Source organism: Coenobita brevimanus, chromosome 24 (genome assembly GCF_032717465.1).
Source record: "Coenobita brevimanus isolate Jiangsu-jjx chromosome 24, ASM3271746v2, whole genome shotgun sequence".
In the NCBI taxonomy this organism is placed as follows: Eukaryota; Metazoa; Arthropoda; class Malacostraca; order Decapoda; family Coenobitidae; genus Coenobita; species Coenobita brevimanus.
This window is the reverse complement of record NC_136977.1, coordinates 8197517-8269605: the sequence shown is the minus strand read 5'-3', so window position 1 is coordinate 8269605 and position 72089 is coordinate 8197517. Positions and strand designations below refer to the sequence as shown.

At 42.4% G+C, this 72089-nt stretch overlaps 1 pseudogene; it reads right to left on the bottom strand.

The window, feature by feature from the left end:
* Positions 1 to 24765: 24765 nt before the first annotated feature.
* Positions 24766 to 59585, bottom strand: LOC145393547 (uncharacterized; annotated as a pseudogene).
* Positions 59586 to 72089: the final 12504 nt, after the last annotated feature.

Genomic DNA, 72089 nt, shown 5'->3' with positions numbered 1-72089 from the left:
ATGCCAAGATGGACAGTAAGTGTAATAAGCAAAACAAATTGCTATGGAGAAGGTGTTAGGGAGCTTTCCGTAACTGACAAGAATATACAGGATGGTCCGTAAATAGCGCCCAATAGACACTCGCCTGGCTGGATCTTGTGTTTTGCAGGGACGGCTCAGTCTGCTGGTGTGGACATGGGAGTGGCAGTGGGCGTAGGAAATGAATACATGAATCAGATTAGACAATGATAAAGCTGACCGAGCCGTCCCCGCAACACACAAGAAATCGCCTAGCGGAGTGGAAGAGGGAAGTTATATATGGACCACCCTATGTTTGAAGGAAATTTTATGCACAGAAAAGAAAGCACTAAGAAAAACTAACATGTATCTTTTACAAATTAATAACTAAGGCTTAAACAGATTCTTTAGCGAGGATTTAATTTTTTTTCCATCCGTGCTGTTCCCAGATGATGTCAGGATGTTTAGCTATGGAGAGTTTCTGTCGCCTGAAGGGGAGGGGTCAGATGTACCCGGCACTAACTCTATCACAATTATGGACGATGGTTTCTTGTGACGCTGCCCAGTACAAGAAAGGGTCTTCCTTTTCGAAGTCTAAGGGTTAATTACTGTCAGAGAAGTAATGCTCTTTTCAGTTCTCATTATTAATTTATTCATCTAGTCCTTTATTGTCTCATTAGAAGCGTAGAGGTTTGGGGCAAGGCTATTTCGTCTACACACGTGAGGTGCGTAATCGGTCGCTTGTCCTAAAAGGAACAACAAAACTGTAGGTCCATTTCTCAGCTGGACACTTAAAATCTACAGGCTCACAGCAAGAGCAAATAATATTATAGGTAGCCCTGAATTTTTTCCCGTACAATAGCACAGCTAACACTGAACTAGTTTTCTGCTGGTTGCCACTCACCGCTGGTCGAATAGAATCATTCTCCTAAACTTGTTTCTGGAAAGTAACCGTGCCTGGCCACTCACAGTTTGCTATGGAGTGGGAGAAACACCTCTTGGACATACACCCATATATACAATGCATTATATAGAGATCTACTTAATGGATGGATGGGTGGATGAGATGGTACGTGGATATATGTAGGCAGGTAGAATAAAGACCGGTAGGTAGATGTTGATGGGCAAACACTGATAAAGAAACAGATGGACATACAAAGGGATACGCATCGGTATGTTCAGGCAGGCATACTAACAAGGCATGCACCGCCACCGCCACAGTTCAAAATTTGCTTATAAATCACTCACTCACGCGTGTATGCAACATTCTCTCTCTCTCTCTCTCTCTCTCTCTCTTTCTCTTCTCCCTCTCTCTCTCTCTCTCTCTCTCTCTCTCTCTCTCTCTCTCATTTTTACCTCCCTCCTCGTTACCCCTCACGCCCGAGAGAAGAAGAACAAGAGAACAAAAGAAGAGAAAGATCGGGAGGCAACGGAGAGACAGACGGTTCTTTCTGCCACCTGAGACAATGCCGGGTCCACCTGTGTTAATTGGACAGGTGAGAGAGAGAGAGAGAGAGAGAGGGGGGGGAAGGGGAGGGGGAACTCAAAGGAAAGAGGGGTAAGAGAAAGAAGAGTAAAGGAATGTAAGAAAATACAAAACTAGTACGAAAAAAGGAGGAGGTGGAGGAGGAGGAGGAGGAGGAGGAGGATAAAGAGAGGAGGGATGATGAAACTGGTGACGATGATAATGCTGATAATATCGATAATGATGATAATGAGGAATAGGAAAGTCGGAGGGGGATAACGAGAGGGAAAATGAAAACAGCGATGCTATTATTGATAATAATAAGAGTAATGATTATAATAATCACGAAGGTAACGATGATGATAATGTATAACGATGATGATGATGATGATGATGATGATGATCATGATGATGATAAGGAAGAGGAAGAGGAAGAGGAAGAGGAGAAGGAGGCTAACTGCAAGAGGAGGAAACTGAAATAAAGGGAGGTGGAAAAGAATGAATGACTTATGAGAAAGGACTGAAAGCAAAAATAAATAAAGAGAAGTGAGAATAAAGTCCTCCCCCTCCCCCGCTCTCTCTCTCTCTCTCTCTCTCTCTCTCTCTCTCTCACACACACACACACACACACACACACACTCACTCACTCACTCACTTTAAAAATGTCCTTGTAGTTATGCTGTAATCAGTCGAACAAAGATGGATTATAAAGATGATGAGGCGAAATACCAGGAAGAGCCGGTATTAACTCCCCTCTCATGGTTAGGGCACTCCGGTATTCTATTCCACCTAAATCCACACTGTAATATTCAGCACAGTGAGTATAGGAGCCTGTGATGGTATTATTAGTATTACTGTTACTTCTTTCTAGTATTTTCTTTCAACTATCAGACGACTTTCCTTAGCTAAGATTGAGTCATTTGAGATTGAAATGGCATACACAAATACGATCAATTCCCTGTTTTTGTATACTCACACTTGACTCTCATTCTTTTCCACTTCAGTAATTTGGTTCTTGCATTTTTCATTGTTTCGATGACATTATTATTATTATTAATATTATTGTTATTATTATTATTATTATTATTATTATTATTATTATTATTATTACAAAATGGCCGCGTTATTTGTCCTTCAGTCACGCCCACACCAAGGGCCAGAGACCCCAGACCCATATATATTGTGAATCAGGGTGACCCAAGGATGGTTGTAGAGGGGTCAAAATTCAGATCTGGGTCATTTGGGGTCACCGGTAGAGTGTTCGCCTTTTTGGCTCGGGTAACGCCGGGTGCCCCTGCAGCCCATTTTTTGGCACGGAGACTCACATGACCTCCAGTTCGGACACAGGCTATGTGAGGTTGACCTCCGAGGCCATTTGAGGTCAGAGGTCATTTGATGTCACCGGCAATACACTCTCGACCGACTGGACCCAGAAGCCCAATTATTGGCATGGAGACTCACATGACTTCCAGTTCTGACACAGGCTATGTGAGGTTGACCTCCCAGGTTATTTGAGGTCACCGATAATAATAAACATGTGCACACAAATACTGTGAGTCAGTCTGCGAAAGCTGAAATAGAAAGTTCCTGGACCTCCTATAATCCCTCTTCAAAAGCATAAGAGGCATGTACATGGTCTTTCTGGAGTGGAAAGATTAAACTAGAAAAAATAAGATTAGAGTGATCGCCTTTTTGGCCTAGCAACGCCGGGTACCCCTGCTAGTTATTATTATAAATAATAATAATAATAACAATAATAATAATGATAAATAAATTACTACTACTACTACTACTAATAATAATAATAATAATAATGTCATCAAAACAGGGGAAAATATTAGAACCAAACTGCTGAAATGGAAAAAATGATATGAGTCCTGAGTGACTTAACAAGAATAGACACTACCAGAACCAATTTACTACACAGAATATAAACAGCTGGTAACTAGTCCAAACTGTCTGAACGAAAGCATGAAAATTTTAAACGATTCATGACGGCAAAAGTGTAGTAGAAATGAGAGAGAGAGAGAGAGAGAGAGAGAGAGAGAGAGAGAGAGAGAGAGATCGTGGGAAACAGGAGTGAAAAAGGCAGAGAAAAAAGGACTACAAAGACTATCAAACTGGGTATCAATGTCAGTGATAATTCTTTACTTATAATGTTTTTTTTTTTTTAATAACTAAGCTCCTATGACTCATTCTCAATCCCTCCAAAATGGTACCAGTGTTGTCCCTGTATAAGTTAATAGTACCAGTATTAACACGCCCGTGCTCTGATAATTCATTCTTAAGTTAAAGCCATCTGGCGTAATTTGGAATGGAATACTATAGAGTTTCCCCGACCCTGAAAGGGCTGAAGTATAAAGCTGTAAAAGAACATAGTCATTGTTAGGGGAAATATATCACACACATTTGCTCCCTCAAAACACACACACACACACACACACACACACACACACACACACACACACACACACAAAGAACGTGATAAATGACCTCCCATATATCCTGTCAAATGACCACTTCAAAACGCAACATTCTCTCTCTCTCTTTCTCTCTCTCTCTCTCTCTCTCTCTCTCTCTCTCTCTCTCTCTCTCTCTCTCTCTCTCTCTCTCTCTCTCTCTCTCTCTCTCTCTCTCTCCAAACCACTAAAAAAGTGTAAATAAATGTAACGTCATATACTGTATCAAATAACCACTTCAAAACACCACATTCCTTCCCCCCCCTCTGTGTGTGTGTGTGTGTGTGTGTGTGTGTGTGTACCTCGTCATGCTGTGAATCGCTTTGTAATTCCAGTATCTATTTCACTGCGTCCATTTTTCTTTTTTCCTCATCTATTTTTCCTCCCAGTACTAGTTCCGTGTTGCGTAGTGGCGTGTTAATATACGGGTCTCGCTCGGAATGCACGAATCGGTGACATGTTCCGGACGCGTATCGGGTTTCTTAACAACGTGTGTGTGTGTGTGTGTGTGTGTGTGTGTGTGTGTGTGTGTGTGTAAATTCCCATAAAGCGCCACAAACCCCTGAATATCGAGTTTATACTGAAATTTCCCTAGTGTTTTAAAATATTCAATGAAACGCACTAAGTATGGTTTAAACGCGATCTTTTCTGTGAGCTAGCTTGAGAGAGAGAGAGAGAGAGAGAGAGAGAGAGAGAGAGAGAGAGAGTTAATTCTACGGTGTCCGCTTGCCTTATTTCACACACAGATTGTCTTGGTTACCTCTGCCACCGAAGAAGAGCGGACGTTATCTACCTCGTTAGTGCGTCTGTCTGTCTGTCTGTCTTTGTCTGTCTGTCTGTTTTTATCTGCTTAGCTGCTTCTCTGTATCACTGTCTACTCTTATCTGTTTATTTTTGAACTGTCTACTGTATTTGCCTATCATTATGTCTTGGCAATTTGTTTATCAGTCTGTCCGTATGTACGTGGCTTTTATGTCCGCCTCTCTGTACTTGTTTATTTGCCTGTGTCTCTTGCCTCCGTCTGCCTCAGCAAATATGTTTCTTTATCTATGCATCTGTACTGCTGTTTCTCTCTCTCTCTCTCTCTCTCTCTCTCTCTCTATCTATCTATCTATCTATCTATCTAATCGGACTGTATGGTTATCTTCTCCCTATCAAATCACAGAAAAACTAGTGTTAAGATTCTGACGCAGAGATTTATGAATATTGAAGTAATACAATGGATCATAATCTCGTAGGTTGAGAGAGCTCCCTAACACCTTTGCCATTGTGACTCATTTTCTTTATTACTCCTTAATTGCCCTGCTACTGTATTACATAAATCCTTTCAATATCGCTACACTGTGCACAGATAACGTACAAAAATATATTAACCACCCATATCCAAAATAAATCGCTAAGAAAGAGGTGACGAGGGAAATTCTAGTAAACGTATGTCAAAGGACTAATTCGCACTTTTAACACTGTCACGGTGAAGTTAACAGTCATGAGAGAGAGAGAGAGAGAGAGAGAGAGAGAGAGAGAGAGAGAGAGAGAGAGAGAGAGAGAGAGAGAGAGAGAGAGAGAGAGAGAGAGAGAATTCTGAAATCCTTTGTTGATGGTTGTTGACTATCATGCTCGCTGTAATGGGGTTAACCGAATGTTGTAAAATGGTAGTAGTTGTGGTAGTTCTTAGGGAGGAGCTGGTAGGTTAATAGTGGTTGTTGTAGTAGTAGCAGTAGTAGTAGTAGTGGTAGTAGTAGTAGTAGTAGTAGCTGCAGCCCCAGGATCATCTAAAAGTGAACCCAGTGGACTACACGCTTTACTTCCCTCCTCATGCAGTCCGCCATCCCCCTTTCCGAGAATACAGAAGTTACTGAGGGACGTGTATAACCAGGCAGAGGAGCCACCTGGTTATATTGGTGCCACCACATGAAGGCCTCTTCCTCCGGCACAAAGGGGAGGGGGGTAGGAGGAGGGTAGGGCAGACAAGGCGCAGACGGTGAAGCAGAAAATACCGTAGTGGTAGCCGTAGTGGTGGTAGATGGTGGCATGGTGTATAGTTCTGCCTCTCCTTCCCTTCCGCCCTCCCTCCCTGCCTCCCTCCCTGTCTCCCTGCCTCCCCGTGTCTCTTACGCAACGCCTTATCTCCTACATAGGGTGCCCAGGGGTCGAAATCCATATTGCTACTCACATAAAATAAGATGTAAGCCCAGCACCCGATTTTGTCCTTTAGTGGAGATCCTGTATAAGTCTTTGTACTGCCTCACCATTCTATCAAACTCGCGTAAGACCTCTCGGGGTGAAGGGGTTGGAATCTGTCTCCATTAACTCCTTCACTACTGGTACCATGGCGCCATTCATTAAAGTCTTGATACCGAATGAGGGTTTGTTAGAAAAAAATATGTCCACGATTGTTTCTTTTCCTGTTAAATCACTGCTACGAACACATTTACTCCTGCCACAGATAAATGTAAATAAATGAATATATAAATTAATAAATAACAGATAGATAGGCAGACATATAGATATAGATAGATAATGGCGAGAGAGATTGGGAACTGGAGGTGTTAGATGTGGCCTTAATTATTTCACTATAAGAGCCTCCCCTGAGGTGGGAAAAATTCGACTGGATGTAGTAAAAATAGCCTACATAATTAAAATGAAGGCGGTAATATTAGCATTATAATTCTTTTTGTTTTCACATCCCCTCACCACTCCGGCAGTCCTAACATATTTTCCACCACTCTGCTTACTGCTGTACCTGACTACCAACCACAGCTACCACCTACCATAGCTACCAACCACAACTTAATATTACCATCATCATCATACACCACTACCTCTGTTCTTTCCAATACCACTATCAACATTATCATTCCTATCACAACTACCACCATTCCAACCAGTTCCTATCCCCACCATACTGCTCTCACCACTACAACTACCACTGATCCAATCCTACTCTCCATACCTACAACTACTTCCACCCCTACCACAATTACCACCACCCTACCACAGTCCGTTACCACAACTTCTGCCACTACTATTACCACTTATCCTGCCTCCACAACTACCGTCCCTCTCACCATTATCTTTGGCTCCACGACCATCACCACATCCACCACTAATTTCATCATCTTTGTCACCCCTACCACCATTCCTACCACAACTACCACCATTCCTACCACAGCTACCACCACCTCACTGCTACAAAATCCCATACTTTCTGCTCCTTGTCATTAGATCATTCGAACATATTCCACGTTTTTGTTAAGTTTAGGATGGTCTAAGTGATCTCATGTTTGCCCTCCCCCTTCCCATCACACCCACACCTTCGCACCGCCATACCCACACACCACCACACCCACACCCACACAGACACCACCATCACCAAACCCCACACCACCACCAAAACCACGCATACACTCATCACATCCTTACCACATCCACACCCTTCCCCACCCTTGTACCACCCTACATCTCACCACCACCACAACACACCCACACCCTCTCCACCACTTCCACCTCTACCTCAGACCCTCCCCACAACCACCCCAGCACACCCACTAACTCCCCCACCCTAACACCCCCGCACCTCCACCCCATCCTCATCCATCGTGGCGGACACCTCTATTTTCCCCAGTACAGTTATGGACCTAGTGTCTCGTCCTATCTTTGGTAACAGTCCCTTTGCTTGTAGTCCTTTATTCCCCAGCCATGTGTCTTCGAATTACCATCAAAGGCCACTGTGCAAGAAAAGACAGGCTTGTGAGTTGGATGGTTTATCATCTTCACGAAAAGCAACATTTGTGAAAGCAGCTCCATGATCCTTCTGCCTTATTTTGGCCTAGGTTTATGTCCTTTTTCAGCTTATTTCACGTAGCTCAGTGGCAGAACAAGGCAACATGACGCCCCCACATCCTTTGTACAGCATTTTTTCATGACAAACATCGTATTCGAGTGGTAATCTACTGTTAAACCTCTGCATTCAAGATGGAGAAGTGGCAGTGTCAGGCCAAGAGGTCTTACGTAACAGGAGTCCATAATCTCAACGCTAAGACACTGGGATCACCGTGGCGGGTTCATCAACGGTATATGGCTGGTCGGGAAGTAAAGAGCACTCTGATGCTTCTCTACCGCCCAGACGTTGTATTATTAACTTGAAGACTACACGGCTATACCATTCTTACTCTCACTTGGCCTAAAACCGTCACCTATCCAGCTTGAATGATGAGTCGTGAAAACAGATTAACATTCATAAATTACTCTAGTTATGAGGAAATGCTATTGAGAGGTTGTCGCGCCGCAGCATTGTCTTTGTCCGCCACTGAGCCACGTGAAATAAGCTACAAAGGGACGAAAACTGGGCCAGGTTAAGGTGAAACGAGTATCGTTAATCTAAAATGATTACTAGGATCCGCGTTACCATTACGTTTTTTTTTTTTTTTTAACTTTCGCTAACCACCTTCAGTTTAAAAAAAAAAAAAAAAAAATATATATATATATATATATATATATATATATATATATATATATATATATATATATATATATATATATATATATATATATATATATATATCCAATACTCGGAAATTAAAAGTACTGATATGATCCTATAAGTCACACTACAGTATTAACAAAAAGTCCTTACAGTTGTTTAACGGGCGACAACACAGCATAGCGCCTGAAGTTACCCAATCTGTGTTTCCTATGGGGTGTTCACTGAGCGCGTTCCTCAAATACGCGGTGTACAGAAAGTTGCAGAAGAGTTAGTAATTGAGAGCAGCAGTAGTTGTTCCATGTACCAGGACTAAATTCGACCACCACTACCACTAACACACCTAATACCAATTCCATCCCATCGTTACTCCACCAAATACGCACCACTGACAACCACAGCTACCACTACCCATCACTACCAGCATCAATATCATGCCCAAACTACCATGCTGCCTTCACCATCAGCATCGATACCCTTACAACCACCACCACCATCACCACCACCACAACCACCACCACCACCACCACCACCACCACCACCACTCTTACCACCACCATTCTTCTCACTACCACCATCACTACCATACCCCCCACACACTGACCTCTGCTGTAGTCTCCTCTTGTAGGCAATATACAATAAAGGTGATAAAGTGCCCTCTTGCTTTATGCCATGGCACGCCCGACCTACCACAACTACCACGCCTGACCTATCATAACTACCATCATCCGGTACATCTACCAGGACCTGCTACCACAACTACCATCACCCTCTACCACATCTACCAGGACCTGCTACCACAACTACCATCACCCTCTACCACATCTACCAGGACCTGCTACCACAACTACCATCACCCTCTACCACATCTACCAGGACCTGCTACCACAACTACCATCACCCTCTACCAGGACCTGCTGCCACAACTACCATGACCTGCTACCACAGCTACCTTAACTACCATGATCTGTTTCCATAACTACCATCACTAGCTACTATAACCAGCTACCATTGTCCCTACACTACCACGCCCGCCCGACCCTAACTACCATGACCTACTAACATCACTGCGACTACCCGATCTACCATAACTACCATGCTGCACCGTCGTAACTATCGTGATCCGTTACCATAACTACCATCATTTACTACCATGACACATTTCTGTAACCACACATCCTTCCATAATTACCATGACCTACTACCATAACTACCATCACCCAACCTACCATAACTCACCACCTGTTATGGTAACTACAATGACCCAAAGCCAAAACTACAGTGACATAACTACCATTACCCACTACCATTACTACCATGGTCTGCTACTGTAACTACCTTGACCTCCTACTATAACTACCATGATCTGCTACTATAACTACCATGACCTGCTACCATAACTACCATGACCTGCTACCATAACTACCATGATCTACTACCATAACTACCATGATCTACTACCATAACTAATTACTACCATGATCGACCATAATTAAAATGAACCACTACCATAACATGTCATAATCAACTGTCACTATGTCACTACTATTCCCGACCGACTACAACTACCATGACCTGCCACCATAACTATCATGCGCGACCTACCATAACTACCATGTCTAGCCTACCATGAACTACCCCACCAGCACAACCAGAACAACAACGACAACCACCACAGATTACCGCAACCACAACAGACTATCACTTCTACCCCCACAACCACCACAAGTACCACTTCTACCCCACAACTACCACAGACTACCACAACCACCACAACTACCACAATCGGGCCAGCTCCCAGGGTAATAGATGGCTACCTCAATTTGGTCTCAGGATCTTGGTAGAGGCCCCATTCTAGTCTTCCTCTTTTTTTCCAGTTTCCTCTTGTTTTTCCTCTCCTTTCCTCTTTTTTCCAGCTTCCTCTTGTTTCTCCATTTTCCAGTTTCTCTTGTTTTTTCCGTTGTTTTAGCTTCCTCTTTTTTTCCTTTTTTCCAGTTTCCTCTTTTTGCCTCTTTTTTCCAGCTTCCTCTTGTTTTTTCCTCTTTCTTCCAGTCTCCTCTTTTTTTTCTTTTTCTTTTTTTTCAAGCGTTCTCTTTTTTTCCTCTTTTCCAGCCTCCTCTTTTTTCTTCTTTTTCAGCTTCATCTTTTTTTTTTCTCTTTTGTTTTTTTTCTTTTTTCTTTTTTTTTCTATGGCTCTTCTTGCTTATCTGATTTTCATTATCCTTTCCTCCTCTTTTTTTCTTTGTTTTCCCTCCCGCTTTCTCTAGTTTCTTTCTTTTTCTCTCTTCCTCTTCATTTTACCCTCTCTCTCAAATTACTAAAACAGGGAAGGAAACACAACATATCGGAAGAAGGAAAAAAAATTACCAAAAGAGGAGGCAAACCATGTTAAAAAAAAAAAAAAAATAGAATACCAAAAAATTTAGAAAAACACAAAAGAAAATTACAAAGTGAAGATAAAAACAAAGAAAAATTACCCCAAGAAGAGCATATCGAAGCTTAAAGAAAAATTAGAAAATGGAAGAAAAAAAGAAAAGATAATTACCAGAAGGAAAAAACAGAAATTTACCCCCCAAAGAAAAAGCAAATCGGAAGTATTATAAGTGAGAAAGATCAAGAAAAAATTATCAGATATGTAGAAGAAAAAAGTGGAAAAAAAATTACGAAATAAGGGCTAGAAAACTCGGGAAAAAAAAACAAAAACAAACGAAACAAAATTACCACAAGCGAGAAGACGGGGAAGGCAGCACAAAATCCCTTCGCGCGCGCGCGCACGCACACGCACACGCACACACACACACACACACACACACACACAAATTCTCTCTCTCTCTCTCTCTCTCTCTCTCTCTCTCTCTCCAGTGTACTCAGGCAAGAGGAAACAGGGCCTAAAAAATGACATAAGGTAAAAAACGTAAAAAGAAGAGAAAGACATTACGTGAGAGAGAGAGAGAGAGAGAGAGAGAGAGAGAGAGAGAGAGAGAGAGAGAGAGAATGATGAGATACGTGTAGATTTTCTGGTACCTTAGTTACACCGGAAATTTGAAGTGTATTGAAGCTAGTGGGGGTACGAGCTTTTGGCGTGTGTGTGTGTGTGTGTGTGTGTGTGTGTGTGTTCCAAGTACGAAATGTCTAAACACTCGAAAAAAAAAAAAAAAAGCTAAATATATGTATGCACCTTTATCATTCACCTTTTCTGCTTCCCTCTGCTCCTCTTCCTCACGTCTTCATCCTTCTCTCTGATATTCCTCCACCCATTTTTTTCTGTCTGTCTGTGTTTCTGCGTGTTTTTTTTTTTTTTTTTCCACTAATTTTCCGCATCATCACCTCTCTCTGGCTCGTCTCCTTCTCCACTTAAATCGTATTCCCTCAGTCTTTCATCTCTTGTCACACTTATTCGTCTTTTTCTTGCCCTTGCTTCCCATCTTTTATTCCTTCTCCCTTTTTCTAAACTCATTTATACTCCGTGCAGTATCTGCTCTTTCGTCGTCCCATTCCTTTCCTCATCACTCCTTTCCATTTTCAACCCTTCTCATTTCTCCCCTCTTCGTCACTCTTGTCATCTTCCGCTCTCTTTCTCTTCGTTTCATTATTATTTTTCTTTACTTCGTTTGACATTCAACACAAGCCCCAACACTCTAGGGAAGTATCTGCATATCTCTGAAGGCCATAATCAGGCATTGGTTGACTCTGAAATGTAAAAATTAATTGGCAATCATTTTTTTTTTTTTTTTGGTTTTTTACCATTCAGTACAAGCCCCAGTACTCTGGAGAATGTTGCCACTGATGGCCAAGCAGCAAAGATACATCAAAACAAAGAGATTCAGCGATACACACATGGGGCAAAAATTATCATAGTGCAAACTCAGCATCCCTCTGCACAGGTCTGCCCTAAAGCCAACCCCGTTTTCTACCACCCTTGCCCAAGCTATCTCCTTTGACGCAATACTTGATTAGGTGGTGTGTGTGTGTGTGTGTGTGTGTGTGTGTACACAACTGCATTACTATCCTCGTAAATGTTAGTTTATGTATTATAGAGCAATATACATGTGTTTAACCGTACAGTTATGAGCTTGTGTAGGCTGTTTGTTACTGAGTGACAGTTTGTATCGTTAGGTTAGTACATAACTATATCTTGTGTGAATATTTGTATGTGTACATTTATTAAGTGTTCATATAAGTATGATTATGTGTGTGTCAGTATTTTCTTGTGAGTATAAGAGAAAAAAAAATTTACAATATGAGAGAGCTGGTAGAGGCCGGAGGTTACGGAATTACAGAACCATTTCCAGGACATTTAAGGGTGGGTGACTGACTGACGGCCCTGGTGGCATTACAAGCTTATTTATTTTCAGCTTCCTCTTGGCGTTTTGAATCGATGGACACGACACGTGGTCTTCTCTCCCACCTAATATGACTCACTCAGCTGAATAACTTGTCTAGCTTTTGACGGAACTGAACACGGACACTAAATTACTCCGACCATGAGAGGGTTAGTGAACTCAACCATTATTTCTTTTCCAGGTAGAGAACTGACAACGACGGAGGCAGTGCCGAACCCTGGGTGATAGCACTTTTTTTTTTTTTTTTTTTACTACAGTCACCCAAAAAAGAATCGGTCCCCTAACCGCACGTATTCTTAAACATGAACGAAACACTGTGGTACATTGGACAACCTGTGATTGTAAGTGTAAATATTGTATCTGGTTATTATTAGACATGAAATCGCATAGAACATCATATGCTGGGGGCTATATTATTTGGGGCACCAGACTGATGATCTTCCGTGTGTGCAGAACTCGCTCATTTTCATATTCATCGAACCCAAGCAGTGGGGTACTTTTTGACTATCCATTTGCAATCATTAGTTCCTTTACACATTCATCAAACTGGCTTAGAATCTAATGAGATCAAGCTAAATTAACCACTAATATTCAGGCTGATTGGAAGGGTCGTTATCTTAATTCGGAACCCCAGAAAGTAAAGGAATACTAATTGGTAATACAGAAGTGATTTGGAAGGCTTGTAATTCGCTTCGTTAATTCGGAAACCCAAACTAAAAATAAACTAACTCAAATAAATGAATAAATAAATAAATAAATAAATAAACTATTGTTCAGGCGAGTCGCAAGGGTTGTAGTTTCGCTTCATTAGTTCGGAAACCTGGGCGAGTAAAAGGATTATTGATCGCAAATGTACAGCTGCTGACATAAATACTGATCCACTTCCTAAAAGATACATAACAATCCGGTAAGCGATGACTTTCGAAACCCACTGATGCAACCTGCGAGCCCAGCATACTTTTTCAGAATATAATGCTAACGGTTTCATATCTGCTGGAGGTGGAAGGATACTATTAAAAGTAATGGTTGAATCCATCTTTACCCCAGCCTGGCGGAACATTTTTCCTCCTTTTTGACTGTGCTGTGGGACTTCCTTTTACTCAGGCTACAAACAAGCGATTTTATTCACGTGAGGAAATTTTCCGACTTATAAGGAAAATAATCAGGTAGGTGTTTCAGTCAGGCTTACATAAGACTCTTATTTAGCTATGAGGGGTAATTTGGCGTCTTTTTTCTTATCTCCAAATTATTTTATGCAGCTTAGGGGAAATTTTTTGATAGGGAGGCTTTAGATATTGCCTTCACTAACCCCTTCACAACGAGAGGTTCTCCTAAGATAAAAAACTGACACTGCTGGAACAAAACGAATATAGGCTACGTCATCGGGTTGTTGGGATTACAACGTGGAAACAATGAATTTAAAAGTATCAGCCGTGACTATCATTTCGCACTGATGTCTTCATTACTTATTATGTGGAAGGAGGAGGAGGAGGAGGAGAAGGATTTTTGCCATTCTTGGTGGAGAGATGAAAGAATAAGACAATACTGTGGCTTAGCATCCTTTACCTTGCACTACTTTCGTGACTCGTAACATATTCTAGTATTAATCCCGCTACAGCATTCTAGGTGGAGAGATGGCAATTTTAGGCCAAGTTAAAGTGGACAGAGTATAACAGTGAAACATAATATCTAGCCCATTGTCACAGCGCTCTTGAATTATGCATTAAATGTGTTAGTGATACCGGTATGTGTGTCACTTTAGCGAATATCACAAACAACTACCTGGTCTGACCCCTTCATTTGTTTATTGCAGGTAGATTGGTGTGTGTGTGTGTGTGTGTTTTGACGGGATATCGCGGACAGTATATTGTGAAACTGGGTCATGAGAGTGTTTGACAATGGCTGATGTTCTATTTCGTAATCATGCCGTCAGAATAATCTATATATCTAGCCTCAAATCTCTCTGAATCCGGTGACGTGATCTCTTCTTGCTATTTCCACACACACAGGAAAGGCTTCTCGTACTAAATGGGTTAATGACGGATATATCAACCTTTCCAGTCTGATATGTCCATCCAAAGGTGAATGAGTCTGCAAGTTAACTAGAAAAAAAAAAATACAACCTAACAGGACAAAATAAGTTAATCAGATGCCACCAATTTTTTACGACTAATCTGCAGTGGGAATTAGGGGTGGGATGATGGCGGACTTGGGCAGAGATTGTGAAAAAATAAATAAATAAATAAATAAAGAGGAGGGGGGGAAGGGCGAAAAAATAAATGAAAAATTAAAAAGTAAAGTGGGGTCCAGCGTTTTTCGATACAGCAGGTCCTCGTTATATGGTCGCGATCTGTTCCAAACGTTATATTTTTTTCAGTATAATTGATAGTTACTGTATATTGGAAGATATTGCTATTCTTTACTAGATAGAAATGGAACTTTTACTACAAATATTACTATATATTATTGAGGTCAATGAAAGAAAAGAAAAGAGAACACTCTATCGTTATTTAAGTTGACGTAATGCATTCAGTATACAATAAATTATGTATACTGCAAGGCAATACCATGGCCAGAATATATGGATCGGCCTGGTAGCCTACATACCGCGCTAAGTGAAGGTTCCACCTAATGCTACATTATAATGGAATTCGGGATTAAATGCACTTTTGAGAATATGTAGTGCTGTACAGAATAATCTTATTATTAACTGCTGATATGCTGCCGAGTATTACCCATTTCATTATCATTACAATTTTCTACTTTCAATTCCACAATCACCGGATTATTTCATACAATATAAGGGCGAATTTTATACTGAATGGGTTAGAAACAAATGATATCTCTTCGCAACCATGACGATTTTCTCTTTAATTTGTACTATCAACAGGCGTTTATATTCAGCAAAAGATGTCTGTTTGTGAAGTGCTTAATGTTGCACTCATGACGTGATGATCAGATACACAAGATTCTCCACGTGTGTCATGATCCTGTTATATCATTAAGGTAGATACTCGTGAAATACTCTGCTCGTGGAACATAGAACTGCGTGGTCTTGCTTATCAGGTACATAATCGTGCACTGCTGTCGTACCCATAGCATTCACCAATTAAATTTTTAGGGAAGCAGGTGGAGATCTTACTCTCCATGTGGGCACAGGAATAGTTCTTTCTATGGATACAGGAGACGCTTCTATAGCAAGGACTAAATGGTATCCTCATGAAAAAGGGGTTACCGGTGTGCACATACAGTAGGACCAACGTGCAATATTTTTTTTTACAGGACCGAGGAAGGAAAATCAAATTAAAAAAAAAAAAAAATCCATACATCAAATTACAGGTGTCCAACGTTTAACATCTTACGGTGTTTGTTTTACTATATACATACACCGATGCTATGTTGACAGAGTACATCCGGTACCCCGCGTTCATGGTTTAAATCGAACTGTTCTCCCAATAAAGGAAAAACCAGGACAAGAGGAATCGCTCGCATATACCTGGCGAAATACGACGCAGCTAAAAATCCCAGCACACACACTCCACTTCCCACGGCCCCGAATTCTCCAGCCCAGATCAACTATTTCGCGCCAATCGAACCACGCGCCGAACACGAATCAAACCATTTTCTCCACCACCTTTCCCCTCTCCCTCCTCCCCCCACACCTGTGCCTCACCTTACCTGTTAATTAAGATCGGGTATACGGCGCATCCCGACTCCTCAGGGCGTCGGAATGAATCTTGTAATGAGATATGAAGGAGGGAGGCGGAAGATTGGCATTACGAAAGAAGGGAAAGATGAGCGTGGGTGAGTGAAAGAAAGGTGAGCTGAGAATACAAGATAGGAAGAAGGAAAAGAAGGGAAAATATAAAACAGAAAAAATGAAATAATGAAAGATAAAACAAGAACGAAACAGAAAAAAAAAGGGGGGGAGGAAGGGGAACAGGAAGAAGAAATGGATATGGAGATTGCAAATTTCAACTGGGACTGCGAAGGTAGTTGCAACAAATATCTGCAAAGTTTCAGTCACAGATAACGAATTACAGTGATCAAATACATCCGGTTTCATTGCGGAATTCTCCCGCGGCCTTCATTTTTTATACCGTAACTGGGCACAGGTATAAAAGAAATAATCAAGCAGGTAGTTTGACGTTGCATTCATTACCAGAGATAACTGAATACTGAATTAACTATATAACAAGCCTGCCGTTGCTACGTCAAATTATACAAGAAAAATAGATACTTCACGCCGTCTCTCAGCTCAAGTATATTTTTCAGGACCTACAGTATATTCAGGTTATACCAAGCATACTCAAGGTACTGAATCATAGGGTGGTCGGTAAAAAGCGCTGTACACGAAACTGACGTGAAACTACCCTATGTTCTGTGGAAATGGTTCTGTCTGCTGGTGTGGGGGTGGTTGTGGTATATGAGGCAGGAAATAAAATAAATAAATGATGGTGGGTATATGGTCCACACTAAACATTTCTTGACACCGTGACCCTCCATACTTGAGAGCGAGAGAGAGAGAGAGAGAGAGAGAGAGAGAGAGAGAGAGAGAGAGAGGGGGGAGGGGGGAGTGGATGGAAAGTGGGCAGGACAGGATTTCACAAACCAAACCTGAACATCAAACACATAATCATTTAAACCATCAACAACACAATACCAGAACATCCAATACAATCCACAATCACATCTCAAAATTGTGGACGTCATATACTAACTCACCGACAGCGCCCCACTTAATCCACGAAAGCCGAAAGTGCCCCAAAACACACACACACACACACACACACACACACACACACACACACACACACACACACACACACACATACACACACTCCCTTAATGACACTCACCTGACCTAATCACCTTGACCTGATCCGGCGAAAGGTGAAAGGGTGGGTGGGGGGAGGGGTCACTTATCTCCATTTAAACCAACAAGTCTCCTAATCACACCTTAATCATCCTGTAATCCACTATCATTTGCATAATTTGAGCCTGACAAGTGAGGATAATCATTGTTGAGCTCATCTGACAAATAACACGTACGTAACATGTTTTGAGTCCAGGCGGGGGAGGGAGGGATTTAGATATATTTCTCTCATTGTTTTGGAGGATTATGGGGATTGAGGGATGGATGGATGGATGGATGGATGGATGGACGGATGGATGGATAGGATTCGCACCAGAGAGAATTTTTTAACCTGTGTGTGTGTGTGTGTGTGTGTGTGTGTGTGTGTGTGTGTGTGTGTGTGTGTGTGTGTGTGTGTGTGTGTGTGGGATTGTGAGGATTGAAGGGCAGATAGGGGATTAGTACCAAAGAAAGAATCTCTCTCTCTCTCTCTCTCTCTCTCTCTCTCTCTCTCTCTCTCTCTCTCTCCAGAAGCATTTCATTTTTTCTACACTCTTTTTCCTCCCCTCCCCTCTCCATTCTCTCACTCTCTCTGTGTTCCTCCTTTTTTCTCTCTGGCAGATCTTTTTTTTCTTTGGGTTCCATTCATTCGACTTTTTTCATTACAGTTCGGTTGCAGGTATCGTTTCTCTCTCTCTCTCTCTCTCTCTCTCTCTCTCCTTCGTCTGTTTGAGTTGTGTTCTCATGGGGTTTTCATTGTGTATTTCTCTCTCTCTCTCTCTCGTCTGTTTGTGTTCTCATACGGTTATCTCTGTATTTCTCTCTCTCTCTCTCTCTCTCTCTCTCCTTCGGCTGTGTTTTCTGATGGGGTTATCTGTGTATTTCTCTCTCTCTCTCTCTCTCTCTCTCTCTCTCTCTCTCTTTCCTCGGTCCCTCTTCCTATCAGCATTCTTCTCTCCTTTCTCACTTTTACTCCACCTCCTGCTTCTCACTCACTCTCCTTTTTTTCACTTCATTTCTCTCTCTCTCTCTCTCTCTCTCTCTCTCTCTCTCTCTCTCTCTCTCTCTCTCTCTCTCTAATGTACCTACCTGCCTACCTATCTATACAGTATATCTGTACTGTACGAGTACCTACCTACCTACCTATACCTACCTACCCACCTACCTGCGTACCTACATACCTGCCTCTCTACCTGCCCATTTACCTACCTGCATTTTTGTGTTTATCCTCTCTATATATCTATCGTCTATCTGTCTGTGTTTTACCTCAACTTTTTGCCTCAGTCCTCGCTCTGCTTCCTCTCTCAAAACCTTCATTTCCTACGATATTGAAAAGCTCTCGTCCTGTGATACTCAAAAAACACCACACATGAAGACAAATTTAAAGCGATGAACAGATTCTTACGTACGTGGGCAGACAGACAAGGACAGAGAGAGAGAGAGAGAGAGAGAGAGAGAGAGAGAGAGGATGAAGCCTTCAGAAAAGCCGGATGCACCGAACCAGGTTAAAAAAGTGAGCCCACAAGGTCGGAAACCCTCCCCCTCTCCCTCCCAAACCTTCCTCTCCTCCCTTCCCCCTCCCCCCTTCCCCTCCCCAACGTCTCTTTCCCTTCACTTCTCTTCCTTTCCCTCTTCTCCTATTCTTTTCTCCTCCCTCCTCCTCCTCCTCATATCTTCATGTCCCCCCTCCCCCCCCTTTTTTTTTTTAACTTCCCTATCATCTCCACTCCCGTTTCCCCTCCATATCTCTTCCCCGCCTCTTCCCTCCCCTCTTTCTTCCCTTCCTCTCCCCTTCCCCCCTCTTTCTTCCCTTACTCTCCCCTCCCCTCCCCTTCCTTCTTGTCCCCTTCTCTCACCCTCTCCTGTACTTCCATCCGTTCCCTCCCCCTTCGACATTCCCCTTCTTTCCATCCCTCTCCTGTCCCCAAACATCCTCTCCTCCCGCACTTAGTTTTCTTTTCTCCTGCCATTTATCCTCCTCTTCTCTTTTTCCCTCTTCCTCCCTCTCCTCTCTCTCTCTCTCTCTCTTTCCATCTCCTTTTTCTTCCGCATCCCTTCTCCCTCCTGTTCCTTCCCTTGCCCCCTCTCATTACTTCTTTTCTCCCTCCATCTCCTCTTCACATTTATCCTCCCTTCTCTGTTTTTTCCTTTCCCCTCTCCACCCTTTCCTTTTCCCCCTTACCCACTCATTTTCTCTTCGGCTCCACCCCCATTTTCCCTCGTCCTCCCTCTCTCCCGGTCCCTCTTCCCTTCTTCTCTTCATTTTCCCCTTCCTCTCTCTCCCCTTTCTTCCCTTCTTACCTCCCCTCTTCCCTTCCCCTCCCTCATCCTTACCCTCTCTTTTCTTACCGTCCCTCTCCCTCTTCCCTTCCCCTCCCTCACGTGAAGTTAATTTTGATATAAAACAAATAAATAAAAAAGACAAAATAAGTACAATATGTTGGTGTCCATATAAAGACATAAGGTAAATTGTCGTTTTGTCGTGTGCATGCATAAAAAAAAAAAAAATGCTTATGTTAACGTGTAGGCTAAGTAAAAAAAAACAAAACAAAAAAAAAGGGCGTGAAATAAAGGTAGCTAATATGTAAGAAAATACAGAAGGTAAAATACGCGATGCTGAAGCGTACATCTTAAAAAATATATAAATAAAAAAATATAAATAAAAGTTGATCCGTGATGTGGCTGTGAGAGTAGCCGAGATGGACTCAACATGCCAGGGTACGACTGGTCAGAAAAACAGAGCAACCAAATTACCCGAAGACAAAGATGGCTGCCAAATGAGAAAGTCTGCCATTTCCTGTCCCGCGGAACCAGTATTTACAGACTTCCTTCAGCTTCGGCCCTTCTGTCTTTGGTTCCTTCTTTCTTACATACATAAAAGGAGTCATATTATTTTGCATATCTTTCTTGGTACTTTCAGAAGGTTTTATTGAGATTTCTTGAACTGGGGGTTATAAAAAGCCTTCCTGACCCCCTTCCCTAGTCGAGATACGGTGCTCCAGGTGTGACTAATTAGGTCTGTTGGTAGCTTTAGACGTCAGAGGGTTGAAAGGGTTAAGCTGTTTAAGATTCCTTGTTTACTGCTTATTTATACTTCACTCATTACCATGCGCGTCACGACAAAAAGTGTGAAAATTAAAGTGAAAAAAAAAAAAAATGAAAGAAAAAGTGATATCCTGAAATACCAAACACGTTATGGGGCCTCGTTTATCAGGCAGATGAGAAAGTCCAGCATTTCCCGAGGCCTGGTTTGTGTCCTATTTTGCTGGTGACCACAATATCCTGCCACCTGTCACTCCACCACACCAACACACTGGATAAAGTACGAGAAAAAAGTATACTCACTACTTTGACCTAGTTTGGATATTTAGCCGAGTTGGAAAATTGAGTAAGAAAAAACTGTCTGGATTTGCCCTACATCCCCGCGTTACATTTCATTTTCTATCCTTTCTTTTCTTTCCTATCTACTTCTCCCACTTCCTTCCTCCCTGCTTCCGTCTTTCCTCCCCTCACTGCACCTCACTATTCCTACATCCTTCTTCTGTATTATTTCTGCATCTTCCTTCTTCCCGTCCTTCCTTCCTACTTCCTTCTTGTCTCCCTCAATACTTTCCTATCTTTTATATCCCTCCCTTCCTGTCCTGTATCTTTTCTTTCCACTTCTCTCCCTCTCTTGTCTTCACTTTGTTTTTCTTGTCTCCCCCCTTCTTCCTCTCCCTTCCTCCTTCTCTTTCTTGTCACTTCCGTCCTTCCACCTCTCGGTACATCTCATTCTTCCCACGTCCTTCCTTCTCCTCTCTCCATTTCACCTCTCTCTTTCACCTTCCTCCCTTTACTCATCTCCCTCACTCTCCTCCCTCACCTCCTCCCGATGTTTTTTCCCTCGTGTCCCCTGGTTTGTGACCTATTTTGCTAGCGACCACAATATCCTTCCACCACAATAACACTGCGGCCACGGTACGAAAAAAAGAAAAGGTACTCGGACCAATTGGATGGTTGTGGTTCCCTCGGGTGAATAAAATTGTGTAGGTCTGGCCACAGTACCTTATAACGCTGGTCTGAATATCTGGACGCCTTATCTACTCGTACTCTCCCAAATAAGGGAGACTCAGGATCTCGCCACAATAGAAGATTATCCTTGAATTACATACATACATACATATATATATATATATATATATATATATATATATATATATATATATATATACTGTATATATATATATATATATATATATATATATATATATATATATATATATATATATATATATATATTATAAAACTACTTCAGTGGAAATGGCCATCTCTATTATGAATAACCAACATGGTTGGAATTCATACCGTATATATATTGTAACGCTTTGGAACACAAGTTTATAATTATTAAGGTTACTGAAATGGCAGCATGGAAACACAAGCACAAACAAAAGTACGACGACAGTTCATTAAATTAATCAGTAACTGGATGACCAAAATAAAAATCATAATACGGCAAGCATGAAACTTGGCTAAAGAACAGCGCGGCGGTATTGATGACTCGGTTGCCAATCTCAGACTATTTTTTTTTTTTTTTTTATAACAAATTTGGCCATCACCCTGAAGGGGCATTAGGCCAGCAAGAATCGATAATCATGAAAGCCAAAATAATGATATGAAATATTTGCATCTATTTCATACCAATATTAAGTTATTATTCATGATTATGAAACATAATAAGTAATAAAGAATACATCAGTATACATGGATAGTACCAGGACAAATACTTCCATCTATACATCATATGTAGACTCATTACTATTCTACTACAAAATAATCAAATACTTATCAAATTTATATATATATATATATATATATATATATATATATATACACACATACAAAAAAAAAAAAAAAAAAAAAAAAAAAAAAAAAAAAAAAATTTACTGGTCCTGAACAAAAGAAAAAAAAATACACATTTATATAAATGTAACCTCCTCCTGCAGTTCACAAATATATAAAAGTGTATTGACGTATTCACATATGTACAAAAACCATATCCCTATATACAAAAAAAAAAAAAAAAAAAAAAAAAAAAAAGATATATATATATAATAAATAAGGAAACCACAACCAAGTTCATAAAATAAATCACAACTCTCTGAGTAATCTGGTCTCTCTCAGACTTCTCTATCGCTGGAAAAATACTCTTCCACTGGAGGTCGGTGTCACTCCTGCTGCTGGGTAACACTGAACCTGTCTTACTTATGGGATGATCTGCTTCACTCGCATAGTCACGAATTACCGAGTGAACCAGTCTCAGCACCAGCGTTGCCGTAAATCCACACTGGTTGTGATGTCATTATTACACGCGTTCTCATTTAGTGCCACGATGATCGGAAACGTGATGCTGGTACAACATCCAAGCAATTATGAAACACGAGCATTATAAGAGTAGGTATGAATAATGAATTAAAACATGTCCTTCCTGAGGTGCACCGAAATTAAAACTTAAAAGGTCACGATACTACAATAAACTTCAGTACATTTTGACAATTAACCACCCAAGAGGTAAATCTGTTTATCAACACCCAACACATAACAAAATGCAACTACCCATATATCAATTACATTTACTGGTTTATCCCTACACGATGGAAAAATATACACGGACAACCAACCAAATACACGTCACATCAGTTTATCCAAAATCAGTAATAAATTATCCTTTGTACTTTACTGGTATGGATCATAGTTAATTCGCGGACGGGAACGAAAATCCTCACACTAAAGAACTTAGAGATTTATGTAACCCTTTCATAACGAGGGTGTTCTTTCCCGAGCTGAATACAGTCGTGTGATAAAACAGGTTGTGTGTGTGTGTGTGTGTGTGTGTGTGTGTGTGTGTGTGTGTGTGTGTGTGTGTGTGTGTGTGTGTGTGTGTGTGTGTGTGTGTGTGTGTGTGTGTGTGTGTGTGTGTGTGTGTGTGTGTGTGTGTGTGTGTGTGTGTGAGAGAGAGAGAGAGAGAGAGAGAGAGAGAGAGAGAGATCCAGGATAAAGGATAAACGCTAGGCTTTGTATAATACCAAGCTCACTTAACCCCTCGATCATGCGTCCATTAACCCTTGTCGCTGGTGTATAGGTGCAATTGCCTTCAGAGATCACTAACCCCTTCGATCCAGCTGAGGTGTAGTCAGGCTGGAGGGCTGACCAAGGAGACTTATTTCTACCTCATATATGGCTCATCGAGTTTCACGAGAATAGTAATTATGGTGTGACTGGGCCAGCTCTGCCAGGTGATAACTAGCCAGGTAAAGTGTAAAAAAAAATAAATAAATAAATAAAATAAATGCCTCGGTTAAGTCCTTTACTACGATGGCGTCTCAGTTAATTATTACTACTTTCTGACGATTTTATTGAATTTCACGACTTCTTATAATAAGAGGGCTATATTACCACTCAGTAAAATGCCTCCAGGTCCGAGAGTCGCCGTTAAGGTGAATAAAGTCGTCTGGAGATAGTAAGAATGAAATAAAGAAAACGTAACAGGACTGAAAGAAGATTATTTCCTTTTGCTGCTATAAACACAAATGGTTGTGTTCTTTAGCCTAACACACGCTTTGATTTTACTGAAGTACCCCCTTTTTATATATATCATCATCAGCCGTTTGAGTATCCACTGCAGGACCGGCCTATCCTGACCGAAGTAGGGACGATACAGCCAATGTATCTCTACAAAGTGGCTTAGGCTGTCTAGCAGAGATTGTATGTAGGGTGAGAAGTGCTTGTAAGTGTGATTGTAGTGTTGTAGTAGCTTTGGATGTGTGTGTAGTCTGTGAACCAAGTGTAATCGGCCCGCGCAAGCCGACTGGGTGCAAACACACTTTACAGTATGCGACACTGGTTCAACCACAGTACCCCTGGTGTCCGCCAATGCTGTACATGGCCAGGAGAAGGCTTCCAAAGTTTAGTACCCTGGCGGGGGGAGAACTCTCGCTCTCCAGTGTGCGAAAACGCACACTTTACCACTGTACCACTGAGGCTCCTTTATATATATATATATACTAAGTGCGGAATAGTCCTCGATCAGATTATATATATTTGATCTTCAGGGCTTGAAGTAAGGTGTGTGTGTGTGTGTGTGTGTGTGTGTGTGTGTGTAAATATCTCGGCACAGGACCCTTTCACGACCGGTACAACTCTGGTTTGCTGTAGTGAAAATTATTGTTATATTTAGGTAAGAGCGAGTCATAGGAGCCTGTGATGCAATTAAAAAAAATCATACTGAAAACATTATGAAAATCTGATGAACACTATGAATAATTGTGGGAAAATATTCATGAGTCGCAGTATATATAAAAAAAAAAAAAAAAAAAAAAGGCTAACGACCTCGCTCAGTAATTTGACGATACTTGCTCCACTATTGAGAGAGAGAGAGAGAGAGAGAGAGAGAGAGAGAGAGAGAGAGAGAGAAACTGAATAGAAAAAAAATAAAATGTATTGATAAATGAAGATAAAGATATATGCAGATAGATGAAAACATTGACAGACGGATGACATATAGAGAGATTTAACGAGGATCGATAGACAGCTGGACAGAGAAATAGATCGATACATAGATAAAGGTAAAGAGAGCTAAGTAGATAGATATAGGTCGATAAACTGATAAATAAAGCTAAAAAATAAAGGTAATGAGTAAGGAGCAACGCAGGTATAAACTGGAGATACAGATACAGGAAGATACAGGTCGATAAATAGATAAATCATGCTAATAGATAACAAATAGATAAAAGATAGATAATGAGCATGTCACTAGGTATAAATTGGAGCTATTAAAGGCAAGTGGCTCTTTTGACATGCTAATATCACTGCTCGCAACACCTGACAACACCTCTACCGTGTAATCTCATCAATCCCTGTCACCTGGCTCTAACTCTAGCTCTCTTTTCTCGCTTACTTTCTCTCTACTGGCTTTTTTCCTCTCACTTTCTATCCAATCCCTGTCTGCTGGCTTTAACTATAGCCCTCTTTATTTTCGCTTACTTGTTCTCTTCCTACCTTTCTTTTCTCACTTACTTTCACTATCTTTCAGGATTCTTGTTTCTCTCTCTCTCTCTCTCTCCTTTTTATCCTTCTTTTCATTCTTTGTGTTTCCTCCATTTTCAACTTTCATTTGCCTTGTTCTCTTCCTTCCTTCCTCTCCCTCTTCCTCCTCGCCTTTCATATCTCTCCCCTCCTCCCTTGCTCACTTTTCACACTTCGCTTCTCTCAGACTTTCTCACGCTTTCGCATTCCCTTCCAGACCTCTACGTTTCTCTCTCTCTCTCTCTCTCTCTCAATACTCCTCATTCTATCATTCTTCTCTTCTTTCTTCCATACAACATTCTTTTCGCCTCTTTTCTCCTTTTACTCCCTCGTTCCTCTCCACATCCCTTCCTAATTCATCCTCACCTTCTTCCATCCTCCCCTCATTCACCACCTTACCCTCCACTTCTCCCCTCTCCCCCCCACCTTTACCAATCTCCCCAGACTTGCACCCCCGACCCCAACACGAAGAGGAGATAAAAAAATAAAAATAAAAATAAAAAATAAAAATAAAAGCGGAAATAAGAATGAGTTTGTCAGAGTTCTTTATAATGTTGTCAGTTTTATATTTTTGTGATGGGTAAGTAGACATGTTTGGCATATTCTCATTTGGGTGATGTCAGGTGTGTGTGTGTGTGTGTGTGTGTGTGTGTGTGTGTGTGTGTGTGTGTGTGTGTAGTGGGAGGGAGGGAGGAGAATAGGAAGACACTATGACCCATATTTTTGTCGGTTAAGGAAGTTCCCAAACTTCTTAAACAGCTGAATTCTACACATGGGATGTTTAATATCCTCTGCACGATATTTATACAATTCAAGTATGTATTGGAAAGACACATACAACATAAACGAGAACAGCTGAGTGTCGAAATCCTCCTAAGCCAAAGGGAAGAGGTATTTTTGGATAAGGGGCGACACCTGTGCACACCTGAAGTATTGTCATCTCACCTTTGAAGCACAAATTACCACATCTGTTTTAATACCGGCAAAAATCTGCGGGGGTCGGTGTTTTGCGGTGTCGTGTGCTGTGTTGTGCTGCGTGATGTAGTGTGATATGGTGTGGTGTTTGTGGGATCGTGAATTATGTGGTGAAGTGTCATGTAGTGTGGTGCATTGTGGCGTGGTGTGGTGGTGTGGTAAGTTATGTAGTGATGTGTCGCACTGTCGCCGCCCGTGTGTGTGTGTGTGTGTGTGTGTGTGTGTGTGTGTGTGTGTGTGTGTGTGTGTGTGTGTGTGTGTGTGTGTGTGTGTGTGTGTGTGTGTGTGTGTGTGTGTGTGTGTGTGTGTGTGTGTGTGTGTGTGTGTGTGTGTGTGTGTGTGTGTGTGTGTGTGTGTGTGTGTGTGTGTGTGTGTGTGTGTGTGTTCATTCTCTCCTCAATCATCGTTATTGCTTCACCTCATCACGTTTCTCACGCTGTTATTGCTCCGCCACTGACCTGTTTCTGACCTCTTCAGTGCGTCACACTTTTTTTTTTTAAATTCCTGCTGCCACCAAATTAATTTTTCACCTGACGAGACACTATGGAATGAGTCTTATACGTTTGTGTTCATAATCTGGCTGGGATCACACCTGTGCAATGAAGATGGTTTAGCCCTCACAAAAATCAAGACAACTCTGATATTCTCTTCCAGTTAAAGCCTGACTGAATTCACTTGAGGATGAGTAAAGAACGAAAAACGGAAGAGTAAATTCTGTCACTGTTAACCCTCTCAAGGTTGGGACTCAAGTACTGTATTATCCCTAAGCCAACACCAGAGGATATTATTCATCAGAGAGTGAGTCGTAAGGGGATGAGTTAATAAAATTCTTCAATGGGCTTAAATCTCAGGGCTGTTCAGTGTGGTGGCTTTACCTGTCACCTTACACAAGAATCTAAACACGAAAATAACCTGACGAATTTCATTACACACCTTTGGCAATATCCAGGTCTTCGGAAATGCCTCTCCAACACTATACACCTTATATGATGGAGGAAATGAAGGTGGGGGAGGGTTGTCTAGGAAGCAGGTGGGTAGATGCGTGGGGGTCTTTGTGGTGGAAGGTGAAATAATTCTCACAGGAAGTCCATCAGACAGCGACTTGCCACTTGAAGACGTTTACTGCGTGTTGTGTGTGTGTGTGTGTGTGTGTGTGTGTGTGTGTGTGTGTGTGTGTGTGTGTGTGTGTGTGTGTGTGTGTGTTTTGTGTATTACCTTTTAATCATTACATCTCCAACCCACTGTGTTTCCCGAGTTTCTTTTTTGTTTCTTTCTTCCAAACTCTTATAGAGCCTGGTGACAATCCTTTATTCTTCATGTCGCTTCAAACTTGGCACAATTGGTCCTTGGGCAAATATACCGTTTTATTTTATGTTTTCTCTATTTTGGCCTTCAGTGTTTCTCGAGGTCTAAGTCAACCATACAGACACACAATTATTGGGATCCTGTGTTCCTGGATGTTCTTTATTCATCCTGGCCTTTGCACAGAATTATGTCGGTGTACTCTAGCTGTGTGGAGACCATCCGGCATTCTCGTTGGGAATGTTGGCAGTCTTTATTTTTTGTCTCGACTATCATTTAATCTTTAATTGACCTATCAGGAACGTAGGGGACCAGGGCTTGGCGACTTAATCTAGATTTTTAAGGTGGGTGGCCAGTCGCTAGTTCCAGAACAGTATTATTAGAGCCCCAACCATTCATCAGATGCAAATCCTGGTAACATCCGGGACGAGGGCCTTAACCCACTACACCACCAGGCGTCCATCATGTTTTATGGTTACCATCCAAATGAGTTAATGTTTTCCTGGGCTACAAGAAGACATTTAGCCCGTCATTTAGTGTTTTGTTACCTAAAGTAGGAGTAAGTGCATGGTGGCGACCCCACCTACCAATAAGTTACAGTTATATTCATTTTATTGCAATACTATCAGTTCTGAGTGGCAGTGTTTACTCAGGCTGAAGAAAATCGTCTGACGGCCGCCAAAAGAAACAATCTAAACAATCCCTGGTAATGAAAGGGTTAAAGTACACTGCAAAGAAATGTGGTCAAGAATGAAACAACATACGTCGTTATTTTATGTCGCCTTCAGCATAGTCTTACAACACTCCATTACAGTACTCAGGCCTTCTACATATCTCGCCTGCAGTTATGCTAGTTAAACACTCTAATTTAGCATCACTTTGTCAACATAAAGCATTCTTCACCTCTCCTCGTTTCAAAACAACGGATCAACCTACTTACAAAATTTGTCCTTGCACCATCGCCTTTGCTCTCGTCAGTGCAGAGCAATCGATTTTTTTTTTTCCCGTCGACACATTCTGCCTCCCCGTTTTTTTTTTTTTTCTTTTTTCCAAGCACCCGTTTAAGTTCCTCTATCGACAGACTTTTTCCTGATATCATCCTGCCAAAATTTCACTGCCACCCCTACATTTTTCTCCTTGCTTTTTCTTCCCTCCCCTTTTCTCATTCTTTCTCTGCCGTCTCAGAACCCAACCTCGCAGACTCTTATGGATGGCAGCACAGTCCTCGTCAGCGCCACAGAAGAAACTGGTTCCCCAGAGCACGACGCACTGCTGGTGACCCTCGAACTGGCTGGGCTGGCCGGGGCACCAGAAGGGCACTCCGGGGTTTGCGTAATTGTCCCCGTTGCCCTCCACGTCCCTTGTCCCCACCCACGCCCAGTCCGGTACTCCAGCCTCGCCCTCTGGATATAAGAAAATGGACGGACGGACGGAAGGACAGACAGACAGACAGACAGACAGACAGACAGACAGACACACACACACACACACACACACACACACACGCAGAGAGAGAGAGAGAGAGAGAGAGAGAGAGAGAGAGAGAGAACAATGGGGGAGGAGAAGAGAGGGGTTAGAAGCGGAAAAGAGGGAGAGATGAGGTTATGATTCCTGGGTTGACGTAATCCCCGCTCAGCCAGGAGAATCATCATCATCATCATCATCATCATCAATCAATCAATTAATCAGACATCAATCAATCAATTAATCAGACATCAATCAATCAATCATCATTATCATTCCAACCTTAATGCCCATCTAAAGAGACTGAATGAAGAAGGATCCAGAGCCAATGAAAAAATAAAATAAATGCAGAGTTATTAAGCAACATGTTCATTCACTCAACATTCCAGGTCTTCATTCCGGGAAGTATTTGGTTACATTTTTAATGCAACGAGACAATTATTTTCATCTTAGGGGAGACTTTTATTTATTTATTTATCTATTTATGTGAAAGGGTTATGGAAGACATTTAACCCCTTTAGTTCGAGACGCCTTCCCTGAGGTGCATAAAATTAGTCTGGAGATCGTAGGAATGAGAAAATAAATACGTCTCCGGACTCAGCGGGTTTTGCCTCCGATGTCTTGGCTCCGCCTTGAGAAAATGGACAGGGTGACGAAAGCTGGACGACGTGGGAAGGGTGATGTGGATAAAGGGTGAGAGTATGTACGCAGAAAAACTGAAGAAGTGGCAGTGGAGGAATGAAATCAAAGAGAAAATGGATAAAAATGGATAAGCTGAGAGAAGTGGATATGTAGTCATGATTTATGGGAAGAAAAAAGACGAAACACTGGAAGAGGTGAAAAGGAAGAAATGGGGAACGCGGGAGATAATGGACGGATAAAAAAAGAAAAAGTGCAAAAGCAGGAATGAGAAAAAGGGGAAATGAATGAGAAAAACAAATGAAAGAGATGGAAATGGAGGTATGAAGACAGGGAGATAGAATGATGAGGAAATCTGTAAATAAATGAAGACAGAGCAATGAGCACAGGGAGAGAGAATGGATACAGGAAAGGAAAACTAGGTGTAAAGGAATGAGAAGATGCAAATGAGATATGAGAGAGGGAGAGGGGAGAAATCGGATACAGAGATAGAGAGGGCAGATTGATGGCTGTGTGTGTGTGTGTGTGTGTGTGTGTGTGTGTGTGTGTGTGTCATAAACATACATGCATACAGACAGTATATATGTGTGTGTGTGTGTGTGTGTGTGTGTGTGTGTGTGTGTGAGAGAGAGAGAGAGAGAGAGAGAGAGAGAGAGAGAGAGAGAGAGAGAGAGAGAGAGAGAGAGAGAGAATAATACTTTGTAACGGTACGTGTGCAGATTAGGTTCATTTCCTGGTGGGGTTAATACTGCATTCTCGACCTTGCACTGTCCCTGATACACCCTTCCCCTTCTCTATCAATACCATTATAATTTCTACCACTGTTCTCTATTTACTATTACTATTTTTGTTCTATTATCTTCCCTGTCATAAGTACTGTCATCAATAATACAATTATTCTGTTGCTACAGCTCCTACCGGTGCTATTATTATTATTATTATTATTACTATTATTATTATTATTGTTAGTAGTAGTAGTAGTAGTAGTAGTATAACAATTTTTCAACTCTCAAACAGTCTGATTTGTACCTCTTCACTATCACCCTCTATTATAATTACCATCATTATTGTCATGATTATTCCATCACTTTACAGAACAAAAATATTATGCCAGTTTCATCTTCATCATCATCCATCATCATTCTTACCTAACAACCACTTTTTCACACACACACACACACACACACAATTCTAGCTCCGACAGTAACGTTATTTCTGCCCTTTTGGTATCACTAAATTCACCTTGTTTCTTACCAGTCACTATAGCCATCTCGCCTATAAACTTATTCACCTTCTTCACACCTCAACATCCCTCCCTTCAAGTCCAATCCGCCGTCCCTTACATTATACCCCTCTAGAATATTCCAAAAGCTTTTATTCAGTCTAATTACACTACAGCTTTCCTTTCCACGACTTCCCTACAGCTTTCCCTCCTACGCTGTCCAGGTCACCATAATCTTTGTAACCCCGTTATTTTCCCATTAAAACAAGGCGTGGGTAGGAGGCAGAAGCAGGAACATGGAAGTACATATAGCCTAACTGACATTATAAACAGAGTGTCCTGTGATAAAGGCCATACATCCATCTACTGTACTTCTATAAAGACAAACGACCCCAACAAAAATAGACAAACGACTCATGCGAAAATAGACAAACGACCCATACAAAAACAGACATACGACCCACACGACAATAGACAAACGACCCATACGAAAATAGACAAACGACCCACACAAAAAAGACGAACGACCCACACGAAAACTGACAAACGACTCCCACAAAAACATCTCTGTCTTGATTTAGATGCCTTGTGTCTTGGATGGGGTGGCAACAAACAAATCGCCTCCATGTCACCCTGCCCTCTGCCATTAGCCTGCCCTTCCTTCAAATCATATCCCCTCGTTACTCATATACCTTGCCACATCATCCCTCACCTTATTCTCTGTCAACCTTCCCCCTCATCTCCCCTTCCATCTCAGTTATCTACACTTCTAGTCAGTCTCTCATTCTCTTGTGGGATAAAGACCGTTCCTTCGACTTACAAGTTAATGAATCGGTGCAACTATTGTTATGTGCATTTTCATATTAAATCCATTTTTTTTTTTAGTTTTCATACCCCCCCTCTTTCTCTCTCTCTCTCTCTCTCTCTCTCTCTCTCTCTCTCTCTCACACACACACACACACACACACACACACACACACATTCACCACAGCCACCCTCTTGCTATCCACGACAACCAAAACCTACAAACACACATGTTATCCCCTTTTCACCACCCGATTCATAACCATTGCACTATAAAAAGAAAAAAAAAAAAGAAAAAAAAAGTATAATCATATTGTTTATCTATCTATCCACATAACTAGCCTGCTTCCCCCAAAGAAAGGGAAGTAGCCATGACAGCAGGACACTCTCAATTTACTCATCCACACACACACACACACACACACACACACACACACACATTTATTCGTATCTTAGCCCCAAGGGGAGAAGGGACAGATCCTCACCGCACCACACCGCACGAGGGTCAACTGCTCCCACACCTTCATTAAATCCTTTCACTGCGATGACTTCTTTTTACTTCTTTTTCAGTTAGTTATCTCCAGACGATTTTATTCTGTTCAGGAGAGTCTTTTTCATACTGGAGGGGTGAGATACAGCCCTCGTTAACCCCTTCACTACGAGGCTTGGTTGAATTAAATCGGCTTCTGGCTGCACGATTAAATTAGTGGCGTCATCGTTGAGAGAGAGAGAGAGAGAGAGAGAGAGAGAGAGAGAGAGAGAGAGAGAGAGAGAGAGAGAGAGAGAGCACACTGAAGCGAGCATTAAGATAAGCGACTTTAACACTGCACAGCTGTTTTCACTCCATTTACGCAGATTATAATGTATGTGTGTGTGTGTGTGTGTGTGTGTGTGTGTGTGTGTGTGTGTGTGTGTGTGTGTGTGTGTGTGTGTGTGTGTGTGTGTGTGTGTGATCATCTGCCTCTGTCTAATCCCTTATTTCACATCTCATTCCACAATTATCCCTCCTTTACATCCATCACAACTTTCCTTCCACTCTTTTCCATTTACATAACTCGTAATAATAAGATAAATAACATAAACTTAGTAATGGCAAGAATATATCTTAAAAGGTGTTATTTTACTTAAGATATTAATTAAGATTGTTTCTAACCTCTTCAAGATCCTTCCTAAATAAAATCGTCTCTTGGTAGCAGGAATGAAACTAAAAATAAAGGGTATCGTCGTACTGAAGAGGCTAACAGTTAATAAAAACCATTCCCATATTAACACTTTTAAGTCACAGTTTTGCGTCCTCTCTCTCTCTCTCTCGCTTTCATTTTTATTTCCAGACCTTTTCACTCCCCTTAAGATACACACTTCGTAATCCCCTTCATTCCTACGCTGCTCCTATAAATTACATAAAATCGCATGGCTTCACCAAGATTATGAGAAACGTTAAGATAAAGAATAAGATAAAGATAGCGTCCTGGGGCTGAAGGGGTTAATTAACACTACCACCATCGTCCAGTGCTGTTGGTAGTGGTATAGTAACGTAACTCAGGATTCTGTGTTAATTGCTTCGACCTTATAAAACGCATATGACATGATTTGTTAAACTGTGGAAATACACTACCGCTGCATGTATATTTGCTGTGTGTGTGTGTGTGTGTGTGTGTGTGTGTGTGTGTGTGTGTGTGTGTGTGTGTGTGTGTGTGTGTGTGTGTGTGTTTATACTTATGTTTGCATGCAGACAGTGTATATTGTATACTTAATATGTCTGCATGACTGAGGTGTATATAATTAGGTATGTGGGTCAGTAATGTTTGATTGACGTACGCTTGACAGGAGTGTGTATAATTAGGTATGCAGGCAAGTAATGTATGTATGAATTTATGCATGACCAATGTATAATATGTATCAATATCAATGTACACCAGTGGAGTGTGCAGTGTACATTTCTGTCCCTTGAAGACCACAGCGTAAACTTGATTAATCCCTCCAGTCCAGAGATGCTAAATGCAGGTCAACGAAAACCACTGGTAAAAATATATAAAAGATTAACTACTGACCCCCGTTTCTTTTGTGCTAGATATTCGATTTTTTTTTCTTCAAAGAACTTTTCGGTAGAACAGAACAGAACGCAACACAAACAAAGAAATTACCGGAAGGAAATATTAAAAAAAAAAAAAAAAAAAAAAAGACAAAGCATTTAAGAGGGCAGAACTGAACCAGAATGAAATACTGTAAAAATGAAAAGATGAAAGACAGGAGAGAGAGAGAGAGAGAGAGAGAGAGAGAGAGAGAGGGGCTACTTCCCTTCTTAACGATGACGTCTTTGTTTATTTACTTATTCTACTTATTTATTCACAACCGCCTGACGATTTAATTACGTTCAGGCAGACCTCTATGGTAGTGAGGGGATTGGAAATGCCATTAGCCTCTACAGTTTTAATAAATTTTTAGTTTTCTAAAGAGGAAATGATAAATGATTGGAGGGAAAGAAGAACTGGTAAAATTATCAGAAAGGAAAATTATGGGAAAATAAAAATAATAACAAAAACTCTACCTAATTCCCTTTGGAGTCACTTTTAGGAGCTATTTTTGTACCGTAATAATTATATTTAATTCATTCTTCTATCCACCAGACGATTTTATTCAGCTGTGTGTGTGTGTGTGTGTGTGTGTGTGTGTGTGTGTGAGAGAGAGAGAGAGAGAGAGAGAGAGAGAGAGAGTAAAGTCTGGTGGCAACAAGCGTAAACCACCAGAAGAATGATTAACCCTCTCACCATCGGGACAACTCACGTGTTTCAATCCTGTTAACCCAGATGATTTTATTCACAGTCCGCTACAAAAGCCCCAGATTTAGCCACTATTAACCCTCCAAAGGTCAAGACAACTCCTAGAATTTTTTTCCACCTATTAGGCAAATTTCTTCTTCCAAGTCACCAGAGCCGACATGCTAAGCGCCTTTTGATTCTCTCTCCCCTCCGTTTCTTCATCTTTCTTGGTATTTTTCCTCAGGCTTCTTCCCTCCTGCCTCCTCATCGCCCTAAGTGCTTAATACCTCTGCCATTGCCTTTCTAACCTTCCGGCCTCCCTCTTTCCCAATCCTATTTGTACCTCTTAACACAGGATTCTAATCTGTAATCTACTCCTCTGCCCTCCCCCTCCTTTTCTGTATTCCTTGCACCTTCCTTGGATCTCCTGTAATTTTAAAACTTCTGTGATGCTAACCTTGTCACATAAACTGATGTTGTTTGACCTGCTCCTATGATTCTCTCAGCTGAAAAACTCGCATCGTGTAATCTGAAATAGACTATATAAATAACTGTCGGGGTCGCGAGTTTGTTAATGGCGATAGCTTTAATGTTAGAATCACCCAACTGAATAAAATCGACTGGCTGGAGTATATAAAGAAGTTTCCACCATGCGAGTTCATTCTTGATCTACCTGCAGCAGTACAGAATAAAGCACCGGTATGGAGTTTGGGAGCAGTGTTTAAAGCATACACACACACACACACACACACACACACACACACACACACACACACACACACACACACACACACACACACACACTTGCGAGCACGGATGTAAAAAAAAAAAAAAAATATGAGGATCTCAAAGTATGGACCAATGATTTTTACGCCTACAAGCCAGCAGGAGAAGAGTGGTAAGTTAGTGCTGTCCTTATGAAATTTCACATATAGCCAAATCGAAGCGATAAGGGATTAGCCTCGTTTTCTTCACCTTCTCTCCTTTCTCTAAACTTACTTTACTTTCTTTATCCTGTCTCTATTTACATCTTACTCGGTTCAGATCTTCATCTCTGTCTTCCTTCTTACCTTCATTTTTTCCGCCTTAAAATCAGCCTTTTTACTCCATACACTCATTAAATATTTACCTATCAGCATCATCTAATTCATCCCCTCCCCACCTCTTCCTCTTCTTTTATATTATGTATTTCCTACCTTTTATATTCTATTGCTCTCATACTCTCTCCTCCCTCCCCTCCTGTCATCTCCTCTTCTGTCCATTCTTCCCTTTTCTACCGTACTTTCACTTCTTTCTTTTCTCTTTCCTCTCCTTTCCCTCCTCATGTCTCATCGGATCTGGTCTTCCTCTTCTCTCTCTCTCTCTCTCTCTCTCTCCATGCCTTTTCCATTCTTCCCCTCCTTTCAGTTTTTCTTCTTCTCCTCCTCTTCCTCTACTAGTCTCCTGCATCCTCGCTCCTTTCCTTTTTCTTCCTCTAGTTCTCCATCTCCCAGCCTGCTTTCCTCCTCCTCTCTCATCTCCTCCTCCTCTTCTACATTTTTCTTTCCTTTCTTCTTCTCCTTCCTCCATATTCACCTCTTTTTTCCTTGTCCTACTCATCTCCTTTCCTCTTTTTCTCTTCTTCCTTTCCTACTTGTTCTTCATCTCTTCCTTTTCTCCTCATTATTCTGATTCCCTTCTTCTTCCTTCATTTCCCTCTCTACCCATCCCATGTTGTTTTTCCCTCCTCTCGTTCCCTTCCTTCCCTTTCAACACCTTCCTCCCTTCCTCTCCTGGCTTCTGTTGTTCCTCCCCTCTTCTCTCCTCCCCTCCCCTCTTTCTTCCCCTTCCTTCCTCTCTTCCTCCTCCTCCTCTCGTGTTCTTCGTTTTTCTTGCCATCTCTTCCTCGTCCTTTCTTCCCCTCACAAGATCAAAACAATCTCCTTCGCTGTCTCTTTGCAAGCTGTAACCTAGATCTGAGAGAGAGAGAGAGAGAGAGAGAGAGAGAGAGAGAGAGAGAGAGAGAGAGAGAGAGAGAGAAACATTTACGTATGAGGAAACTGATATTGAAATGTGTGGGAGAGATACAATGCGGAGAAACAAGGCGTTTATGCATGAGAGGACAGATATTGCGAGGTGTGTGTGTGTGTGTGTGTGTGTGTGTGTGTGTGTGTGTGTAGATTAATTTTACACATGCACACCTATTCCACGTTTCTCTTCCTATACTTCTCTGACCGCACAATATATTTTCTCAAAATAACGACAAGCCACCTCTTGGGAGAGTTCTGTGTGATCAGTGGATATGAAATTCTCTCTCTCTCTCTCTCTCTCTCTCTCTCTCTGCAACACCACCGCCTCCCCCTCCCCCCCCCCCTCTCTCTCTCTCTCTCTCTCTCTCTCTCCTTCCTTACGCTGTGCCTCCATATGCCTGGTGACGGTGCATAAGGAGTCACAATTCGAAAGTACGGCCAGGTCGGTGAAGTGGTCAGGGGCCATCTCAGAACAGCCGGTCCTAGCTTCGTCCCAGGTGATGAGGTCGTGGTTCAGGTAGATGCACCGCTCGCCCGCCTCCTCGAACGGGCTCGGGCACGTGATTCGGGGCTTCGGATCCTTGTCTTCGTCATCATCATCTCTCTCGCGTCTAGTCAATGGGGCCTTTGGATATAATAGAAAAATTAATATCCACCAGCTTCGTATTCACTCCCCTTACTCCTTCGAACGGGCTGGGAAACGTGGTTCGAGGCTTCGGGACTTCATCGACTTGATTTTCATACTGGTTCTTGTCAGAGGGACCATGAGATAGTAAAGAACTAGGGAATCACAGAGGGCCCTTGGGATCAAATACATAAATATATAAATAATAAATAAATAAACAAGGATGAGTTAAAATCAGACACACAGCTCCCTCGCCGTTTCAAAAGGGCCCAGCCGGGTGATTCACGGCTTTTGGGATTTTTTTTTTCTTCACCAGCATTTCTAATCACAGGGGCCTTGGGAAAAATATAAAAGTCGTAGTTCAAGTAGAAAAATCACTCCTTCGCCTCGCAGAAAGGACTAGAGGAGGTGATGTACAGTTTTGGAGCCTTATTTTCCTGTCTTTCTGTTCTAGTCAAAGGGACCTTGGAATAGAAAATGTGTATAACCATCAATACTCTGCCAATTCGAATGGGGTCAGTCAGGTGAATAGGAATGTCTGCCGTCTCCCCTCCCCCACCCCAGTTTCTCTTGGCTGGTCCTGGTCTGTGGGGTCTAGTGAGAAGAAAAAATGATGTATGTAAACTGATGAAGGATCTGATTCACCGCTCGCTTCCTCTTAAGAACAGACTCGAGGCTTTGGGGCTTTGGTGACTGTTAACGTCGGCGATTTTGGTCACAGGGACCTTAAAAGAAGACGAAAGACGGGTGAGCATTAATTTGGCTTCAGATGCAGGTGGATGCACTGCTCCCTCACTTCTTCGAATGGGCTAAGGCAGTGATTCTGGGTTTTGTTGACTCGTTTTTCATTGAAATATTGTTACAAAGGTCTACAGGATGGGATAAAATAACGTTCTGATAGATACACCGTTCCCTCACTGCTTCAGACACTGATATTAATTATGGTGTCAAAACCCTTCGGATCCGATTCCCGTGTTGTTAATAAGTTAGTAAATAAAAGCATTATACTGTATCTAGTGCTTAGGTTTTGGTCCTTCACTGAGGCCATTTTGGGGTAGTCGTATACATCATTTGCATTACTAACTCGCCCATCAATCAAACTAAATCATCCTTCTAAATGACTTGGTAACATACTATTAATCAATCACAACATATTTTTCATCCATGCCTTGCCGACACTTGGGATAATCTACGGTGAAACTACCAGCATTTCAGACGTTGCCTAATGCTGCTAGAAGTGTTTAGTGTTCTTTGGAAATTATACAGAGCAAGAAAGTGGGATGTAAAGGAGGTAAAAAAAAAAAAAGTGCGTTCAGGAAAAGGTGAAATATGAGAGAGAGAGAGAGAGAGAGAGAGAGAGAGAGAGAGAGAGAGAGAGAGAGAGCATCCCTAGTGTAATCCAGGCTAATGCAAGTACCACAATAAAAGGGGACATAAAAATCACTCATACCATTACCGAACACAGCATAAACCACAGAAAACACATCACACCAACAAAACAAATCAGAAAAAATATAATAAGTACAAATGCAGAGAGACACATTAAGAAATCAAATTAAAACACACACACACACACACACACACACACACACACACACACACACACACAACGAGCCCTAAAATCACCATGCCAAAGAAATCACACCCACAAAATCAGCAAATCAACGACATCAAAACTAAATTCAAGGGGGAAGCAGGGAAGAATAAAACCACTAGGCTATATCAACACATTACCTAAAGCTCAACAAAGTGAACACTGAAATAAACATGGAAAAGAAATGACATCCCCTAAAATATAAACCCGAATCTATAAACTAAATCCACACGGGGAGGCAAATTAGAGTAAAAGTAACTCGCCAAGCATATTAAACGCACACAATGCCTCCATTTCCAAATCGTTAAGAGAAAAGATTTGTCGATTTGTTCCATTCTGTTCACTAATCCGGCAGGGCTTTTCGCGTTGTAATAAATTCCTTCTGTATTTACTCGTTAGGTCCTTTTTTTTTTTCGGCTATTAAAACAAATGGCGATTGGGGTGGGGAAAAGAATGAGAGTTAAAACGCATATTGCCCCCCATCTCTTACGGCGCTAATGAATTGATTTCCAGGATGCCTCTGTGTGTGTGTGTGTGTGTGTGTGTGTGTGTGTGTGTGTGTGTGTGTGTGTGTGTGTGTGTGTGTGTGTGTGTGTGTGTGTACGTTGTCATTCCATTAGTGTCTACTATTAAATCTGTATTTTTAATATTGGAAACGGTCGGTATAATCACTGGACCCCACTTTCCTCCCTCCCCCTCTCATTCTCCCCACCCTACCCTCTCCCCTCTCACCCCTTCCCCAATTCCACTCTCCCCTTGCATCCCCTCTCCCCTCCTCAGCACCTCCTCCCCTCCTCTTTCCTCCCTCTCCCCTAGAAAGACGAATTTCCTCCACACAACGATTATAATTTTTTAAACTATTATATGCCAATCTATCTATTATCCATCCATGATTATTTTATCCATTACTTTAACTGTGTTTATCCTTATCATTTCTTATCTACCAGTGTATATTGTCTACCTATCCATCTATGTCTATTCTGTCTTCCTGTCCATCTGTCTACCTGTTCATGTATGTGTATCCTGTCTACTTTTATATTTGTCCGTTTTAGCTACCTTTGCATCCGTTCATTCTGTACTGTGTGTCTATTCTGTTTACCTATCCATATAAGGTGTCAATTTATCCATGTTTTAGCCAATGTATTTTAATCCTATTGTAATCCCTAATTTCTAACTTAATTAAATACGGATTTCGATCTACAGTATATCTATTTTTATATTCCTTTGCATCTTTCTACCTACGTATATTCTTACACAAACAATTTACCTATCTATCTACTGTATATCTATCAAACTGTATCTATTTCTTAAGCTATTTATCTGTGTATTTCAATCTATCCATCTGTATCTGTCAATTTATCTTGCTATCTATCTCAATATCTATCTATCCAGCTATCTACTCTACATACGACGTGGCAGGGGAGGTGACTTTCTCCGCTAATCATCAGCAGTTCCCAGAACGCGTTGGTAATTTAGCAACACCAGTGCACATAGCAGCATTTCTGATGTTGCAACGGTAATGCAACGGGCCATTCTGCAACGGGAAAAACCAAAGGAGGAAAACGGACATTAGAACGATAAAGACAGTGCCACACCAACAGGGAACAGGTCAGGAATTGACCTCACTTCGTCGGGAAAACTGACTCTAAGCTGACCACTTTCCCACAAGACCTGCTATACTTCATTCACTTTAACTTGGCCCAGATTTTTTTTTTTTTTTTTTTTTTTTCAGCTAATTTCACGTAGCTCAGAGGCAGAAAAAAGACAATACTGTGGCTCTACAACCTTTTATGTAGCACTTCTTCGTGACTAGCATCCTATTCTAGTGTATATCTTCTACAGTCACATCTCTGCATTCAAAATGGAGGGATGGCAATTTTAGGCCCAGGTAAAGAGAAAAGAGTATAGTATCACAAAAAAAAAAAAAAAAAAATCTACTAACAACGTCACACTATTACAACGTGTAGGGTAAAAGTCAACGGGAATATCAACGGAAAGGCAACATAGATCAGTAAGAAGTAACGCCAGACTATAAGAAGTAACGCCAGACTAGTAAGGAGTAACGCCAGACCAGTAAGAAGTAACGCCAGACTAGTAAGGAGTAACGCCAGACTAGTCAAAGATACAGTTTTTCCTCCTTCAGGGTGATGACGTCTTTTTGCTGTTTATTTCAGTGCCGTACGTCAGAGCTGCTTACTTCTGTCTGGCTTTGGTGATTTCTTAACATTCCTTCCTCAGCGAATTACTCAGCACATTGCATTTTAACATCCTCTTCTATGTTACTTAGGCAAACCTTGTCAAAAGTAAAACGAAGTAAATGGAATACAGGAAAATGTTAAGGTGTAAAATGCAGACTAAATCGCCATGGAACAGGTGCCACGAGGCCTCTTATGGCAGCTAAAATACAGTCCACTTCTGCTATCCAAATTTCACTGCGTGAGGGGGGGGGGGTGAAAGACAGATCTACAAATTGGCTATTTTCTGTTGCCTTTCTTATAAGTCCTGACTCACTGCGTCCCGTTTTGTTTTTCTGTTATCCACATTTCATTGCCATCCGTCAGAGTTGGAAATAATCTCTCTCTCTCTCTCTCTCTCTCTCTCTCTCTCTCACACACACACACACACACACACACACACACACACACACACACACACACACACACACACACACACACACACACACACACACACACACCTGTTTTGTCACTGTCCTCAATGCCCTTCCCACTATCCATCCCCTACACGTCAGACCTGGAAATATTCACACACGCATCCTTCTCTCCTGCCACCCATATTTCACCGCTGAACGTCAGGGCTGAAAACAGACCCACACACTCCCAACCTCTTTGCTGTTACCATTCTCACTGCCCCTTGACAGCACACACTCGAATTTCTGTAATCCATATTTCACTGGTACGTGGTGTTTGGTGGGGGACGCCTTCCCGTAGTGGCACCAATTTGCTGGGTGGATCCGTTCCCCGGTTATACAAACTTCCCTCAGTTCCTTCCGTATCCTATGCCAGGAGGACGATGCTTAAGAGAGCAGTCTGTCTGGATTACAATCACATGAGCCTGGGGTTGCAACATCAACTACTATACGTCAGAGGTGAAAGCAGACGTACACGCTCGCATCCCGTTTTCTGTTATCGTTCTCAGTACCCCCTGCCACTCTCCTATCTCGACCCATCCTTCCATTCACTGGATCCACGCACAGCGCTATCTTAGGTTTGCGACACTACCCAGCGCTTGGACGCTCTAACCTACTTCATTTCAACACCACCAGTTTGTAACATCACAGTTCCACTCTGCCTCGCTTGATTACTTCACACCGATGACATTTATTCCTTTTTCCGGCTAATACCAGACTTCTATTCAGCTCAGGACAGCAATGTGTTAGATAACCTTAGTCTTCACCAATCCTTCACTACAGAGCTTTCTTGGGTGTAAATACTCTACTAGTAGCAGTAATTTTAACCCCTGGCTCGTCTGAACGTGAACCCAGAGACTGCAGACCAAAGCTGCCCTTCTGCAGTCCACCATTCTCCTTTCGGGGAACAGGGAGGGAACTGAGCAACGTGTGTATAACCGAGCAGCTCCACAGCCCGGTCATACTGGTGCCACCACGTGAAGGTGTCCCTTTTCAGGATCAAGTAATCCGGAGGGAGAAAAAATTAACTACACAATGCCTCGCCTGATGCAAAGGGTTAGCGCTCTAACTGCCGTGAGTTCCCGCAGACCAAATAAAACCGCCCGTCGTCACCAGGAGTACAATAGTAGGTGCTCTTTATATTCGACCTTTGAACTTTACTGTGATCCCTGTTAACATTTTGGTGCCTCGGCTTTCTCATGGGCACAGAAAAACTGTCTGACGTTAGCCTACAGAAAAGATATCTCGCAGTACGAGGTACCGAGCTCTATAGTATGGAGAGGCTTTCTCATGGGCAACGAATATGCACTATACCAGACGCCCGTGCCTTTTGAAATCAGCCGATGAATTCGGAAAATAAAGTGCCATGGTCCACTGCACAGATAAAATACAATACCATGGCCCACTGCTCAGCTTAAGTAAGAAACAGCGAAACAGAAACAGCAAGCTAGGAACAGTGTTCCAACTGCAGTACCATTGTGGGGGCGACGAGTGCGGGTGTTTCAATGTGGTGGCCAAAGTCACATGCTCGCTGCGGAGATAGCCCCTCTACAGCTCAGTGGTCAGAGGTTAATTCCCTAGTATATTAACATTAACTGTATCCATCTATATTTTAGTCTAGCTACCTCCAGACGATTTTATTCAGCCAAGGGGAGGCTTTTCGAACGGGGGGGGGGGTTATATGTCCTTCATGAACTCCATCACACTATGCTGCTCTCCTTAACTGGATAAAACCATTGGGTGGTAAAAAATGCAAAAATAAAAACACATCTCAATTACTACTGCTTAAAAAAAAAAAAAAAAAAAAAAAAACTCAGACAGGAACATAAACAGATGCTAACAGACCTACACAGACATGGGAACAACCAGACGCAACTGACACAGTATAACACACACACACACACACACACACACACACACACACACTCAGACAGATTAACACAGACACCGACATTGCGACACGGTGAGAAAGGATGAGTTAATAGTGATCACGTGGACTGCTGCGAAAACACGGTGGAAGAGAGTGGAAAGGAGGTGGAAGAGGGCGGAACAGGCGTGGAATAAGGTGGAAGAGGGTGGAACAGGCGTGGAATAAGGTGGAAGAGGGTGGAACAGGCGTGGAATAAGGTGGAAGAGGGTGGAACAGGCGTGGAATAAGGTGGGAGAGGGTGGAACAGGCGTGGAATAAGGTGGGAGAGGGTGGAACAGGCGTGGAATAAGGTGGAAGAGGGTGGAACAGGCGTGGAATAAGGTGGAAGAGGGTGGAACAGGCGTGGAATAAGGTGGAACAGGCGTGGAATAAGGTGGAAGAGGGTGGAACAGGCGTGGAATAAGGTGGAACAGGCGTGGAATAAGGTGGAACAGGCGTGGAATAAGGTGGAAGAGGGTGGAACAGGCATGGAATGGGGTGGGACAGAGGTGGAATAACTGAACGAGTGAAACAGGGGTAAAAAGTGGAACGGGATCGGAACATGAGGGAACACGAATGAAACATGTATAGCCAAGGGTGGAACAGTGTGGAATGAGGAGGAAACGGGTGGAACAACACAGACTATAGAGGAACACTGTAGGACAAGGTGTGGAGGAAACTGACAGATATAGGTGGAACAGGGGTGGAACAGTAGTACAAGTGGAATATGACGGAACTGGGAGAGGGGGAACAGTAGAACAAGGATCGCACAAGTGGAAATGAGTGGAAGACTGATGGAACACAGGAAGAGTGGATAGGCTAGTACAGGAACAGAGGTGGAGGAGGTGAAACAGCAGAAAAGATGAGCTAATGATGGAAAGTGGCACAGGTGAAACACAGAAGAGTGGAACAACAGCAGAACAGGTGGAACAGAGGTGAAATACTGTGGTAAAGGGGGAGGAACAGGTGGATGAGAGTGGAAGATTGATGAAGTGGATAAAACAAATGGAGGAAGGTGACCAGTACAGAAGAGGTGGAACAGCAACGGTACAGGAGAGACGGAACAGCAACGTTAGAGAAGAGGTGGAACAGCAACGGTACAGGAGATGGAACAGCAACGGAACAGGAGAGGTGGAACTGCAACGGTGCAGCGGAAATGGAACAGCAACGGTACAGCAGAGTTGGAACAGCAACGGTACAGCAGAGATGGAACAGCAACGGTACAGAAGAGATGGAAGAGCAACGGTACAGCAGAGGAGGAACAGCAACGGTACAGAAAAGGTGGAACAGCAACGGTACAGAAGAGACGGAACAGAAACAATGGTACAAAAGAGGCGGAACAGCAATGGAAGGGTAACTGAAGGAAATGTTAGGATTGCGGAACTAGAGAGAAACGTGAAAATAAAAAAAGAAAAAGGGAACATGAAGGTTACTAAAGGCTGTACACTATTAAAACAGATATTTCAAAGGTGAGGACAAGCCCCAAGATGATGATGATGATGATGATGATGATGATGATGATGATGATGATGATGGTGGTGGTGAGGCAAGAAAAAAAGATGAAAAAGACGCGGGAGAAGAAAGAAAGAAAGAGGAGGAGGAGCGAGAGAAAAATGGAAATGAAGGAAGGTGAAAATAGTAAATCTGTAACGTAACTTTTCTGTTCGTTAGTTCCCACCTCTCTCTCTCTCTCTCACACACACACACACACACACACACACAAACACACACACATACGTATACATAGATGCATACAAACAACCGCATATAGTCATACATATCAATACATACAAACATAAACAAACACTTATATACATGCAAACATCATACATATATACATATACAGAACAAACATAGTGAGTCACATTGGCAGGAACTGACACACAAATCATTCTCTCTCTCTCTCTCTCTCTCTTATAAATGCGGTGTAAACAGAAGCAGCTTACACCTACGCAGGTTCACACACACACACACACACACACACACACACACACACACACAGCAACCCTACCCCGTGGCATTTGCATTCTCTCGACTTGCACTCTGCATCGTGTCTCAGATAAGCTGATTTTTCCTGCCGCTGCAATTTATCTCATGCAGGACCCCTCACCCCCACCAACTCCACCCCCCCCTTACCCCTTAACACTCCCTTCCCCTTAGCTACCTTCCCACTTTTAACCCTCCCCTTACTTCCCCCTCCCTTCCCTTTACTCTTACTCCCCTCTCCTCTCTCCTTACCCCTTACCTTCCTCTCTCCTCCTTAACTCCTCTCCCACCTTTCTCCCTTCCCCTCCATTTCCCCCTAACTACTTCACTCTGTCGGTGTGTTTAGTCTCACCTCTGTCTTCCCACTTCCCTCCCTTCCATCCTTCCTTCTCTCCTTCCCCTCAGTTTTCATTCTTTCTCCTCACCCCAGCGTCCTTCCTTCTCCCCTTCTCCCCACTTTCATCCTACTCCCTATCATCCCCATCCTCCACCCCCATTTTGTCACTGGCTCTAAATCCCAATCACGTTTCCCAAAATTCCACTTTACATTCAAGAGGGAACTTAGAGTCGGTTTTATGCCCATGGGTACAAAACAACCAAAATATATGCCTGAGTGTCTTTTGTCTGTTTAACCGTGTGTGTGTGTGTGTGTGTGTGTGTGTGTGTGTGTGTGTTTATGTGGTCTACGTAACTGCCTGTAACTATCTGCGATGTTATGTCGATCTACAGTCGCTGCCAAAAGTTCTCCTTGCCCATACAGAGTTACAAGCACTGGGGTTCAGCCACTTTTGTCACTGCCTCTTCAATGACCACCGGAATTAAAATAAAAAGTCATAACGAGTTCAATTAACCCTTAAGGTATGTTTTTTAATTTCTTGCGGCCTCTACACGGATTGAGTTACTGGGGAAAAAAAATGACCGGAAAATGAAATTCACGTCATACGTTTCTAACCTTAACCTAAATTAACTACACGTGTACACTAATTTAACTTAATATAAACCGAGGTAACCTAAACTCATTTAATATTTCACAACATGCATGTGTTTTGCAATTTAATTACTCCCAGGATAATTGATGGTGTATAACTGAACCCTGTGTCCAGACTTCGATATGCCATGATTACTTTTGCAGACTCTGATATTTGTGTAGCTAAAACAGAGGCATATGATTTGACTTTATTCAGCCCGATGACGCATTTTGGATTTTTTTTTTTTCTCTCGAGACGATTTTATGATGCCTGAGAGACTTGCCGAACAGGAGGGTTAGAAGTCATATTTGTTCAGTTTTTTCTTACTACAGCTGAATAGAATCTAGCAATAAAAACACCTCCTGGTAGTTTACTTTTAAAAAATCATGCTCGAAGTGAAGGGGCATGTCGCAAAGGGGAAGACAAGCCCCAATTTCGCGATAATATGGGATGCAGGCTAATCACGCATAATAATCGTATGTGTATCAGAAATGGTCGTCAAAAGTTAGTGTCTTGCTTTCCCCTTGGTGAAGAAGAATTGAAACGTTCAATCCAGCGACATCTCGGCCCGTGATCTCGTAAGTTAAGGAAGCTCCATAACACCTCTTCATAGGCGATTTATTTGGCTTATTGCACCTTACTGTCCTCTTCTGTGTTATAAAAATCCTTCTAATATCACCATATCCTGCATAAATAACGTACAAAATTATATTAGCCAGCCGTATCCAAAAATAACTAGGTAACGATGAGGTGTTAGGGAGCTTTCTTAACCGCGATTATGTTACTTCAGGTGAGCTTTTTGGTAATGGAGTGGTTACCTGTAGCTTTAATTAACCCTTACACTACTACAGACTTTCCTAACTTGAATAAAACCTTCTGCAGATAAAGAGAATAAAATAAAATGAAAGTACGTGGATTCAAGGAGTGCAGCATATACCCGATTTTTTTTTTTTCTCTCTCTCTCTCTCTCTCACACACACACACACACACACACACACACACACACACACACACACACACACACACACACACACACAAGCGAAATACGTTCCCTCACACATTTTTCACTCTCCACCACACTCTTTAATCTCACTTTTTTTCCATTACGCACAATTTAACCGCAATCTTCCCCCCTCATCATCATCATCCACATACCTCACTCCTTTTACCTGTTCATGCTCCTCCTTAAAACACTTCCATTATTCTTTCTTCTCAACTCTCTCTCTCTCTCTCTCTCTCTCTCTCTCTCTCTCTCTCTCATACAGGTTCTCTCCTTGGCAGTCACCTTCACTAACTTCTTAAGAATCACTGTTTCTTCACTCCCTTCTTAACTCCTCTTCTTTTTCTTTTACTCTCCTCCTGCCTCCTTTCCCATCCCCCCCCCCCAACTCTCCCATCTTCTCTTGACTTTTTTCGTCTTCCATCTTTCCTCTCCTCCCCTCCTCCCTCATATCTTCACATCTCCCCTTCTCTCCTCTCCCCTTCCCTTTCATCTACCCTGCCTATCTCTTTCCCTTTACTTCCCCTCCCTTCACTTTCTTCTCTTACTTTTTCACGTCTTCCCTTACTTACGTTTCCCTCTTTCTCCACTTCCATCTTGTCTCTTCCACTCTCCTTTCCTTTAACCTCTCTTTTTCACCTGTCAATTTCTCCTCCCCTTATTCCTTCTCTCCCCTACTCTCTCTCTCTCTCTCTCTCTCTCTCTCTCCACTTCCCCTCGTCCTTCAAATCTCAGACAGGAGAGCTCACGCCATTTTTCATAACCTGTATCTATTAACCCAATTTCCCTCCCCTCTCCCTGCCCTCCTCAACTTCTCTCCAATTTTTCTTCCTCCACTCTTCTCTCGCACTCTCTACCCGCCCCCACCCTTCACTTTCAACCCCTCACTCACTCACTCTCTCTCTCACTTTCAACCTTCAAGTAATGCCCCTTTCATCCTCACTTTCACCGTCACACTCCTTCACCCTCAACCTTCAAGTCTTACCCCTTCATCTTCACTTTCACCTTCGCCCTTTTTCACGCTCTTCCACCCTTGACCTTCAAATCGCACTATCTTCATCCTCATTTTCCCTCATTCTCATCCTCAAGTTTCAAGTGTTACCTCCCCTATCGTCACTTTCAACCCCTCTTCCTCCCTCATTCTCTCTTACCCTCAACATTCAGGTATATTCAATCTCACTTTCACCCTTCATTCTTCATCTTCACCTCATTCTCACCCTTGACTCCCACTCCTACACTCACCCTCAAGTCTCGTCTTTCCCTCATCCTCACTCCTCTCCGCATTTCTCAATTTTTATGTTCATTTTCATCCTTTCAGTCTTTCCCACACTCGCCGTTCAAGAGTCACTCCTTCACTTCATTCATTACCCTCCATTCATCACCTTCAGCTCTCATTACTCACACTCATTCTCATTCCTCACCCCCAACCTTCATTTTTCTTCTTCACCCTCCCTTCATTTTTCCTCCTCATCCTCGCTCTCACCCTTAGTTTTCCCCCCTCGTTCTCTCCCTGAACTTCAGCCTCACCTTCATTTTTCCCCTTCCCTCTCCTCATCCCCCACCACCTCAATCTCATTCCTATCCTCAACTTTCATTCTTCACCCTTCTTTCTTTCCCCTCCCTGCCCCGTCTTCCTCACCTTTCCTCCTTCCTCCTCACCTCCAGACAGTCTTCTCGCCTCATCTTACACAACGATAAAGAAGTCGCATTTCAAAAGCACTGATGACTGTACTTTCACAAGATCTCTTTCCCTTTAAGTATTTTCACCATCTTATTCTCTCAATCTCACCTTTACAACGGAGTCTCATTCTCGTGTTCAGCTCTCATTTCTTATTTTCACTGTTTATTTTCACCATTCGCTTTTACCTCACATTTTCACCATTATTAGTCATTCTTAGCATGATCTCTCACCATCATATTCATTCTTCTTTCCTCAGCACACCACTCACTCTTACTTTTATATTTAATCACTCATACTCTCACTTTTATATTAATCGCTCATATTAACTCTCACATTTGTCGCTCTCATTTATCACTCACTTTTGCTCTCATGTATCACTCTCACTTTTACTCTCACGTTTATCACTCTCACTTTTACTCTCACATTTATTACTCTTTTTTATCACTCTCTCTTTTAGTCTCACATTTATTTTACTCTCATTTATCACTCTCACTCTTACTCTGACATTTATCACGCATACTCATTCTTCCCCTCCCCAGTCACCCACTTTCCCTTCTTAATGAATCACTCTTCACTTCCCTCTTTCACCTCCCTGACCCAAATTACTATGACACGTGCACAATTTACCTGTACCGCATTAACTTGTAAAATCCTCTCATTGCTCGCCTATTCCTTGAGGTCAGTAATGTAGTCTATAGTTAACATCAATTTTTTTTCTTCTTATTTTTGCACTAACTTCTTCACTACGATTTTTTTTCGCTTGTTTTTATTCAATGGTAGATAAATGGTAGATAAAGTATACCGTCAGAAAAAGAGAGAGAGAGAGAGAGAGAGAGAGCGCACTGAAGGGGCCAGGCTTCATATCCTTAGTTATAAATGTTCATGGCAGTGGCGGAAGGGATTATTTGGTGTCTTGGGACTGCGAGGTCGCGTGTTCGATCCCGTCTATTGCGGGGGACAGTTTGTGGATATCAGTACGACCCTGTTTACTGCTCCTCCCTACGGCCCCTCCGACCGACGTACACACCCCTCCGCTCATACCCTAACACCAGACCTGAAGGTGACATGCCTGGCGTATAGAGATGGAGGGTGTCAGTGCCATGCCAGGTGACGTGAAGGCTGTAGTGACATCAACCCTCAGCTGGCGTGGGCAGACAACTGAATATAAAGCATGAACTTCCTAAGCATGTTTTTTTTTTTTTTTTTCAGTGTCGGATGAGATAAGAAAAAAAAAGTAAAGACAGAGTAAGAATCAACGAACTAATTTTCAAAAATGCAGGATTAAACTGAATAAGTATTTTTTGAAAATGTGATGATAACTCACTCTTGTGCAAATCAGGAAGGCACCAGCCACAGCAGATTATCACAATACTACAAATGGCACTTTCCTTCATAAATTAAAACAGACAACAATGAGTCTTGTACTAAGCCTCATATTATATTATATATATATATATATATATATATATATATATATATATATATATATATATATATATATATATATATATATCTTGGATCCCAGATTTGCTGGGCGAGGCACTGTTCCGGGAGGGTCCTAAGCGTACCGTCCTTCGCCTATCGGCTCATAGTCGCGAAGCTCATAGGTCCCTACCCAGAGGTTCCCTACTTTATTTAGACTTGAAAATTCACAGTTCTGTCCAGTAGTGGGGACACTGGGCTCCAATGGGTTAATCCATTCAGTCCGATGACGTATTTTCTGCTTTAATCGTACTATAAATTATTTTATTCAGCTCGGGGGGAAGCTTCGAACTGAAAGGGTTCAATACAGCCTTTACTGACCCTTTAACTACCAGGGTGCTTTCCTTAAGTGAAAGAAATCACCTTCCGAAAGACAGAACGAAGTAAGAAATACGTCACAGAATTAAAGGGGTAAAGCCGTTCACTAAAGGGGGACTCCCCTAAGCTGCATAAAATACACTAGGGCTGGCAGAAATGGAAAAAAAAAAAAACAAAAAAAAAAACATCATCTTCCTACCTCAACAGGTGGGAAGCCATCTACTTAACTGTCATTTTTTCCATCTCTCTGAATAACCACCGATAATATTCCACCCCAACTACAGGCTCGTAAGGAACAATAGATAAGATTGTTGTTCTCCTTACCCGTGTACACACCTTCACTTTATCTCAACCTGAACCTTCTCTCTCTCTCTCTCTCTCTCTCTCTCATTGCTTTCTTCGACTTTCCGTCAATCTTTCTCATCACTTTGACACAAACCCCTCGTTCTGTTTCTTATCTCACACAGCATCATGTTCACGTATAAGTTCACAGAGAGGGCCTGAGATACCCCCAGATGTCCCTTATATAAACGTACTTGTCCTCGTCCCTCTGTTAATCTATCTACCCATCCATCCATCCACCTATCGACTTAGTATCTACCTCAACTCACCTCACAAGCGGCAGGTTCATAGCAGTTCACAGAGAGTCCAAGGCATAAACTCACTTGTCCTCGACCCTCTGTTAATCTGTCTATCCATCCATCAATCTCTCTACTACAGTATGAGTACTCAACTCACCTCACACAGCGGTAGGTTCATGTCGGTGCAGAGGGAGGGCTTTGAGATATCCCCCTGAGGCGCCAACACAAGCACAATTATCCTCGTCACTCTGGATAATATCAAAAGGATCCCAGTAAGGCGCCCCTCGAAATTCTTACTGGTATCCGGCTACACCCATCATTCCGTCGTCCTGTCCGCGCCAACTTAGAACCCGCGCATGCTCGTCTGGATACCTGTTCAAGGAGAAGAGTTTGAAGATTAACCCTTTACAGCACGATGACGCCTATTTATTTTCTACTTATTTATTTTGTACCGATGTTTGTTGATAATGAAAAGTTGGTCATTAACCCTTTACGGTGTGATGGTATTTTTTTCTTTCTTATTCACGGTGCCTCCAGATTAATATTTTTTTTCGGGTCTGTGGTTTAACGGACTTATTATATAGTCTGTCTGTCCTTATATACTCTGTCCTTCGTGGTATGCAATAGCTGGGCGGCAAATGTCCTTCCTGTGCTTAATAAAAACGTCTGGTAGTGTTAATAATAATAATAATAATAATAATAACAATTTACTCCTCTCCTCCCGTCCCTCCCTTATTTTCCGTCCTGATCTTAATAAAATGTCTGGTAGTGTGAATAATAATAATAATAATAATAATAATAACAACAACAACAACAATAATAATAATAATCATACACCTCCCTTCCGTCCTTCTCTTAACTTCGCAACCACACATCCTCCTTCGCTGTTGCTTCTAAGATGTTTAGTCTTTGCATCTATACGTCTTCACCGATTATACCCCCCCCCTCTCTCTCTCTCTCTTGAATGCTGAGATGTAACAAGAGATGAACACTAGAATTTATGCTAGTCACAAAGAAGTACAATGCAAAGGATATAGGGCCAGGGCATTGTGTTACTGAGCTACGTAATATATGCTTCAACTGGACAAAAATCTAGTCCAGGTTAAGGTAAAAGGACTACGGCAATTCTCGCTCCCTGATGCTGTGGAGCTTGTGTAGTTTATTTATTTCTTTTCAATCACCCATTCTCCCTCACTGGTGCCGGGGTGTCTGTGTGATCTGTGTAACTCTGTATACTCCCAATCACCCACCCCCACTTCCTGCGACTGAGAGGCCAGAGTATATCCAGTCTGTGTACCTGTGTAATCTGTGTAACTCTGTATATCAATCTGTGTGTCTGTGTAACTTCCTGCCACTGAGAGGTATGCCCAATCTGTGTATCTCTTATCTTTTTCTGTAGCTGTGAAATTGTGTAACTTCTCCTTCGTAAAGTTTCTCAAGTGTAATTCAATCGTACGTTTCTTTCTTCCTCACACACCTTTCAACTCCTTCCTCTCTCTCTCTCTCTCTCTCTTCCATTCTCCTGTTTTTCTTGCTATCTCTCCTCCTCTGCATTTTTACTTGTATAATCTTTCTCTCTCTCTCTCTCTCTCTCTCTCAGACCTTCATGATCTCGTCCTCCTTCTCATTCATCTGTATGCTTCTATTCACTCTCTCCTCCTCTTCCTTATTTCTCAACTTTCCCTTCCTCTCTCTCTCTCTCTCCTCTCCCCTCTTCCTGTGTCTTTTATCCTTCTTTCCACACCCCTCTCCCCTCCAGGCATCCGTGAAGGGCCAGTGGGAGTGGTTGTTTGTTTTTCAACTTGTGTCTTTCTAAGTTACATTTTTGCCCAGGATTCTATGTCTGTTTACTTCTCTCTCTCTCGCTCTCGTCCCAGCTTCACCCCTCATTCACCCACCTCCCCTCCCCTTCTCTCCCCTCTCCTCCCCAGCCAAATCCCTTTCCTACACTTCTTACTTTTCTTCAGTCAACGTCTCTCATTCCCTCCCTTCCCCCTCCCTTCCTTGTCCTTCCTTTCTTATTTCCTCCCTACTCTCTCGTTGCTCCTTTCCCTCCCTGTCTCCTCTTCCCCCGCCCTGTCCTTCCCCGTGTCCTCCCCTTTTCCGTTTTCTCCCCATTCCAATACAAGCCTCAAATACCCTCCACATTCCCTTTGCTGCTCCCATCTCCACTCCCTCTGCCGCTCCCATCGCCACTCCCTTTGCCGCTCACATCGCCACTCCCTCTGCCGCTCCCATTCCCACTCCCTTTGTTGCTCCCATCCTCACTACTTCCTTCCTCTTCTTTCCTTCTCTCCATCACACTATTGTCCTTCTTGCAAACTTGCTTTTAATCTCCCATCTTCCTTTTGCTCATCTTCCCTTCTTCTCACCCTCTTTCACTCTTTTCTCTCCTCTCTTTTCTTTGCCATCTTTTCCCCTTCTCTTTTTCTCATTTCCTTTTCCCATATTTTCCTTCCCATTTTCCTTTACACTATCCACTTTCTCTCGCCTCCCTTCTTTTCCCCTCTCACATGATACTCTCTCTCTCTCTTTCTCTCCTACCCTTCATCTTTTCCTCTCAACTGAATTAAAATCAAAAATTCGTAAACTTTTCTAGTTATCCCCGTCTTTTTTTCTTTACTCGTTTCTCCACATTTTTTTACTTTCTTCCCTCTCTCTCTCTCTCTCTCTCTCTCTCTCTTTTGACGCCCCCTCCTTCCCCTCTTTTCTCTTCCTTAATTTCCCATTTTCGCTTCCCCCACTTTCCTCTCTCATTTACTGCACTTTTTATCCCCTCCCCTCCCTCCTTTCTCTTTCCCCCTCAAACTTTCCCTTCCCTTTTCCCATAACCCATCGCCCTTTTCATCATTTTTCTCTGCAGCTGCTCATCCAAGAACTGTTAATCCCAGCTTTTTCTTCTTTTCCTATTATGATATAAAAAAGGATGATTCTGATTTTGTGTGCCCTTAATTTCAGAACTCTAAATTCCAGTAACTATTTCCATGTTTCTTCTTTTGAACATTCGTGGTGCTTTTCCATCTTTCCCGCCAGCTTTCATGTCAGAAATTGTCGGCGGAGGGAGCGTCTTCTTTTCTATCTATCTATCCATTTATCTATCTATAGCCAGACGCCTTTATCCTGTAAGGGGTGGCCACAAACAAATCGCCTCCATGTTTCCCTGTCCCCTGTCCTTTCGCTGTCCTTCCCGCAGCTCACAAAGTCCTCTCTCATATACTTCTCGACTCTATCCCTCCAATCTCAACCTCAGTCTCCCCCTCCCTCTCCCCTCGTTTCTTATATCACACACGTTCCTTAGATTTTACGTGTAATTTGCCTTACAACCGAAAAAAAACTCGCTATTGGCCTGAATGCGGTATCTTCTGTACTTTCTATGAATTCCTACGTACTTCTGTCCTTCATTCGTCCCCTTCTTTCCGTCCCTCCTTCCCAGTTTCTCTTTAAAATCTTCCCTCCTCTCTCTCTCTCTCTCTCTCTCTCTCTCTCTCTCTCTCTCTCTCTCTCTCTCTCTCCAGCACCTAACCTCCTGCCTTACTCTGTTCGCTCCATTTTTCCATTCTCTCCAACACCTTCCCCCCTCCTCTCTGTGTTCCCTCCACCACCCTTTTCCCTCCAGTCATACCCTACCTTCTCCCTCCGACTCACCTGCCACTCCAAGGTATCACGAGACGTAGGTGAAGCGGGAACAGGTGCTGAAGCTGGCCAGGTGAGCCCTCAAGGTGAGGTAAAATAGTAACATTCTATCGCCCAGGTGGATGAAGCAAAGGGAACACTCGCCTGTGAGAAAGTAAGATAGTGAGCGAGTGGAGGGGAGAGACAGCGAGGGGACTGAGGAGAGTGAGAGAGAGTGGGTGGTGGGGAGAATGAGTGAGTGGGGGAGAGTGAAAGTGAATGGAGATAGTGAGATGCCGAGCGGACGAGAGTGGGATAGTAAATCAATGAAGAAGTGAGAGTGAGTGAGAGAGAGTGAGATAGTGAGTGAGAGGTGGAGGGGTAGATTTAATTAAAGGCAGCAGGAAGGGAAGAGGAAGGAGGACAGACTGAAGTGGAAGAGAAAAAAAAACATATCGTTACCATTCAGTTCCCAAGTTGGTAAAGCCAGGGACATTTCCTGTGTGTGTGTGTGTGTGTGTGTGTGTGTGTGTGTGTGTGTGTGTGTGTGTGTGTGTGTGTGTGTGTGTGTGTGTGTGTGTGTGTGTGTGTGTGTGTGTGTGTGTGTGTGTGTGAGAGAGAGAGAGAGAGAGAGAGAGAGAGAGAGAGAGAGAGAGAGAGAGCTTGGGCAGGGATAGGATTTGATGGACGAAACTTTGGAGAGAGGAGAGAAGAGAAAGGAGGTGAAAGAGGAAGTGAAGAAAAATGTGGAAGGGAACAAAGAAAAAATCCGCCTGTGAGAGAAGGTAGATAATAGGAGTGAGTGAGTTGGTGGAGGAAAGTTAGTTGGAGGGGAGAGAGAAGAGGAAGGAGAAGGGGAGAGAAAGTTTGAGGCGAGGGGATAGAGAAGAGGAAGGAGGAGGGGCTGGAGGGGAGAGAGAAGAGGAAGGAGGAGGGACGGGAGGGAAGAGAGAAGAGGCAAGAGGGGAAGGAGGGGAGAGAGAAGAGGAAGGTGGAGTGACGGAAGTGGAAGAGAATTGCTTAAGGACATCCTCCTGTGAGTAAGAATGAGAGAAAGAGAGAGAGAGAGAGAGAGAGAGAGAGAGAGAGAGAGAGAGAGAGAGAGAGAGAGAGAGAGAGAGAGAGGAACAGCTGGAGGAAAGCAGAGAAAGCAGAAGAGCAGAGGGAGGAGGAGGAGGAGACGACATGGAAGAGAAATAATAGGACACAAGACTGTATGAAAGTGAAAGGAGGGAAGTGTGAGTCGAAGGAACAGAAAGAGCAACATGACAGGGTAAAAAGAAGAGAGGAGAAGCTGAGGGGGAAGAAGAATAGTAGTAGTAGTAGTAGTAGTAGTAGTAGTAGTAGTAGTTCCCTAAGTTCATCTGAATGTGAACCCAGTGGACTACAGGCTGAAGTTGCCCATCTCCTACAGTCCACCATCCACCTTTCAGGGCATAGGGAGGGAGGTGAGGGACGTTTGTATTACCGGGCAGATACACCGCCATGCTATATCAGTGCCACCACATGAAGGCGTCTCTCCAGCACCTGTGAGAAAGCAAGAGACCGAGATATACTGTAGAGCGAGGTTGCGAGGGTGTGCAGAGGGGTGAAGGGAGAGGTAGGATTAGCCGGAGGAGAGAGGAGACAGAGAGAAAGAGGAGAGAGAAAAGAAGAGAGAGATTGAGATAGAAGAGAAAAAAAGTCATCAGTTTCTCATGTGGATAAAGCCATAGGGACATTGGCCTGTGAGAAAGTGAGCGAGTGGGTGGGAGGAGGAATGGGATTAGCTGGAGGAAACTTGAGAGAGAGAGAGAGAGAGAGAGAGAGAGAGAGAGAGAGAGAGAGAGAGAGAGAGAGAGAGAGCTTGGGTAGGGATAGGATTAGCTGAATGAAACTTCTGAGGAAAGAAACGAGAGAAGAGAAAGGAGGAGGAAGAGGAAGTGAAGAAAAATGTGGAAGAGAACAAAGAAAAAATGTGCCTGGGAGAGAAGTTAGATAATAGGAGTGAGAGAGCTGGTGGAGGAGAGTTAGCTGGAGGGGAGAGAGAATTTCAGGGGACGGGAGAGAGAAGAGAAAGGAGGAGTGGATGGAAGAATGAGAGAGAATAGGAAGGAGAGGGGACGGGAGGTGAGAACGAGGGAGGAGGGGCAGGAGGGGAGAGAGAGGAGGAAAGAAGAGGACAAGGAGGGGAGAGGGGAGAGAGAAGAGGGAAGAGGGACAGGAAAGGAGAATGAAGAGGAAGGAAGAGGGACGGGAGGGGAGAGAGAAGAGGGAAGAGGGGAAGGAGGGGAAATAGAAGAGGGAGGAGGAGGGAGGGGAGTGGAAGAGAACTTCTTAAGAACATCCGCCTGTGAGTATGAATGTAAGAGAGTGGGTGAGTGAGTGGGGAACTGCTGGACGAAAGCAGAGAAAGCAGAAGAGCAGAGGGAGGAGGATGAGACGACTTGGAAGAGAAATAATAGAACACAAGACTGTATGAAAGTGAAAGGACGAAAGTGTGAATCGAAGGAGAAGAAACAGCAACATGAAAGAGGAAAAAGAAGAAGAAGAAGAAGAAGAACAGCAACAGCAGCACCAGCAGCAGCAGCAGTAGCAGTAGTAGTAGTAGTAGTAGTACCCTAAGTTCATCTGAATGTGAATCCAGTGGACTGCAGGCTGAAGTCGCCCCACTCGTACAGTCCACCATCCACCTTTCAGGGCATAGGGAGGGAAGTGAGGGACGTTTGATTAACTAGGCAGGTACACCGCCATGTGTATCAGTGCGACCACATGAAGGCGTCTCTCTCCAGCACCTGTGAGAAAGAGACCGAGATATAGAGCGAGGTTGCGAGGGTGTGCAGAGGGGTGCAGGGAGAGGTAGGATTAGCCGGAGGAGAGAGGAGAGAGAGAAAAAGAGGAGAGAAAAAAGAAGAGGGGAGATGGAGATAGAAGAGAAAGAGTCATCAGTTTCTCAGGTGCATAAAGCCATAGGGACATTGGCCTGTGAGAAAGTGAGCGAGTGGGTGGGAGGAGGAATGGGATTAGCTGGAGGAAACTTGGGGGGGAGAGAGAGAGAGCGAGAGAGAGAGAGAAAACCTAACAGCAGAAGAAGAGAGAAAAATACAAAAACCACGAGCTATAACAACGAAAATGGATAAAAATGAAAGTATAAAAATTAAGTTTCCAGAAGGCGCGCCCCATGCCTCCTCGTTAAAGGCAAAAAGTGTAGTGAAGAGAAAGTGGGTGTGCTCTCTCTCAATGCCCTAATACCGAGTTATTGGGGAGACTACGAAGGGAACTACTGGCACAGGGCACTTAAAGAGAGAGAGAGAGAGAAAGAGAGAGAGAAAGAGAGAGAGAGAGAGAGAGAGAGAGAGAGAGAGAGAGAGAGAGAATGTAGTGTGTGTGTGTGTGTGTGTGTGTGTGTGTGTGTGTGTGTGTGTGTGTGTGTGTGTGTGTGTGTGTGTGTGTGTGTGTGTGTGTGTGTGTACCTGCTTACCGCCATGCCTGAATGTGCGGCCAGGGTCAGAACAGATCAAAGATGATTGCGTGCATTGAATTGCCACCGGATATATTTGCGTGCGTGTGTGTAGGTGAGGGGGGGGGGCATTCAGAGCTTTCACGTGTATGAGAGAGAGAGAGAGAGAGAGAGAGAGAGAGAGAGAGAGAGAATAATGTTTTCAGTACAACCATGCATCCAGTTTACCTACTAATAATGTAACTATTGAGAAAATTTGAGTTCTTTTAAGGCAAAGAAAACGGTAATAAAAAATAATGGCTACTTTTGTGAACATATTAAAGTGATGATGATGATGATGATGGAGTTTAATAATTATCCATGTAGCCTACCACCAAGGCAGTCAAAGGTTTTATTTATCGGTGGTAATCCCAGTTAGGTTCCTGAGTTCACTGCACACACACACACACACACACACACACACACACACACACACACACACACACACACACATACACACACAAATCATCCCGTTTGTTACCATCTTGCAGTATTGAAAGGTAGCGCTAAACGCCTCGTTAGACACCTGGTAATCCTTGTTTTACACCTGCTTATCGCCAACACTCTTATTTGTGTACTGTGTCATGAGGATCGGTTGGCGTTACCGTTTATCTCAGAGGAGCGTCAATCACAAGGAAAACACCCAATCATTACGCCAGACAACCCTCAATTTACAAGCCAGGTCCGTATTTCAGCTCGAGGTGCGAACTGACCAAGATATTGCCCAAAGATCTGTTCAGTCGGGGAATCAAACTCTGAACCTTTCATGTGTGGGGTGAGTATGTTTCCGTTTGCATCACCGTCACCCCCACGGCTGTCAAGGACTCGGTAATATGCCACTTCCTTGTTGGGGTGATAATGCATGTATCTGCTTGTGAGAACTGTTAACTCATCCAAAAACCAGTGTGAAATTATTCTTTAACGTTATACCTTCAATGGTCAGGTGCATCCGTGCTCTGCTAACATTCATTTAGACATGTGTTTGATCCCCGCCGAGGGCAGACGGACAAGCCGGTGCAGTGGTATGTCCTTGCATGTATTCTCACATGTTTGTACCTTGTCGAGGGAACTCAATGACATGAACATATTATTACTGCAATGTCATTCATACATACATTTTCCAACATGCATTTCTCACTTATACGACCTTCCAAAAAGCCTCTCGAACCTTTTAACTATGCCTGTAGGACTCAGTGTAGAGAGGTCACTTCTGCCGTTACACAGCGGGTGGCCCTCGGTCTGCGAATCAGTTGCCCTTCAAGCTCTATACAATATAACACAGCTTGAAAGTGTACAACAGAGATGGCCATCCATGACAAGCGTGTACAGGGCTACTGCTGTTAAGTACAAACACACATACATACATATGTACACCCAAGGAAAGTTCCGCGTTATACACTCGCTTACCACTTCGAAATAGTAAATGTGGGACAAGTGGTAGCGAAGCAATATCCAACATTCATCTCTCTGGTAACTGTGTGAGAAGGATGGGGATGGAAGAAGGAGGGGTATCAGCTCCCCCAGCCTTCCTCCTCCCTTAACCTCTCCCCTCCCACACAGTGGTACCAGACATGTGAGTGTCTGGCTACTGCTTCACTAGTGGTTGTCTCATGCATAAAGGTCCGAAATGGCAGGCAGGTGTACAAGGCGGAACTTTCCCCGGGTGTACATGCAGACATACAGTACATTGCATTATTTCAGGCGTACGTTTTTGACTTTCGCATGCATCACTAACTAGACCCCCCTCCCCTTCTTATTAATACTTCGCCAGCATGGGGAAAGGTTAATTCTAGCATGCGGCTCGAGGTTCCCTCCACCTGCGGCATCGGCAATACATACATATATACAGCCATACATACTCATTACCTGCAACAGCCAGCACCAGGCCCAGCCCCAACAGTAACCTCACTAACAACCACCCCATGTCTGTCCGTGCGTCCATCCAGTCCTTGCTAGTGTCGTCAAGGTCATGCCACACCCGTGTATATATTGTCATTCACCCCTACCGCCTTCCCCTCCTCTCATCCCCCCTTCCCTCTCCAGGCACTCCTTCACCCCACATCCCCGCCTCCAGCTACACATAACAGTCTCATTATACCAACAGTTGTGTCTATGCAGCTTAATCTTTACAACGAAATGCAATATGACTTTTGTTGCTCATTCCTGGTAAAGACTGACTAACTCGTAGTAGGAAAATTAATACCGTATGTCTTTGTAATCCTTTCACAATAGCAACAATACGAAAGCACTCCTCTCTTACCCCAGACTGTTGCGTAAAATGAATAGTATTTTTAAACAAGCTGAGTAAGCAAGGGAAAATTTTACGGAAACGATTTTTTTGTATAATTATTTATTGTGGAGTTTTCAATTATTCAAGCCATTTCATTAGACGCTGGTATATTGCAACATCGAAATTAGAATTTACAATATACTTTAAAAAATTATCTCGTTCATCCCAGTGACGCACTCTATTATTCCCTCAGCTTTAGGATCTCAACACACTCTACTACTCCCTCAGCTGAAGGACCTCAACGCACTCTATTACTCCCTCAGCTGAAGGACCGCAACGCACTCTATTATTCCCTCTGCTGAAGGACCTCAACGCACTCTATTGTTCCCTTAGCTGAAGGACCTCAACACACACTATTATTCCCTCAGCTGAAGGACCTCAACGTACTCTATTATTCCCTCAGCTGAAGGACCTCAACACACACCATTATTCCCTCAGCTGAAGGACCTCAACGCACTCTATTACTCCCTCAACTGAAGGACCTCAACGCACTTATCTCCTCAACTGAAGGAACTCAAAGGGTCGCTACTTAATTTAATGGAAACGCCTCAGCATATCGTTAATAGTATTCTGCTCACCTGGAAAATTTATATGCTTATTATGAAGTCGCGGTGGCCGTAAAAATGAAAAACTGTAATTAACCTCTGTGCACATTAGCCATACCAATTTACAAACCACACTATTTTTTTTTAACAACTTTAATTAACAAGCCTCGCAGATTACACCAGAATTTTGTATATATTCAGAGTGGCAGTTTTTTCAGGTGGAGGTGTACAGTCGCAGACATAACTAATCTTTCCTGTTCCGTCTGAAGAAAATTAATATCCGGCGAAACACAAGGAAAACCCTCTCTCTCTTTCCTAGTGGGACTTTCAGATAGTTCGATTTTTCCGCTATGTCTTCGTCACACTTTCGGAAGATAAATATTTCTCTCCCTCTCTCTCTCTCTCTCTCTCTCTCTCACCAGGATCATGACTCAACAAAGCGAGACCGAGAACAATGACTCTCGAAATCCAGTAATGCGAGGCCGACGAACTTTTCCGAATATTCTGTTTAACCCCTTCAGTCCGATGGCATTTTATTATTGCCATCCCCAGACTCATTTCTTCAAGTCTGTAAGCATCGCTGGCAGTGAAACGGCTAAAGAAATCCATACCTAACCCCTCCATTCTGAATCTCTTAATGAACATAGAAGTCTGTAGGCAGGAAGAATAAAAGAAAAAAAATATTACGACTACTACTACTACAACTACCACTCCTCCTCCTCCTCCTCCTCCTCCTCCTACTACTACTACTACTAATAATAATAATAACAATCATCATCATCATCATCATAACAACAACAATACTACTACTACTACTACTAACATTAATAATAATAATAATAATAATAAAATACAACACAAATGTTAAAGAAGCTGAACTGTCTGACAAAAATGTGAACCAATATTACTGTCCGGAACTACAATAATGCCCACAATTACAAGCACGGCCACCAAAAGCGTTATGGAGATTCCCGCTGTGCTTTTTTTACGTTTTGAAAGAAAGGGTGAAACATTTTTAAAAACCACTGTACATCCTTTATCAGTAACTTCATATAACACTGCAATGTCGCTCATTAACCCTTTCAGACCGGTGACGTCTTTAATAATTTTCTGATACCTTGAGGCGACTGTATTGAACTTAAAAAAAAAAATGATACTGAAAGGATTATTAAAGACGATACCTATCCCTTCCAGATTTAACCTTACTTTATTATATTATTTTATTTTTAAGGTGAATAAAATCGAGTGGAGATAATTAACGAACAAATGCGTCACCGGAGTAAAGGGATTAAAGGAGAATAATTTTGGTCCCAACCTGGATTTTGTGTATTTAAAATTTGTCAGACACACTGAAATACTGAATAAAATGTCGCCAGATTCACGAACAGACTTAAGATAAATTCCTTGCCGTAACTCAGACTTTACGTACGACGAACGAGAGATGATTTTACAGGATGGTCAACGCAAAGATAGTATAAAATTTCCCGTGACTTGTGTTCTTACTAGGGGAAAAAAAAAAATCATGGTTACGACGAGAAAGTGGTCATATATTTCTTTGTGAATTGGGTCCCAGGTCTACTATCGAACGTGGGGACCTATATTATTTTAGCTGATTGTACATTGTGAATATTTTGAGGTACAAAGTTACGGTATCTGATCACAGCATGCCCCACTAATCACTTGAGGTGGAATGGAAAATACCAGGTGTGTGTGTGTGTGTGTGTGTGTGTGTGTGTGTGTGTGTGTGTGTGTGTGTGTGTGTGTGTGTGTGTGTGTGTGTGTTGTGTTGATTTATGAGAACTAACAGGTGTATGTTGATGAGGAACCAACTGACTGCAACTCCCCCCCCCCCTCTCTCTCTCTTTGGCTGAAGATACTACAGAGCGTTAACGACATCGACACAAAATCCTTTATTGTCCCGACACCTGATCATTTCTTGAAGCCAATTTAAATATCCGGCACCTGTTCCAAGAAAACCCCTAGAGACCCCCAGGGGAAAGAAAAGGTTAATTAGTCCTATACCTGAGGAAATGGACTTTGATCTTTCAGTAGAGTAACGCCTTTTTTTTCTTATACATTTGTCCTTCACTATCGTAACGTCTATTATTTTTTACCCCTTTCAGTAACGCCTTTTAATATTTCTTTTACTTTATTTATTTATTTACTTATATTTTGATCCTTCAGTAAAGTAAGGCTTTTTGAGTTTTTATTTTCCTGCTACCGTCAGATAGTCTTACCCTGAGAGAGTTTTTTTTTTGGACATAAGAGCTTTAGTGATGTAGCCTCAGTTAGCCCCTTTACTACTAGAGGTGTGCCTTAATAAAATCGTCTGGTAGTAGCAAAAATAAAATAAAATGTCACCGGACTGAATTGGTTAAAACTGCGGGTTATAGGGGTTGACTTGGAAAATGATACAATTTAAAAGAATCACACGGAAAAACAACTCAGCCTCCAAGCATTAAAAAAAAATCCTGGCAATAAATTTACACACACACACACACACACACACACACACACACGAATAAAAACTGCAAAACATAAATAGTGATTGTTTTAAACCACTAGACTTCTGGCTCCTATAACTCATTCTCAGCTTAATAAAATCGTCTGGCGTTGGCTGGAGGAGAATATTAGAGATTTGTCGACCTCGAGAGTTATTCCTATCTTGACTGCCATTTTTCCCTTAACATATGCCAACAGGATATTTTTTCAACCTTCTTAGCTCATTTTTTTTTTCAGTGTTGTCCCTGGTTCTATTGTGAGACTGGGGTAGGGGTGGATGGGTGAGAAGTATCATTTATTTATTATTTATGTATTCATTTAATCATTAATTTATTTATTATCTGAGAAAAGAGTGTAAGCAATATTTTCTACACTAATAATGCAAGTTCTTCATGTAAGGATTAAAAAATTTCTACCTCACCCTCCCTCCTCTCTCTCCCTCTCTCTCTCTCTCTATCTATCCACTTATATCTATCTATCTATCTATCTCTCGACCTGGTTCAACAATTAGGACTGGACGACACTTCTTTCATTCTCCATCCAATTAATTTAACTCTTGGAAGGTTCCTGTCTTGTTAAAACTCTCTCCCTCTCCCTCTCTCTCTCTCTCTCTTTCGAGATGTTTTCCTTACTTTGAAATTCCATTACATGTGAATTTCTTGTATTTACGTTCTCTTTAGTGTGTGTGTGTGTGTGTGTGTGTGTGTGTGTGTGTGTGTGTGTGTGTGTGTGTGTGTGTGTGTGTGTGTGTGTGTGTGTGTGTGTGTGTGTGTGTGTGTGCGTGCGTGCGTGCGTGCGTGCGTGCGTGCGTGCGTGCGTGCGTGCGTGCGTGCGTGTGTGTGTGTGTGTGTGTGTGTGTGTGTGTGTGTGTGTGTGTGTGTGTGTGTGTGTGTGTGTGTGTGTGTGTGTGTGTTAATCCCGTCACTATTAGCAGTCTGAACAAAACTTTCTCGTGGTGTAAGAACGAAGCACCAAAAAAAAAAAAAAAAAAAAAAAAAAAAAAAATTAAACAAACCGAGAGGATAACAGGAGATTATTTCAAACATTATAAATTACGAAGGAGGCAGGAAATGAATAAAATTATAATCGACAGAATGAATAAATGGGATAGACATCATCGTTCTGAATGGGTTATGGAGTGTTATCATATTTCCACATTGTCTATGAAACGTTATCTAGAAATTAGCTTTAGGAACTTTGTCTGTCTGTCTGTCATGGTTTATCACGAGAGAGAGAGAGAGAGAGAGAGAGAGAGAGAGAGTGCCCAGACAGCTAATTAATGTACACGTAAATATCTAAAGCCCAGTTAAGAGTAAATAGACTGACAGATAAATTCACACGTAAAGGAATATCTCGTGAGTTTACATAGACATTAAAAACACAGATACAGACAAGGAAAAATAATGGAGTTGTACAATCCTGCTGTCGACCCTGTGATTCAGGGGATGCACAGAGATACAGAGAAATGGACCAAAGAGCCTCAGGTCTACACTGAGAGATGAAATGGACACAGACGGGAAACAGATAGATAAACAAGTCCACTTTTGAGATTTAATATGGATAGACAGATAAAGAGAAAGAGACAGACAGACAAGTAGAAAAAGGGATAATTTTAGTGAATATGTCCGAAGTTTATATCGATACAAACATACACACATACACGTTTGATAGATAGATAGATAGATAGATAGATAAATGAGTAGGTAGATAGACAGAGTAAGTAGATGTTTGTGAATAAGTTTAATGTCCACACTGGTCCTTGTTATCGCCCTGACCTTTCAAAATGACTTGGCCTTAAACTAAATGGCATCATTGTCGAGGTAACAATATCATTACCTGACGTGAAATGCTACTTCAGACGCATTATGGGCAGCACCACCACCGCCACTGTGTGTGTGTGTGTGTGTGTGTGTGTGTGTGTGTGTGTGTGTGTGTGTGTGTGTGTGAGAGAGAGAGAGAGAGAGAGAGAGAGAGAGAGAGAGAGAGAGAGAGAGAGAGAGAGAGAGAGAGAATTATCACAGATAGGGCTGCCTGCCAGGAATTAACACAGTAATGGAGGAGAGCGAAAATCAACACCTCTGACGTAGAATATGGCCTCGAGCGGAAATGCAATATAATTTTGAGTGTTGCAATGGAGGCCAATCGTTTATATGTAAGTTTGGAGGTGTTAGTGCAATTAACTGCAATGTAGGCATGGCCTTGGAGACCAGAGACAACAGACAAACAGACTGAGAGGACACAGCCACTGTTTATTTACTGTATAAATTTGTCAAAGTTGATTATATATATATATATATATATATATATATATATATATATATATATATATATATATATATATATATATCAGTGGTATGTAAATTATATTCATTAACATTAGTTAGGCAAATTCAATATAGAAGAATTTATGTAAATTAGACATAGATACGGCAGGTTAGAGATAAAAGAATTTAACTCTCTCTCTCTCTCTCTCTCTCTCTCTCTCTCTATATATATATATATATATATATATATATATATATATATATATATATATATAGCATTCCTTAGGGGAAGCAGCCTAGGTATATATATATATATGCACACACTCCGTTCAACACTAAACAGATTTCCTAGACAGATGGATAAAGTTATTTTTGTGTTAACCCTACTGCTGTCCCAGGAATACATGTGTGAACACGGAGAATATCACCGTTGACAGCGACAGCTATCTCAACACCAGTACCGGAAGAGCTGGTGGTTAAGTGGCTAAAGTGATCTGTTGTCTTAAAGGACGCCATTTCTAGCCCAGGATGGGGCTGGGAACAGTCTGATGATTTGAGTTTCGTTATAACAGACTGGTCATCAGCGTGACCCACCGATGTCTCATAAGAACACTCCGCTAATACCATCACACCAGACCTGAATGAAACAGCCCTTGCATGCCTTCGCTACGGATGGTAGGTACAAGCGCCAAAGTGGTGACATGTGAACGTGTGGGACACAGGACTGCTGACCATCAAAGAAGGGGATATTAAATCTACCGCAGATCTTGAAAAGAAAAAAAAAAAAAAAGTATGAGAAGCATCGTAGTAGTGTGTATCTTAGAAAGTGGCAGGGTTCACAGCACATCAGCAAGTGGCCTGCCAAATGTGCTAATGATGGCTGGATGACACTGCACTGCTCTAACCGCTATGATCTAATTATAGTCTATTTTCGCTTCCATCAGACGATTTTATTTGGCCCCAAGGAGTTGAGGACGTCTCTTACTAACAGGAGCAGCAGTCGTGTCATATCAGCAAGTGTCCCGCCATGTGTGTGTGCTAATGATGAGATGACAGTTGCTATATTCGCCACTGTTACCCAATTATAGTGTATTCTTGTTGCTATGCTCTTTTTACTGTCACTTGATCTAAACTTGTCATCTCTCCGTCTCCAGTGCTGAGTTGTAACAATAGATCAACACCAGAATATGATGGTAGTCACGAAGAAGTGCTATGAGACGGATGTAAAGCTGTTGTATTGTCTCTTGCTGCCACTGACCTACGTGAAATAACCTGCCAAAGGACGAAAATCCAGGCCAAGTAAGGTAAAAAGACTATACCAGACAATTTTATTTAGTTTCGCCCAGTCATCTATACTCCATTCACCTGTACTTGGCGGAGATTTTCAACACGTTTGCAGCTTATGTCCTCTGGCTCAATGGCAAAATAGAGAAATACTACGGCTCTACATCCTTTCCACGGCACTTCTTCATGACTAACACCACATTCAGTTGTCATTATCTCGTTATGGCTCAGAATATAAGGAGGAGAGAGGCCAATTTCACGCCTAGTTCCAATAAAACACATAGTAGTGAAGAGGTTAGGAAAGGATATACTCGTATCTAACCCCCCTTCCAGTTAGAAAGTTTCTCAAAGTGAATAGAAGAGACTAGTAGTTGCAGATATAAAAATTCAAGAGGGTGTTATCGTAATGGAGGGATCAAGCGAATCTCTCAACACTGATGGTATGACAAAAGATTCATGACATATTGAAAGACAGATTTGTGTAATGTATTTTTAACATATACCAGTCGCACAGGAAAAGTTTGTCAGATTTTTTTTTTTTTATTATTATTCTGTACTAAAGGATTTCGCAACAACAGCACTGTACTTAACACACAAGGTTCTTAACTTTTTTTCCTTCCTCTGTTCATCTTCAGAAAAAATATTCATCAGTATGGCAATGCACATGAAAAACCACTGTCAATACCACCAAAACGACAACGAACTATACAGGGCTCGACATATATCCCTTCAGCTAACACTTACGAAATACTGGCACAGTAATTCGCCAAAGTATTCGTATTATGTCTCATCCATCATTTATCCAGTCACTGTTAGCCACACCCTCAGTTACATCACTGCCCATTTCTTCTGATTGTAATGTCAGCAGGAATATCATTTAAAGGATTTCAGACATTGATGCTCACACGATATATACAGTAGTGCTTGGCTTTTGCTCGAGCGACGTCCAACCATTCGGGGAAAATTGGCAGTGTTTGGCGATACAAGTGTTTATAAATTGCTGGGATTTTTTTTTGTGTGTGTTCTCTTGTTACGGTGCAGTATTATGACTCCTGACTGTCTTCTGATGAGTGAATTAGGCGGTACACCTAAATACATTTTTCAAGCATGAAGAAAGAATAAAAGTCTGACGCTGCAAAGAACAATCCATTTAAAAGAAAACTGAGCAAAAGAGAGTCAAACTCTGGTTTTGTTAATTCCGAGATGCGTGGACATACTTCCTTATTAAAAAAAAAAAAAAAATGGAGGTCGTAGGCATAGGGAAAGAGACCGATGAAGACAATTCCTAAGTTGGCTAGTTATGGAAGAGCTGAATAGTGAGAGAGAGAGAGAGAGAGAGAGAGAGAGAGAGAGAGAATAGACAGGTGGGTGTTGCATGCCCTCCGTAACTGGTAAGGGATCCACACACAGGGTAAAGGGCGCTGGCCACTGACACAACGATAGTGCAGGGAGACAAATTTATAACTGAGACGGAATGAGGGGAGGCCATGAGAAGATTTTTTTTTTTTTTTTACTACATCCAGTTTTAAAAGTGAAGTGGTAGGAAATGAATCTTAGACGTGAACTCAGTCAAGGTGCTAATGGAGTGCTACCTTGAGGCGTTTGGGTTCTCTCTCTCTCTCTCTCTCTACATATATATATTTTTCTTAATTCCCCTCCCCCCCTCAGAGAAAAGGCTGATCGGTGCAGTTACGTCAAGATCATTCTCGGAAGCTTAGAGATGGTCTGTCTCTCTCTCTCTCTCTCTCTCTCTCTCTCTCTCTCTCTCTCTCCCACATCTTAATTTTCTCTTCTAAACTGGTAATATGATCCATTTGTCTTCAGAATCAACCAACGACCAATTAACTTTCTCTCCTCATCCCCCCCCTCTCTCTCTCTCTCTCTCTCTCTCTCCGGCGCAATCTTTCCCATCATTTACCTTAAGGTCTATTAGCTCTTCCATCCGACATTATTAAGGTTAATGTGAAAACAATTTTAGTTTTCTGAGAGAGAGAGAGAGAGAGAGAGTCCTTCATCTATTCCTCACTCTTTCCCTCACACCTCTCCCTCCCTCCCTTAATCACACGCTTTCTCCTTCACCCCCTTCCATACTACCCTTCTTCTTTCATTACTTATTCCTTTTTTTCCCATTCCTCTTCTCCCCTTCACGTCTTGCCTTCTTCTTTACTCAGTTTATACTTTCCCTTACCCTCTAGCCTTCCCCTCGCCCTCTCCTAGCCTCACCCCTGCCCTCCCCTCTCCTTCACTCTTCCCCTCCCTGACTTATCCTTCACTAACGCATTCCCAAGCTCTCCCTCTCCTTCCCCTCTCTCTCCCTCCCTTTCTCCTCTCTCCCTTCTCTTCCCATACTCTTCCCCGTCGTCTCCCCTTACTCCTCCCCTTCCTCCTTCTCCCCTTACTCTTCGCCGTCATCTCCCCTCCCTCCCTCCCTCCCTCCTCTCCCCTTACTCTTCCCCCTCATCTCCTCTTACTCTTGCCCTCTCTCCCTTCATATTTTCCACTCCTCCCTCCCTCCCCTTACATATTTCCTCCTTCCCTCACTTCTTTCCCTTCCCTCCCCTCACCTCTTCCCCTCCTTCCCTCACCTCTTCCTTTCCCTTCCCCTCCCCTCCCCTCACTTTCCCTCATAAATATAACTTCACAGCCGACGCTTTCCCCTCGCATTAGTGCTCTCTCTCTCTCTCTCTCTCTCTCTCTCTCTCTCTCTCTCTCTCTCTCTCTCTCGTTCAATTGCCTTCACACGTGTTCGATTACCAGCGTTGTTTTTGTTTTTCTTTTCTGTGTCGAGATATTTTTTTCTTTGCAATGCGCTTTCTTTATTTAGTTTTTCATCTGTATTTTTCTTGTTTGTCCTCGCTTTCCCTCCTCCTGTGTCTGTGTTTGACTTTCATTATTTTAGCTGCTTTTATATCTTGCTCATGTTTGCTTGCCTGTGTGTGTGTGTGTGTGTGTGTGTGTGTTTCATCAGTTATCGTCTATCTCACCTAACCACTCCTTGCACATTCTCTCTCTCTCTCTCTCTCTCTCTCTCTCTCTCTCACACACACACAAACACGTTTAATAAAACAGTATTCAGGTAGACAGAATAAGAAATACCTGTAAAAGACGTCATATTTCTTCCTCATTTTCTCACCAGTCTCTTGAAGATGCTGTTCTCTCTCCTTTGTATTTCTGTGAGTGTCTCTTCCATTCTTTCCTTCATTTTTAAACTTTAAATCATTTTCTCGTTTCCCACATTATCTTCCATTTTTTAATTCCCTTTTCCTTCATTAAGTTATTTTCACCGCTTGCTACCTTGTGAATTTCCTTGTGTATATTTTTTCTTCATTCCCCCCCTCCCTAATTATTTTCCTCCTCATTTTTTACCCTATATTTTCTCATTTCTGTTCCACAATCTTTCCTATTTTCATATTCCATCCCTTTCTCCTTCCTTCCATTATTCTCAAGCTCATTTCATTCTTCTATTTCCGTCTCGCCCCTGATGTGTTTTCTTCGTCGCCCTCCCACCCCTTATTGTTATCGCTTCACACATCTTCCTTGCATATTCTTCCCTTTCTTTCTCTGTCACAATTTTTCTATCCTCGCTCTCATATTACATTTTCTCCCCCTCCCCTTCCTTGGTCGTTTTATCAACATCACTATCATCATTAGCATTTACTCCTCTGTTTTACATTTTCCCCTTCTTCTTCACACCTCCTCCCCACCACCTCACCACACATATTATCATCATTATTATACTCACCACAAGCATTTTCCCTCTCCCTTTCCCCCTTCTTTTTTTATCTTCCATCCCTCCTCGTCGCTACTCATCTCCTCTTCTCTTCACCACATCCTCTTCCTCACCTCCTCCTTCCCACCACAACCACTACCGAATGTATCATCACCACCACAACCCCCATTATCCCTTTCCTTCCCCATCATTTTTTCTTTCCATCTCCTCCCCTCATCTCTATCTCTCCCTCCCCTCCTTCCTTTCACCTCTTTCCTCATAGTATTTCCTCCCCCTGCCACCATCACCAAAGATATCATCACCATCATCATCATCATCATAACCCCTCCACTACCTTTCCTCATCATCATTTCCCCTCTCCCTCCCCTCCATTTATCTCCCCCCCTCTTCCTCTTTCCCCTTCGCCTCCCTCTCTTCTCCGCTCACCTTCTTCCCACCCCACCATCACCACCGCCATAATCCCGTCTCCCTTTCCTCCCCATCATCTATCCTTCTCCATTTCATTTACCCCCCTCCTCCTTTAACCTCCTCTTCTCCTTTCATTTTTCCTCCGCTGCTCTTCTCTCCTCCGTCTTTCCTGCCCTTCTTTCTTCCACCTGTCCCTCCTCATTCATCTCTTCCTTCACGTCAACTCCTTCATTTTCCTGCATCATCACCATCTTCCTCCCTTCCTCCCTTCCCTATTATTTTCCCCTCTCTCTCCACCTCCTCTTTCTTCCTCTACATTTTTTTCTGCCCTCTTAACCTCCTCCC